General features: G+C 41.3%; 2 protein-coding genes across 2 annotated transcripts; both read right to left on the reverse strand.

Moving 5' to 3' along the window:
• Positions 1-5,058: 5,058 nt before the first annotated feature.
• Positions 5,059-29,624, reverse strand: LOC105013872 (NUAK family SNF1-like kinase 1). The gene is made up of 7 exons (XM_010875710.3): positions 28,626-29,624; positions 21,512-21,632; positions 17,232-17,383; positions 15,622-15,687; positions 7,808-7,927; positions 7,570-7,702; positions 5,059-7,368 (listed from the first exon to the last, which is right to left on the reverse strand). Exons 1-7 carry the CDS (start codon positions 28,971-28,973, stop codon positions 6,200-6,202), a joined length of 2,109 nt encoding a protein of 702 aa, XP_010874012.2. The 5' UTR covers positions 28,974-29,624; the 3' UTR covers positions 5,059-6,199.
• A 704-nt stretch (positions 29,625-30,328) lies between these two features.
• On the reverse strand, positions 30,329-49,326 carry LOC105013874 (solute carrier family 26 member 6). Its single transcript, XM_010875711.3, has 19 exons — positions 49,023-49,326; positions 45,260-45,399; positions 43,978-44,088; positions 43,537-43,877; positions 43,298-43,450; positions 42,162-42,244; positions 41,561-41,708; positions 38,444-38,557; positions 38,289-38,366; positions 38,113-38,208; positions 37,882-37,988; positions 36,679-36,748; positions 36,478-36,570; positions 35,560-35,670; positions 35,309-35,437; positions 32,999-33,178; positions 32,789-32,843; positions 31,566-31,711; positions 30,329-31,427 (listed from the first exon to the last, which is right to left on the reverse strand). The coding sequence occupies exons 1-19, from the start codon at positions 49,160-49,162 to the stop codon at positions 31,401-31,403; spliced, it is 2,322 nt and encodes a 773-aa protein (XP_010874013.1). The 5' UTR covers positions 49,163-49,326; the 3' UTR covers positions 30,329-31,400.
• Positions 49,327-70,478: the final 21,152 nt, after the last annotated feature.

The raw sequence follows: 70,478 nt of genomic DNA on the forward strand, positions 1-70,478 counted from the left end.
AAAATAACTTTGAAGAGACTTCAAGAGGGCGTGAAACCTTTGACCGGTAAATGGGTGTGGTCCGTTAACTCTCACACGATTGGTTATCAATCAGGGTGTCGGTCGGTCGGCAGGGCGCGAATCGAAACAACAACACACTTTGTCTATGGTTAAGGGCCCCCTGCGTCTCGAGGTCAAACAATAACGAAGGTGTCCTAAGCCAAGCTCAGGGAGGACAGAAACCTCCTGTGGAGCAGAAGGGCCAAAGCTTGCTTGATCTTGGGAGGTAGTGACAAAAAAGACTTTGAAGAGAGTTCAAGAGGGCGTGAAACTGTTGACCGGTAAACGTGTGGTCCGTTTAACTCTCACACGATTGGTTATCAAACAGGGTGTTGGTCGGTCGGCAGGGCGCAAAACGAAACAACAATAGACTTTGTCTATGGTTTAGGGCCCCCGGCGTCCTGAGGTCAAACGATAATGCAGGTGTCCTAAGCCAAGCTCAGGGAGCACAGAAACCTCCTGTGGAGCAGAAGGGCCAAAGCTTGCTTGATCTTAGGAGGTAGTGACAAAAAAGACATTTGAAGAGAGTTTAAGAGGGCGTAAAACCGTTGACCGGTAAATAGGTGTGGTCCGTTTACCTCTCACACGATTGGTTATCGAATAGGGTGTCGGTCGTTCAGCACGGCGCGAAACAGAACAACAACAGACTTTGTCTATGGTTAATGGCCCCCTGTGTCCCGAGGTCAAACGATAATGCAGGTGTCCTAAGCCAAGCTCAAGGAGGACAGAAACCTCCCGTGGTAGCTTTGGAGCTGTGATAATAATTTTTTGTCTAGTTCAGGTTTCTTTAGGATGGGGGTGACAGCAGCAGCTTTGTAGCTGGAGTGGACAATTCAGTTGGGGGTGGAGTGGCTGTAACCGGTGGAGCCGATTGCAATGGAGAGACGCAAGTGCGGAGGCCATAGTTATGCAATCCCACAAGACGCTGCACTGCACTCAACAGTGTAAGAAGAAAAGAATACCAGAGGCGGAGGATTCTGTTCACACATTCCCAGAACCTGTGGGACAGAGTCTTTATTTTATCAATCAAGTTATTTGAGCCCCGCTCATGTCTCTTTACTCAATAAAGGTCTATTTTTTGTTCCTACCACACAGTGTAATTACTTTGATCTGAATGTAGACCTTTTTAAGTTCTTTAGACACATTCGCTTAAGGGAATACTTTAACTCAGACTCCCTTCATAAATTGGTTATTTTGGACCTTCATCTAAATGCATACTTCTAAAGCAACAGCGACTTGATCGTCAGTCACCCAACCTGAATCCAATTAAGCATGCGTTTCACGAAACAGGAAAGAACTGAAGGTGGCTGCAGTACAGGCCTGACCGCAATATACTGGTAGATACCTAACATCTGGTGATGTCTATGATGCGCAGAAAGGCAGTCATGAAATGGATTTGCAACCAAGTATTACATATGACAACTTCATTTAAGATTACTTTGTAAAATTACTTTTGTCCCTTAAAATAGGGACAAATCCAATGGGTTTTAAATCCAATTTTCCTCCAGAAAGCCACTTTACGTTGATGTTTTTTTTTAAGAACCCCTCAACATACTGTGCAAATAGGAACCAATAGGAACCATTAACTAGCAATAGGAAACACTGATTTCTCGGTGTAGTCACTGAAATTGTGAAAAATGTTAACAAGAATTGCAACAAAAACATGATTAGGAGCAAAGGAGATTAATCAAATGCTTTTAAAAAAAAATTCTAACACTGCATTCTGTCTGAACTCAAAAAGCCAAGTGGCTTAGCCATAAGTGGCTTAGTGACTGTAGAAAATAAGAAATGTAGACCAAAACAACGCCTACTTACCTACTTTGACTGGTTTAGTGACCTACTAGGGTCTGTGATCTGTGTCAGTGGTACCATATTGACATGTGTTTTTATTTAGCACATTCAGTTACAACTAGTTACTGCTTCACATTGGTGTATTGATTCATGTAGCTTATGCTCAAATAAGAGCTGTGAAAAATAGATCTGTAGGTCTGTAAATGATAGCATTATCAAATCATGTGACATTCAAGTCAAAGAACAACACTAACAGAATCCTACTCCAACAGTAATGCTCCAACTCCTCACACCTTAAACCACACTTAAATGATTCATGCTAGATTGCTATATTAAGTCCCATCAATCACAATGTTACAATGGAAAATCTCAACACCAGCATTTTCATCAGCTTTATTGTTCAAAACCGACAAACTATGTGGCCATGTTTCGGTAAAAAGTATTTTACAGTAATGAGATATATAGGGATATGGCTGTGCATCAAGGTACATAGAAGGACAGTTAGTTAAATGGTCCATGGCTATACAGGTGCTGGTCATAAAATTAGAATATCATCAAAAAGTAGATTTATTTCAGTAATTCCATTCAAAAAGTGAAATGTATTCAAAAAAAGTGAAATGGTTAAAGGCGCCCTGCGTCCCGAGGTCAAACGATAATGCAGGTGTCCTAAGCCAAGCAGTGAGGACAGAAACCTTCCATGGAGCAGAAGGACAAAAGCTCGCTTGATCTTGATTTTCAGTATGAATACAGACCGTGAATGAGGGGCCTCAGGATCCTTCTGACTTTTTGGGTTTTAAACAGGTGTCAGAAAGTTACCCGCTCCCAACTCGGGGAGGTTGTGACAAAAACAGGGTGTCGGTCGGTCGGCAGGGCGCAAAACAAAACAACAACAGACTTTGTCTATGGTTTAGGGCCCCCTGTGTCCCGAGGTCAAACGATAATGCAGGTGTCCTAAGCCAAGTTCAGGGAGGACAGAAACCCCAAATTCAGTATCTCAGAAAATTTGAATATTGTGAAAAGGTTCAATATTGAAGACACCTGGTGCCACACTCTAATCAGCTAATTAACCCACAACACCTGCAAAGGCCTTTAAATGGTCTCTCAGTCTAGTTCTGTAGTCTACACAATCATGGGGAAGACTGCTGACTTGACAGCTGTCCAAAAGACGACCACTGACACCTTGCACAAGGAGGGCAAGACACAAAAGGTCATAGCTAAAGAGGCTGGCTGTTCACAATATGGGGTATTGTGAAGAGGAAGATGTGATACGCCAGACCCAACAATGCAGAAGAGCTGAAGGCCACTATCAGAGCAACCTGGGCTCTCATAACACCTAAGCAGTGCCACAGACTGATTGACTCCATCCCAAGCCTGCAGTAATTCAGGCAAAATGAGCCCCAACTAAGTATTGACTGCTGTACATGCTCATACTTTTCATGTTCATACTTTTCAGTTGGCCAACATTTCTAAAAATCCTTTTTTTGTATTGGGATAGTTTTTGGGATAGTTGTCAGTTATAATCATCACAATTAAAATAAATAAATATTTGAAATATCAGTCTGTGTGTAATGAATGAATATAATATACAAGTTTCACTTTTTGAATGGAATTACTGAAATAAATCAACTATATTCAAATTTTATGACCAGCGCCTGTAGATGTCACTTCTCATTGTTGAGGTCATCTGAACAAGAATTAACTCAGCATTTTAGAGGTAGATGTTACCTAATGTTATGTCTCTGATTGTTTTTTAGGTCTCAAATTGTTTGGAAATCTTGTCAGGAACTGCGTACCACATTGAACATGTCAGTGGCCTGTTATGGGACATTAGTTGGAGTAGTCTTCTATCTTCTACTTACAAACACTGTGAGCTGACCTTGAGTTGTGTATTTAAGTTGTGGGTGTTCTGTTGAATTCCCAAAATGCCTAGTCTAGTAACATCACAGGATCAGGGAAAGCTGTTCAAAACAATTCTGAAGACAAACGGTGCTTAGAGAATGACAGTGGCCAAGTCCCATGGAAACAATGAGTGGAGAAGGAAAGAGGGCAATAAAAGTGATGTGAACACACACACACACTCTAATCCCACTGTTTGACCTCCCCAGCTGCTGTTGTGATAAAGGTCTCCCAAAACCTCAAGAAAACCAATAGCCCATCAACATCAATACATTCTTTGCTTTCTTTTTGCTCAGCAAAACTGCCACTGCATTTATAAATATAATCATATAACATTTCCTGCATTATTTCCAATCCCCCCTGAGTAAATATAAGGATTTGCTCTGGTGTGAAGAGCAAGCCTTAGTGTCTGGCTGGGAGTCACAGACCTTTCCTTCTCCCATAATAACCCATCACAGTATGGATCCTGTAAGGAATGTATAGTTAATGCTGTGACCATAATTCTTCAGCTGTGTCCTTCCCCTGATTTACATAAAGTAGAAGGTTAAACACAGTGTTCCAATGGTAATGGAAAGGATTATTAAAAATGAGACAAAATACAGGACCAATTATTCTCACGGCATACAATACATTATGCCGTGTAGCTTAGCTGAGTGTTATTCTTACCACCTTTCTTGGGTAAATGTTAGTTTAGCATTGCCAGAGTCTTGACACCGTTAAGAGAATAGGATAAAACCCATTTACGCAACACCATCTTGTTCTCACAAGGACACAACACTGCAAGTTTACACTAGCTACTTTGGATTACTTGTTTGGGCCAGGAGACATGCTGAAAGTATAGACAAACTATGACATGTAGTGAACTGTAGAAGTATTTCGGCAGTGATATTTTGGTGGGAAGCGTAAAATGTGCTGTAATTTCTCAATATGGATGAAAATACCCCTAAATGAAGGCTAACATTCTTCACTTCTACCACATATCATAGCATAATTTCAAATGTTAAGTGCTGGAAAACTGAGCAAAAAAACACACGTGTGTGTCACTGCCCACATTTTCTATAGAGTTCACTGCATGTTAGCTTCAAGATTCTCCAGAATAAATCTTTTTTTGAAAAACCACAACAAACCTTTTCTCTAGTATCAGCCATCCTATAAACAATTGCATTTGCAAATGAGAAGCAATGAATCATTGGTCATGTGTAGTGTTTCTGACCACTTCAGATTCCTTTGAATCAAAGTAAATGAACGGAACATGGAAATGGACTTTAGAGTAAATATGTCTTTGTGTAGAGGTCTCTGCTATCGATCAAAACAACTACTCCTGGCACAATATAAACACAAGCTCCCCGTTTATTCAGAATATTTCACCAGTCATGGTCAAATCCAGGCAAAAGGACTATGAACAGAAACATTTTATTAAAAAAAATGGGTGTTCTGTTCAGAATTAGATAGAATGTTGATATTATAAAGGAGTTATTTTTAAAAACTTGTCTTTTTGTCTCCAGAACATGCTTGTTTAATCTGTCATCTCTTCTCATTTGCCATGTTTTTTTAGACTCTAGACATCTGTGTGAAAGTGCCAGCTAAAGACACAAGATAATACCAAATTCCTTTCCTGCAAGAGAAAATTACAGTGCTTTTTGGTTGGACTAGCAGTAGGCCTAATCCCAGACAAAAAGACCAGTATTCATTTTGATCAAATTATTTGTTTTACTTTACAGTAGCAAAATGGTTGAACAGGCAAAAATACACCAAAAATGCATAGCCCCCTTGATGTAACTGTCTCTATGCCATATCACAATCCCCAACACCTTTCCAGCTTATAGATCCCAGATTCAAGGCTAATGTGTTCTCCCAGTCTGTTTGACCAGAAGATTCAAATTTCATAGACACATGACAGACTTATGGTGAACAGTTATAAAGACCTGAGGCAGAAAGTAAATCAGAAATCAGTACTATCAGTAAAATCAGATGAAACGTGTCGTCTGACAGAAAAATTTCAAATCCACTGTTATGCCAATTGGGTGCCCCAGGAAAAAATGTATACCAACACTGCATCAACATTTAGCAGATAATTTCATCAAAGGTGACATATATTATGTGTATGTTATATTCTGAATAATTGGCTAAAATCAAAGTCACAAGTCAGGTGCTGAAAAACGGCATGCTTGAATCAACCGAATCGACTGAACCGGATTTAACTCTTCTCATTACTGTCCCCAGACATGACACAAGGTCTCTCTTTCCAGCGTTGAGATGGTTTCATATGGAGGAAATTCATCAGATTTGGGGATTGCCTCAATCACAGTTTTAACGTTTAAAAACAATCCCTTATAGAACAGACCTTAACGAAATGTTCGATTTCTTGTCAATTTTGCACTTCAACAAATAACCACAGTGAGTTGCAGTTGTACGACTTAACCTCATGGTTTGTGTTGGATGCCAAAGACAAAATGTCCTGTCTCTCCCCCACTTACGTCTCATCTTCTTCCTCTCTGCCCCGCCCCCATCCTCTACCTGAACCAATCCTGTCACCCACCCCCGGCGAAGAGTCGTCAAGTTCCTCTGAGCTGCAGGCACTGACTTGGGTGGCCCGGGAGAAGATCCTGCGACGTGATTGGGCGCTGAGGTCCAGCAGGTCAAAAGAGTCGGAGGAGAAGAGGCTATCGTCGCTCAACGCGTTGGGGGGCCTGCTGTCCCCAGAGGCCTGGAGGAGATACTGAAGCGTGTCGGGGGAGCGGGGCAAAGCTGAGGATGAGGTGTGAAGGGTGTCAGGGAGGTCCAGGCTACGAGAGAATTTGCCGTTGCGCTTCAGGATACCTTTCCTCCTCCGAACCGCCTCGGTCTGCAGGGTCGGACTGTTCTCCAAAATGTGGGGGCGAAGCTGGGCCTCAGGGGAGCAGGACATGCCTCCATCAACCGCTCTATCTCCTGATGACGCGCCCTCTCCGGACCCCAATATCTCTGGGGACGAGCAGTAACCGGACTCACCCCAATTCAGGTTTTTCAGGATCCCTTTCTTGGGCGTCTTGGAGGAGAAATGGGAGTATGTGCAGGGGACAGGAAGGCTTGCGGCCTGGCCGTCACTGTGGGAGTCTGTGTGAGTGTGTGTGTTGGCTGTCTGAAGCAGCGGAGGCACGTTGCAGGACTGAGAGGTTGAGGACGGGTCCACCATCACCCTAGAAGAGGTGAACAACGGCAGATCAAAGCTCCGCTGGGGTTTCAGAATCCCCTTCGGTTTCTTCCTGTCCAGTGAGCTTAAGGAAGGAAAGGTGCTGTGGGAGGCGGAGGGAGTTGGACTGCATGTGCCAATCGCACTCTGGTGGATGGCGTTCTCCTTCCGTGACTTCCTCAGACTGGACCTCTCCCCCCTGGACCTCAACCCTCCCACCCGATCCCACTTCAGGGGGAAGCTGAAGTAGAAGGGGTGAGATGACGGGTGGGAGGAAGCGGCCACCCTGCTCTGCCAGTCGATGTAGCGGGCGAGCATCGGGGAGGGGCAGTCCTGGAGGGGGGGTGAGGGGCAGTCGCACACGCTGCCCTCATAGCCCCAGTTGACCCACCAGTGGCCGGCTACGTCCTCAACCGTGGCCCTCTCCTCCGGACGGACCGTCAGCAACCAGTCTATCAGGGCACAGGCGTCTGTGTGGAGGGGACAGAACCAGTCAGGGCTCAGTACAAACCCATGAGTTAACATTATCCATCCAAACAGGTTAACATCATCCATCGACATTTACAGTTCGGTCCCAGTGAGCGAAGCCGTTGGCAAGACGTCTATTTGACGTCTTCTCAACATCCTTTGCTCAGCGGTTTTGCGAGGCGGCAGGTGACACGTGGGCGTACCAGAGGGCGGGTTAGGTCGGCGGTAGCGGCCCTGGCTTATCTGCTCTGTGAGAGCTCTGTAGCTGGCCCCGTCAAATGGCATGCTGCCATACACCAGCGCATACAGCAAGACTCCCATGGCCCAGCAGTCCACCTTGACACACACGGGAGAAACACAGGGAGAGTGTGAGAACGTGGTTGTTTGTGTTCGTCTGTGTGCATATCTGTGCGTGCTCGTGTGTGCGTGTTTTCCTCTCACCTCTGGACCACAGTATGGCTGTCCCTTGACGATTTCCGGGGAGGCATATAGAGGACTCCCACAGTATGTCTCAAGCAAATGGTCCCTCTTAAAGTGGTTGGAAAGCCCAAAGTCAGCCAGCTAGACAGATAAAGAAAATCGTTTGAGTAGAGCCAATCATATTGCTAATGATAGCTACAGTCTGCTTTATCTCCAACAGTTTGATACAGTATATAGGACTATCCATCCATCCATCCATCTTCTTCCGCTTATCCGGGGCCGGGTCGCGGGGGCAGCAGTCTAAGCAGGGATGCCCAGACTTCCCTCTCCCCAGACACTTCCTCTAGCTCTTCCGGGGGGACACCGAGGCGTTCCCAGGCCAGCCGGGAGACATAGTCCCTCCAGCGTGTCCTAGGTCTTCCCCGGGGTCTCCTCCCGTTGGGACGGGACCGGAACACCTTCCCAGGAAGGCGTTCCGGAGGCATCCGAAAAAGATGCCCAAGCCACCTCAGCTGACCCCTCTCGATGTGGAGGAGCAGTGGCTCTACTCTGAGCTCCTCCCGGGTGACCGAGCTTCTCACCCTATCTCTAAGGGATCGCCCAGCCACCCTGCGGAGAAAACTCATTTCGGCCGCCTGTATCCGGGATCTTGTCCTTTCGGTCATGACCCAAAGCTCATGACCATAGGTGAGAGTAGGAACGTAGATTGACTGGTAAATAGATTGACTGGCCAAAACAGTTTGACCTTTAAACCGGTCTCGTCTCTTTATTTCAGCAGTCCTGCTTTCTTTTGGTTATTATTGTTAACGGTATATCCAACCTTTTACATATTACTGTATACTAATACAATTGCTCAAATTGAAGGACCAATTCATGAAATGCCATAGGCAGTGATTTGTAAAGGTACATTTTTCTAAGTGCTTTTAAGTCTTGATTAGATATTGTTGTTAAGTGCATTTTCCTCATGTATGGTTGTGTTCCATTTAAAGCAGTCTATTGAAATGCAGTAAATTACACCGACTGCCAAATGTCAGGTGATTACATCAGGGACACATTGAACTGTAGACGCCAGGCCAGACTGCTGTCTCCTGTTACGTGGAGTTCGGCTGCACACATCATGATGAGATAATGTACCAATTAGTCAGTGAGAGACAATTGGCAACACACACACAATAAATTCCATTTGGGTGACTGTGCTTCCCCCTCTGTATTAACCCAGGTTGCTGTGTGGTAGAACACACAGCAACCCAGCCCACCACAGTACTGCAGCCACTTTTCCTAGGGCCAAAAATAGATGTGCAGTCGGGTTCAGCCAAGCCAGTGGAGAGAAGAGTGAGCCAAGAACAGAATTCAACTAACACTCCTGTAACAGAGCAGGCACTAAGAGGGCCCCAAGTTTCCGGATTGTAGCCTGAGGGCCAATGTTTCATTAATATGGGAAATTAACACCACACAAAAACAACAATAATTCAACCGAAGGTTCAACAGAAGGTGTATAATGTTAAAATTGGACGTGTTTTCTTTGTGTACTAAACATTTTTGGTTTCTTTCTATATCCCTGAAACACCCCTTGGAGACTGGGTTCACACATTATTGGCACGAGACCTTGTAGCTACTAAATGACAACAGAAAGCCATTGCATTGTTCATCAAAATTACTGTTGACTTTTCACAAAATGACCTCATCCTACCCCTCCTAATGTGTGTTTCTGTTCTTCACTGTAAAACCAAGTTACAATATATTATTCCTCAGTAACTGGTTCCATAACCTTTTTTGTGTACCTGACTTTTCAATGTGTTACCTGAACCAATGTTTTTGTTGTTGGTCCAAGCATTGTGTGTGTGTGTGTAACTAGTCCCAAGCCATTTTTAGTGTAGATGTCCAGATGACAATTTCTAATTAAATGAACAAGTAACCACATCATTCTAAGTTGACTGAACCGTTGCCTACATTTTGGGGTTAGAGCTACATTTGTGAAAACTAGACATTTTAAGTTACCACTTTGATTATCTAAATAAACAACTATATCTAAATAAACAACTAGATTATTTGCACATTGCATATGTGTGGTCATTCAAAAATACAGTTCAGGTCGTACTTGCAAATGTATATATATATATATATATATATATATATATATATATATATATATATATATATATATATATATATATATATATATATATATATATATATATGTGTGTGTGTGTGTGTGTGTGTGTGTGTGTGTGTAAATTCTGCCTGGCTCCAGCACCACTCGGGCAGACAGAGTTAATTCCTGCCCTCATTCCAATTCTTAAGTTCTAGGAGAGGCGTTATCTTTGCGTTTACAGACACACACGAACATACACCAACACATACCAACACACACACCAATACAGCTTCCCTCCTAATCATCTCTCTGCCTACAGGTGCCTGAGGATCAGCTGGACTCTCCTCAATGGCTTGGAAGGTACACAGGCTACATTAAGCATTATATCCCCTCCCTCCACATACCTTTCACTACAGGGAAACCTCCAATGGAAAACTATCATAGGTGCTTATACAAGTTCTCAGAACTGTACCAGAATATCACTGGATCTAATCGAAATCCGCAGACTGGCAGATACTGTTTTGACATTGAAATAATTAAATATTTACACACCGCTGTAAGGTGATCATGCCATCATTAGAACAATAGCAAATGACATCGGGTGAAGCAAATATTTCAGAACCCTACGCCTAGATGTGTCAAAGAGTAATATAAAGAGCAGACTAACCCAGCATAACATCAGAGGGTTTACCACAAGATGTATACCCTTGGTAATGCTTAAGAACACAACGGCCAGGTTATACGGCTGGATGGAAGAAGATTAACCTGTATCAGTGATGTGTGGAGAAAGGAATGAACTGTTCCATGATGACATACCACCTCATCTGTGAAACATGGTGGAGGTAGTGTTATGGCTTGGGCATGTATGGCGGCCACTGTCTCGCTAGTCTTTATTGATGATGTGACTGCTGACGGAAGCAGTAGGATGGGTTTTAGAGTGAACAGAAATGTTTTGTCTGCTACAACCAAATGTCTCAAACACATTGGATGGCACTTCACATGGAAGCAGGGCAATGACTCCAAACACACTGCTAAAACAACAAAGATGTTTTTTCAGGGCTAAAAGTGTAAGATTCTTGACTGGCCAGGTTTATCACCCCAACCTGAATCTAACTGACCAAGCAATGCACTTGCGGAAGACAAGACTGAAGGCAGAAATGCCCCATAAACAGGAACATAATATGGCTGCAGTACAGGCCCACCAGAGCATCAGAGGAAACTCGCTATTTGCTGATGTCTAAGGGTTGCAGACGTCAGTGTTATCAAATGACTTGCAACCAAGCACTATGATGATAGGGCAGTACTGCATAACTCTGTTTATCTCAAGCCTACAACACTGAAAAGCATTTCCAGCACTTGTCAGAATAATACTCACTGTGGTGAAGTATGTGTGTGTGACTTTTATTAAAACCCTCCGCTTCCCTAGATTTCCAGATTCCGTGCATTCCCCGGAGCCATGCAAAGCACCCATATAAGGGGAACAACAGCCATATAAGGAATGGAATGACCTCAGGGCTGGGTTATAGGAACTGACCCTGTGTCTTTAGGCTGGTTCCTAGCACATGCCTTCAAAATGAATCAACTTCAAAGCTTTTGGCATTCAGTCAACACTATCAGTATTTTTGTTGTGGGTTCATTGTGTTCACAACACCTGGTAGAGCATAACAAATGCATGATATTTGTTAAAACAATGAACAAGTATGTGAATACATCCTACTGCATAATTAGCAACATCATGGAAGCCTAGGATTCCCTTCAGTAAGTGGCTCACTACCCTACACTGTAAGCTAAAGTTCACCTCCACAATCACCCTGAATCCATTTACTGTAGCGAAATTAAAGGAAGTGCTGAATTTCTTCTGTCTCATCTCTTGTATTTAGCTGCAGGCTACGCTTTAGATAACTAGTTAGCAGTGCAGTAGCTCAGTACATTGTTTTGATTGTTATAGTATCCTATCAAGTTTGTACATTTCCAACTGTTTCACGGACAAGCATAAGAGTATAAAAAGGAGAAGACAGGATTTACATGATAAAATACAAGGTTATTAATGATCTTATGGTAAAAATGCATGAGTCCTTGTGGAAATATCATCAAATTCTACTTTATTTATATACTGCTGCATATTTCTTTCAACAAAGGCATTTAAAGGTGTCCATAGTAATGTATCGAAAACATCTGGCATGATTTCAGAAAGAAGACCACCACAATGACATTTCTAGTGGAGCTGTAGTGAACATCAACGTACCAAATTGCTTAGGGCCATCATGTTTATCATGTGTCTTTAGTTATTAAAAAACATTTGGACACTGCAATACAATGTATTTTATACAGCTGTCAACATTCAAGAAAAGAGAACAAATATTTGATACAAGGTTTTCCCATTTACAAAGCATGTAGAAGTCTGTCATTTTTATCATAGGTACTCTTCAACTGTGAGTGACAGAATCGAAAAACAAAAATCCTGAAAATCACATTGTATGATTTTTAAGTAAATAATTTGCATTTTTTTGCACGACATAAGTATTTGATACATCAGAAAAGCAGAACTTAATATTTGGTCAGAAACCTTTGTTTGCAATTACAGAGATCATACGTTTCCTGTAGATCTTTACCAGGTGTGCACACACTGCAGCAGGGATTTTGGCCCACTCCTCCATACAGACCTTCTCCAGATCCTTCAGGTTTCAGGGCTGTCGCTGGGCAATATGGACTTTCAGCTTCCTCCAAAGATTTTCTATTGGGTTAAGGTCTGGAGACTGGCTAGGCCACTCCAGGACCTTGAGATGCTTCTTATGGAGCCACTCATTAGTTGCGCTGGCTGTGTGTTGTAATGCTGGAAGACCCAGCCACAAGCCATCTTCAATGCTCTTACTGAGGGAAGGAGGTTGTTTGCCAAGATCTCGCAATATATGGCTCCATCCATCCTCCCCTCAATATGGTGCAGTCGTCCTGTCCCCTTTGCAGAAAAGCATCCCCAAAGAATGATGTTTCCACCTCCACGCTTCACGGTTGGGATGGTGTTCTTGGGGTTGTACTCATCCTTCTTCCTCCAAACACAGCGAGTGGAGTTTAGACCAAAAAGCTCTATTTTTGTCTCATCAGACCACATGACCTTCATCCAGATGCTCATTGGCAAACTTCAGACGGGCCTGGACATGCGCTGGCTTGAGCAGGGGGACCTTGTGTGCGCTGCAGGATTTTAATCCATGACAGGGTAGTGTGTTACTAATGGTTTTCTTTGAGACTGTGGTCCCAGCTCTCTTCAGGTCATTGACCAGGTCCTGCCATGTAGTTCTGGGCTGATCCCTCACCTTCCTCACGATCATTGATGCCCCACAAGGTGAGACCTTGCATGGAGCCCCAGACCGAGGGAGATTGACCGTCATCTTGAACTTCTTCCATTTTCTCATAATGGCGCCAACAGTTGTTGCATCTCACTAAGCTGCTTGCCTATTGTCCTGTAGCCCATCCCAGCCTTGAGAACAAATACTTGTTCTCCCCACTGTAATTGATATAATCGATAAATATATTACACCAGATACCAGCCTACCATCTAAGATAACTCGTTAGTAGAAAGTTGTCTTAAAAGTTATATTGTCTGTCTGTATCACACCATACAAATAACATGCCATCCAGTGACCTACTACTGTCCAAAAAATGTGGCCCCGCCAGGAACAACCCCTTAAATACCCCCTAATTAGCATTTTTCCAGTAAACGTATGGTTTCATCAGTTTCCTCAAGTACCCACAGGGGTCATACAGTGCCCAAGCTGGGCCAATGCTGTCATGTTCGCTGGGTAAGAGATCTCATTGTGTGCCACTATGGGTTAGTGTAATGTTGAACTGCTCCCTGTTCAGTTATATAAAAGTCAACACAATAAACCAGGACTGCATACTGATCAGCAGCAGAGACCCAACAACGCTAAAGACAGGCAAAGATGGATATTTAAATGGTTATTAAAACGCATATTCGGGGTAAGCCTACACAAAACACCTTATTTAAAGTACATATAAAAATCCCCAGCGGTGAAGCGGTGGGGATGAGGTCCTCAGTCGGAAAAGGGTGGCTTGCCCACTTCAGGTTGGTGGAGAGTGCCTGCCTCAAGTGGAGGAGTTTAAGTTTCTAGGGGTCTTGTTCACGAGTGAGGGAAGGATGGAACGGGAGATTGACAGACGGATCGGTGCAGCTTCTGCAGTAATGCAGTCGATGTATCGGTCTGTCGTGGTGAAGAAAGAGCTGAGCCGCAAGGCGAAGCTCTCGATTTACCGGTCAATCTACGTTCCAACTCTCACCTATGGTCATGAGCATTGGGTCATAACCGAAAGGACAAGATCCGGGATACAGGTGGCCGAAATGAGCTTTCTCCACCGGGTGGCTGGGCGATCCCTTAGAGGCTCGGTCACCCGGGAGGAGCTCAGAGTAGAGCCGCTGCTCCTCCCACCGGGAGGAGACCCCGGGGAAGACCTAGGACACGCTGGAGGGACTATGTCTCCCGGCTGGCCTGGGAACACCTCAGTGTCCCCCTGGAAGAGCTGGAGGAAGTGTCTAGGGAGAGGGAAGTCTGGGCATCTCTGCTTAGACTGCTGCCCCCGCGACCCGGCCCCAGATAAGCGGAAGATGATGGATGGATAAAAATCCCCAATGGAAGAAATGAATGGTGTAAAACACAAGGTTTTATGAGGATTATGACTCATACTTCTTCAGTCCTATAACCCAGGCCTGAGGTCAATCCATACCATGTCGGAATATATTGGAAAACTGTAGCCTTTGCTGTTTAAGCCAGTAGCCAGAGAATGTGGTGTGTGATTGGAACTCTCCTCAGTGACTTAAAGGGACAGACTAGTGGTCTGGGCAGGAACATTGGTCTAAGCCACAGCTTCTGGTGCACATGTTCCGCTGCAGCCTGAATTCTAATCCCACCCACTGCACTGTTAAACCACTTTCTTCACATTCCTATCTAATAAAGCATGAAAATGCCTTGAAAATATAACTTTAAAGTGTATGGATTATGGGATGAAATATGGAAGGAATTCCCTCTTCAACCCACACCAACAACGATCTAATACTAAATAAAAGGGAAGTTGAATTCAGTGTTTAACTAACTCATCAGCCGTTCCCATTTTATTTTCATGTAATGAGAAACCACAAGGTCACAAGGTCCAGCAGTACAATTCCAAACTGCCACTATCATGCAAAAATAAGGCATCTGTTTAAATGTTCCTTCAAGATGTACAGGTACTACTGAATTCACTCTGACAGTTATATGACTCTGTACGCCAGAAGATTATTCCTTCAAAGCATTGGTGGTCTAGCAGAAGAAGCAATGCCCGGGTTTGATTCCAGAACAAAGCAAGAACACTTTGGGGGTATGGAAGAATTAACATACTTGAACTAAATTCAAGGTGCTGAAAAAAAATACAGACATTTCAATCGTTTCTACATACTTTTAACCTTCTTGGGCACCTAAACATACTCTTTCCAGCCTTCTCCTTTTTTCTCTGCTTAACTCCATCATAATGTCAGGCCTTTCATAGCACTTTAAAGTAGCTCAGCATTTGTAATTCAGTAATATAATTTTTTACTGGCCAAAAAAAGGTTAATCACATAAACTGTCTGTATAACAAGACTTGGCCCCCATATGTGGAAAATCAGACATTTTAATATCAAAAAGAGGGTATGATTTTATTATGATGATTTAATTGTATTGTATTTGCTTGTATATGTTTTGTATGTTGGCCTTACCTTGACATTCAGGTCCTGGTCTAGTAGAATGTTCTCCAGCTTCAAATCTCGATGAACAACACCATTCTGAAGGATGGGGACAGGGAAGTACGACTACTGTAAAAAAGATACTCACACAAACATGTATTCATGGGATCTAGGAAAACCCACCAGTACTGATTAAGGAACTAGAGGGCAGGAGACATTTACACAAACAAGGTCTGCACACATAAGTGGAGGTCAAGTGTGTGTCTATCTGAGAGAGACAGAGTGAACAAGATAGACAGTGAAAAAAGGAACAGCTTGAAAAAGCAAAATTGTCTAATATCGTAAGGTCTTTCTCATGACATGAATGGGTTTGATCAATTATTTAACCAAACAGCAAACCGTATTAAAGTGTGGTCAACAGTATAGTTTAGGTTTGTTTAAGCCTCATCTGTGTCTGTTGGCCTATTCCTAGGCACAGCTTTTGTATATAGTGTTTTGTTGGTCTTTCATTCTTTGGGATTCTTCAGCTATCCCCTCTATCACGCTTTCATTATTTTACCACAATTAAAATGTCAGTTCCAGAACAACCAAACCTGGACCACTTCTATCTGTTATGTGCAGCCTACAGAAAACAAAGGGGGTGCAACAGGAAAATATGAGGTCACTTCATGCAAAACAGGAGGATTAAGTGAGAGATGAAACAGAAGGCGGGACAAAGACAGATAAAATCAAGAGGGAAAGCGAGAGAAAATTGGTTTAGGAAGCATGTTTTATGATAAAGCTCCCATTTCCAGGAGTCTTTAATACTTCCTGTTTCTGAAAAAGCTGCTAACCTCAAAAGCATTCTGAATTATTCACACCATTCCTGAACATTTAGGTCTATTTTAAGAAAACTATGTGGTGTTGAATTCCAAAGCTAAAATAGCACAGGATGTTTTTTCCTTCTTCATTCTAATGTGGTGGTTTGAGGTGTAAGGATTGCTTCCCCTACCAAGAACAAAATATGTGAACAATAAAATCATTACATTATAAGTAATGTTTACTCAAATAAATCACAGAAATACATTTAAAAGTTTTTTCCCTGTATGAGTTTCTAAACTTCAAGACATTGCCAAGATTAGGAAATAATTAGACATCTTTTAGCAAACACTGTTTAGCTAGCACTGGTGTGCACACATGCATACATTAATTCTACTAAAAAGATTTAACCCAAAACCTCTTCATCTCCTGAATTAATGTAACTCTTCTAATAGGCTTACACGATTTCTTAAGTCCTCTTTTTGTTCTGGCCTTTAAAATTCAAAATTGCAGAAACAACTAGGAAATGTAGTGTTCAACATTTTACCAAGGCCAGATATTAATGCTAAGAATGCTGGTAATGTGTGTAGGAGTTACCTTAAGCAGTATATACAGTATACCCTTTTGTCCCAAAGCTCTAACAAAAAAGTCATGTTTCCTGTGGTATTAGGATTGACTAGGGTTAGCTGTTTGCCAGAAAGGATAAACTGCTGCACGTGTGGAGGTAGGATTCCTCATGTTCATTAACAAGGACCCACCGCTACTGTTGTTAGTCATGAATGGGTGGCGTGCGAACACTGGTTTGTGCATGTGATTGGTGTATATGTGAGCGTACGTGTGTTTACCTTGTGGCAGTAGTGCACGGCAGAGGTTATTTGTCTGAAGATGTCTCTGGCCTCTGTCTCTGACAGCCTCCGCCTCTCGTGGACATAGTCATACAGCTCCCCTCTGCTGGCGTACTCCATCACTATCACTATCTTATCGCGACTCTCAAACACTATGCAGGGTTAGAAGGGTAAGCACAAGGTTAGAATGTGTGTCTGTGCAGGTTTTCCTGTCTCTCTGTGTATGTACATTAAATAAAACATTACATAAAAATATGTTTGGGGATTTGCAAGAATTCTGAGCAAATGTGTGTTTTGTAAACTGACATGTATCATTATATTTGAGAAAATAAAGCCAAATACATAATTACACAGACCCCGGTGTTACACAGCCTTTGGCAAAAGTAACTGCAGACAAACACTTCATGTAGCATTTTGGTCCATATTACTCCAACAAACCACTCTATTTCTTCAAAGTTTCACTGATTCCCTCCAACAACCCCTTTTTAAGGTCTTGTACTCTATGTATTTTATTTTATATGGAATTCAGATTCATCTGTAGGTTATGGCAGAATGGTACAATCATAAAACAAAACATGGCAACAAAGAAAAAAAATTAACTGACCCCTGTTCTAATGTCTGCATACCCTTAGTTCTTAATACTGTGTATTGCCCCCTTTAGCATCAATGACAGCGTGCAGTCTTTTGCAATAGTTGTCTATGAGGCCCCAAATTCTTTCAGGTGGTATAGCTGCCCATTCGACTTGGCAAAATGCAACCAGGTCATGCAAAGTCTTTGGTTATCTTACATGAACTGCATGTTTGAGATCTCTGCAGAGTGGCTCTGTGATATTAAGGTCAGGAGACTATGATGGCCACTCCAGAACCTTCACCTTTGTCTGCTGTAACCACTGGAGGATCAACTTGGCCTTGTGCTTAGGGTCACTGTCATGGTGGAAAGTCCAAAAGCATCCCATGCACAGCTTTTGTGCAGAAGAATGCAAATTGTCTGCCAGTATTTTCTGACAACATGCTACATTTTTACAAGATTGCCCATGTCTTTAGTGCTCACACACCCCCCAAAACACCAGGGAGCCACCACCATGCTTCACAGTGGGGATGATATTCTGTTCACTATAGGCCTTGTTGACCCCTCTCCAAACATAGCACTTATGGTTGTGACCATAAAGCTCTATTTTGGTCTCGACACTCCAAATTACAGTGTGCCAGAAGCTGTGAGGCGTGTCAAGGTGTCGTCTGGCATATTGTAACCAGGCTTTTTTGTGGCATTGGCGCAGTAAAGGCAACTTTCTGGCAACTCAGCCATGCAGCTCATTTTTGTTCAAGTACCATCGTATTGTGCTCCTTGAAACAACCACACCGTCTTTTTCCAGAGCAGCCTGTATTTAACTGTAGGTTAACTGTAGGTTTTTGTATCCCAAACAATTCTTCTGGCAGATTTGGCTGAAATCTTTCTTGGTCTACCTGACATTGGGCTTGGTATCAAGAAATCACAGAATTTTCAACATCTTAATAAGTGACTGAACAGTACTGACTGGCATTTGCAAGGCTTTGGAACTTTATAAATGTCCATTAACTTGTTACGCAGGTCTTTTGACAGTTATTTTCTGCTCCTCATGGCTCAGTATCTAGCCTGCTCAGTGCATCCACGTAAGAGCTAACAAACTCATTTACTATTTATACACAGACACTTATTGCAATTTAAAAAACCACAGGTGTGGGAAATTAACATTTAATTGACATTTTCACCTTGTGTGTCTGTAACAAGGCCAAACATTCAAGGGTATGTAAACTTTTGCTCAGGGCTATTTGGGTGATTTCTGTTATCAGTATGATTTAAAAAGGAGCCAAACAACGATGTGATAATAAATGGCTTAATATGATCACTATCCTTAAATAAAAAACAGTTTCTTTACATGATCAGAAATATTTTCAAAATCATTGCCAAAATTTCACATTTTCTGCCAGGGTATGCAAACTCATGAGCACAACTGTATGGAGTGATGTGATTCATATATGGACTGTTTGATATATGGTCTGTTTGATATTTGGACTGATGTGATTCATATATGGACTGTTTGATATATGGACTGTTTGATATATGGACTGTTTGATATATGGACTGATGTCATTCATATATGGACTGTTTGATATATGGTCTGTTTGATATTTGGACTGATGTGATTCATATATGGACTGTTTGATATATGGACTGTTTGATATATGGACTGTTTGATATATGGACTGATGTCATTCATATATGGACTGTTAGATATATGGAGTGATGTGATTCATATATGAAAACTGTTTGTTGGACACTAGTACTGCATCTATTCACCATACCTGGATGATTTTTATAATTGTTTGGGTTCACTGTCCTGCTGAAAAACACACATTCTTAACTGGACTCTGGGTTGACCATTGAACTAGATTGTCTGCTAATGCAACAATATGTTGCGCACATGGAGAGCAAAGACATCCCAAGCATCATCACAGCTCCCCCACCTTTGAATAAGACAGGGTGCTCATTTCATTACAATTGATTGTGAAGCCAAAAAAGCTATGTACTTAAAGAGTATAATTTTGGCACTTCTTATGTACTCAGTCAACGACCAATATATTTTTAGACAAAACCTGTTTGCCTCTGCCAGAAGGCTAAAACTGGTGGCTAAATCCATTGTTGAATATTCAAGCAGGACAACAACCCAAAGCATACTTCAAAATCCACTGACCATAGAATCAAGCCCTTGAATGGACATCACAGTACCCTTACCTCAATCCTATAGAAACCCTGTGGGGTGAGCTGACCAGCAAGGACTAAGGACTCTGAAGGATATGGACAGTTTTTGTATGTCTTGTACTTCATCAAATATTATAGAAAATGATATCACTATGGCAGGGCAAAAACCCAGCATCAGGATATTGTGATCGGAAAGCCTGGAAGTGCACTTACAATACATTTAGAATTATGGTAAATTATCTACCTGAGCCTTGAAGTACTACACCATCACTCTGAGCACTTTTTAGTAATGTTCCTTCACAAACTCACACCACGTTATACGTCTTTACTGAGCGCCGAATCAGCCAACTCAGAATTCTGCACCGTAAGTAACTTGACAATGTCTGTTTTTCACTAACACACAGCCAAGACAATGTCGGAATGGCTTTAGAGCCTAGACATGAACAAAACTGAATATCTGTGGGGAGACCTGAAGATCACAGTTCAGCGACACTCCGAATCCCCAATCTGACAGCGCCTGAGAGGATCTTTCACAAAGAATGTGAGAAATGCCCAAATTCAGGTGTACAAAGCTGGTGGAGGAAAACCAAAGAAGACTGAACACTCCTAGTTTTAAATGTAATCAATTAAGTTACAACAAAATGTGGAGAATTTAAATGGGTCGGAATACTATGTCCCGACCTTTCTAGATGGAGTTTTTCCTGGCCACAGTGCATCACTTTCTTGTTGCTCTAAGGCAGGGGCGGGCAATATTTTTCATTGGGGGGCCACATTGAAAATGCCAGAGACCATCATGGGACAGGTTACTTTTTTAACCAACATGCTTAAAAGACACACAGCATATGTTTACTTGCATATTACATTTATGCATATTTTTATTCCATGCAACATCATTTTGATAATCTACCTTAATTTACTTTAACAATGTTGTTTGTATTATTAACAACTGTTATTATGGCAGGCAAAGGCCTAAGGAATCCATTTTCAAGGTTATTACTCAAAGGAAATCTTGCAACACATACTTGCCTTAAAATGTAACTTTCAATATATCAGATTAGGCTATATTACATAAGGTATATTGTTAACAACAGTTATTAGGGAAGCCATAAGTCTATCCCAGCCAACATTGGTATGTGGGCACTATATGGGTATGTATATATGGGATTGTCCTCGGGTTTCATAATGGCCGTTTTGGATGTATCGTGGGCTGGATAGAATGACTCAACAGGCCTCTAAGGTATTTTAGGCTGGGCATCTGTAAAAGCATTTTGTGATAACGGATTATGTAAAAAGGGCTTTATAAAATAAATTACAAAATGTTGTCATGTCTGTTGTCTTCCCAATTAAAATTGTAAACGTAAAATAGTGTGTTGTACAATGTTGAAAATCAAATAACAGTGTGGAGACCCAAGGTGTTATTTGAGAAGAAATCTGGAGTTTAGTGCAAGGGTGCTGATATATATGGCCACAGCTGTATGTGCCTGTGGGTTTGTTTGTATGTTTCCTAGTGAGTGTCTGTGTCCCGTATGTGTGCTCTCACCCTCATGGAAGCGGATAATGTTGGGGTGTTTAAGGGCTGAGGTGATCTCAATCTCCCTCTGGATGTGGACTCTGTCTAGATCATCGATGATGTGCTCCTTACGAATAGACTTAATGGCCACCTGAGAAGACAACACACACAAACACATACGAACACACAACATTAGACCCCATTGCAATAGACAGCACTAGACCAGTGCAACATTGCACATATCTGCACAAAATTAATTAAAAGTTGAATCTACTCAATGTTATGATGCTTATACATGAATGAACAGCATTGCTGGGCAACGGTGGTGCCATCAGGTCTCTGTAAAGCATTGTCCAGCATACCCTATAAAATATGCTAAAGAAAAGGGAGCCAGGCGTTACCATAGTGATGCTTTATTTGTCCCTGTTTCTTGCTTGTTTGTCCAGGTTGTGGTGCCAGCAACAACAGTCCTTGCTAGTTATATCCTCCACACATGCCAACAACTAATTCACTCTCTCTAATCTCTCTCTCACTTAATCGTCTTGTAAAGAAACATTGGCAAACACCTACAAAATTCATGAGTTGACAAATACACCCAAAGTTCTTAGAATTAGAGGTGATTATGGGGTTTATGGGTGGATGGTGAGAGCCGGAATCCCTCGTGACAAGATCACCCAAAGGCTGACAGGCAAACCTATTGTCATCACACAATACTGATCTTGTGATATTCTGTAATATCATTAATGAACATTAGGTGAATTATTAGCACCCCCAATGAGCCCCTTTTATTAGGTTATAAATGCTAACAATTACATGGAAAATATCTTAATGATAACATACGCATGCAAACGTGTTGTGCAGTATCTGACAACAATTTACGGGATATATTACTGCTGATATTTAAGTGATATAGAAGACACTCTTATCGCACAGATTCTCATAGTTTTTCATACTAGCCTATCCATTGGAATTGAGCCTACAACCTTGGCATCACCTGTACCATGCTCTTAACGAGTAAGCTTCACATTTTAGTTGTGCTCATTTTCTTCACGCTTTGAGTATCATAGCCACAGTTGCTAACTGGAACACTGGGATGGCATTGGAAGAACTGAAAAGAGAAAGTAATGTGGTTCAGAGACAAGAGAGAGCAGTAGGCCAACTTGAACATTGGAAGCAAATTTGATTAATGTATGTCAATAAAAGAATAAAACACCTGCCCCATAAAATTTCAGTACATAAATCCTTATTCAATATTCTGCTTTAAACTGAAGTCTAAACGAATATAAAATTGTCACTGAAATGTATTATGTTAGAGTATAGATTTTGTGTATTTAAGGGTATTTATGTACATAATGGTTTTGAAATTAGAACACCTATACAGAACGTCCCTCTACAGCCCTGTAGAAAACCCCACTTCTATCAGGGCTGTAGGTATTTTGTACAATTAACAAATATTTTAAATACATGTAACAGAACTATTACTGTAAAATATGTCTGTTTGTAAACAAACACCATATGACTGGAGCCAAGCGGTAAGCTGCATAAAAAAGGTGAAATGAAAAACACAATCCGTTAAAGATTTGCAGTATTAAACAAGAATGCAGTATTAAACAAGGTGACTGAGGGTATATACTTAGAAAGTAGCTAAACATATTGAAATATTTTAAATAAAACAACTTGAAGAAATAATATTTTCTGTAGCCACTTCCAAATACACTGGTATATTGTCTTAGGCGATGGCACACGCATCCAGATGTTTTTGGAGAGGGGACCACTAAGTTTCTCAAAGCTAGCACTCCATTTCTCAGAGGACCCCAGTTTCTTCAGCTGGGTCATAGTTCTAGAATTCTCAGCTGGAATCAAAAGAACTCTGGGACATCAGAAAATGGGATTCACATGCTCTCTTAGCCCCTACAATAACACAACACATGCGTATCCTCACACTCCTGGGGCTCCCTGACGTAGATACTCTGTATTTGGCTGCTTAACTAGATTAGCTTTGCTTGATCAACCACACTAGGACCACGAAGCAATGGAGAAGGACTGTTTCCCCATTTATGTCCTTGAACTGTGAGATGAAAGGCTGCAGGTTTGTGATGTTCTTGTTAGTTGGGATCAAAGAAACAATGGGGAGCACTGCTGATTTTGCAGGTTTTCCTACTTACAAAGCATGTAGAGGTCTGTATTTTTTATCATAGGTACACTTCAACTGTGAAAGACAGAATCACATTGTTTGATTTTTTTATAATTAATTTGCATTTTATTGCATGACATAAGTATTTGATAACCTACCAACCAGTAAGAATTCCGGCTCTTACAGACCTGTTAGTTTTTCTTTAAGAAGCCCTCCTGTTCTCCACTCATTACCTTTATTAACTGCACCTGTTTGAACATTTTACCTGTATAAAAGACACCTGTCCACACACTAAATCAAACAGACTCCAACCTCTCCACAATGGCCAAGACCAGAGAGCTGTGTAAGGACATCAGGGATAAAATTGTAGACCTGCACAAGGCTGGGATGGGCTACAGGACACTAGGCAAGCAGCTTGGTGAGAAGGCAACAACTGTTGGCACAAATATTACGAAATGGAAGAAGTTCAAGATGACGGTCAATCTCCCTCGCTCTGGGGCTCCATGCAAGATCTCACCTCGTGGGGCATCAATGATCACGAGGAAGGTGAGGGATCATCCCAGAACTACATGGCAGGACCTGGTCAATGACCTGAAGAGAGCTGGGACCACAGTCTCAAAGAAAACCATTAGTAACACACTACACCGTCATGGATTAAAATCCTGCAGCGCACACAAGGTCCCCCTGCTCAAGCCAGCGCATGTCCAGGCCCGTCTGAAGTTTGCCAATGACCATCTTGATGATCCAGAGGAGGAATGGGAGAAGGTCATGTGGTCTGATGAGACAAAAATAGAGCTTTTTGGTCTAAACTCCACTCGCCGTGTTTGGAGGAAGAAGAAGGATGAGTACAACCCCAAGAACACCATCCCAACCGTGAAGCATGGAGGTGGAAACATCATTCTTTGGGGATGCTTTTCTGCAAAGGGGACAGGACGACTGCACCATATTGAGGGGAGGATGGATGGAGCCATATATCGCGAGATCTTGGCCAACAACCTCCTTCCCTCAGTAAGAGCATTGAAGATGGGTCGTGGCTGGGTCTTCCAGCATGACAACGACCCGAAACACACAAACAGGGCATTTCATAAATAGAGAATTTATGTTGGGGAAACAGAAGTCAGATTTAAAAATACTCTATTCCTGAAAAAAATGTGTTTGTGTCCGCTTGTGTTAATGAACATGCGTCTACTAATGCAGTATTCATGGACATAGTTATTGGCCATATATCACACCCTTGTTCTGGTTTATTTTTTACATATATCATAATTTTACTAACTCTGTAGCAAGCCTAAAGACCTTCACCAACACTTGAGCGGTACCGCTCGGACGTCATAGACACCCATCATACCCATTGGCTGCCATTGTTGGTTTGGTGACCTACATACCAAGTTGGTGAGAGGGCACTTGATGTTAGTGATGGTGGGGGAGACGGGGAGGCGACAGGAGACAAGTTGAAGGCTAACAGGGTTGGGGTATTCAAGGTTATTATGTTCGGTAGTAAACGAAAGGCTTGCTGGTTCGAATACCTGATCAGGGTTGTTTTCCACAGTATTGTATAGATCCTTGCAATAAGGGCCACTTTACAATTTCCAAACCAAGTTGGTTAACCCTATTGGTGTGGTGAGTAGGGACTTTAATTCCCTGAACTTTGTTTCTCTGCCTTGCAGTGTGCTAACGTATCACTCAAATGCCTGGCATTCCACTGTCCCCTCCTGCTCCCCTGACCTCCTCTGGAGCAAAGACATAAGCAACAAAGCACTAAAAACAATTAAAATGAGACTCTGGACATTGCTAATATTTACATACTTAAACTGACAATGAGCATCATTTTATTGTGTATATTTTATTATCTATGTGTATGTATGTGAATGTCATTTGAATGTGAAAAACCAAGTGTTCACTGGTCAAACAATCAGGATGAAATGGGTGTTGTTTTTCACAGTGACTTAGAGAGAATGAGCGTTTGGCATAGATGGAATACAGTATCTGGAGTATTCAAATCTGTCCCCTAGAAGCTAGCTCCATGTTTTCATTCCAACCCCCTAATCAGGGACTTATTTAAACTTGGGACACCAGGTGGGTGCAATTAATGATAGGGTGGAACAGAAAACTAGCAGGCTCTGGCCCTCGTAGGGTAAGATTTGAACACCCCTGCTATAGATTCAACTGTGGTATATAGTGTAGTTCTAAATGGGCAAAACGGTAACAATTATTGGCTGGGTGATTTTTAGTCAACTAGACTGCCATGGGAAAATATCTGTCAAAGTAAATTGTTGAGGGCCAAAACGAAATTACTGTAATTTTTGTTCATTGCTAAGCCCAAAAAGTGCTTACATTTGAACATTTTAAAAGTCATACCATTATTATATTAAGTCACAATCACATATTTTTTTCTTTGGGTGGGCGGTACTTGGGAAAATATTTCCTATTCCTGGCGATTAGTGTTTGTCTGTAGCCTTATCTACAACTCAGCTAAAATGTACTGATAGCCCTTCCATCCACTTCTCCCCTGTTCAGACCTCAGCCTTGAGCCAATGGCACCAGACCTTAATTCCCTTTCCTCCTTCACTATTAAACTCAATTTCTGCTCTTTTCCTCATCTGCATTGCCCTTATCCACTCAGACAACAGCTGAGCCGGTTTTCAAAAATAATGTTTTGTCTTAAAGACTAATTGGTATGCACTGACCACTGGCAAGGAATTTTCTCTCCTCTCTCTTTCCTTCTGTATTCCCCTTTCACCAACACCAAACATAAGACATGAGTAAGTTCTGGTTCCCAGGACTCTTCTGAAAAGTTTGGATTTGAAAGTTTTGGATATGAAATAAAATTACTATGAGATTATAGGTTCTCTGCTTTTATTGGATATCCTTCACATGCAATAACTTCCTAATTGTCATGGCAGTATGTTTGGGGTTATGGTCTTGTTGTATGATGAGGCCCCATCCAATGAGCAACTGCTAGTACCTCAGTAGACAAGAGTTTTCTGTTCAGCATTAATTCTGCTGCTACCGTTCGCAGTTACTTCATCAATCAGGACAAGAGAGTATGTCCGAGAGAAAGCCACACATGCCAGAAAGCCATGACACTCCATCCCCATTTTACAGAAGAGGTGGTATGCTGCAGATATTGGGCAATTCATTTTTTACTCCACTTTCATTTTTCCATCAATTTGTTAAATGTTAATCTGTATTTCATCCAGATCAACCAGATTATTCTCTAGAGATCTGCAGGATTTTTTAGCTTCCTTTTAGCAAACTATAACATGGACATACTGTTTTTGAAGTTGACTACTGCTCTACAATGTGCATTTGAAAGTTTCTAGGGATGGCTCATTCTGGTTCTTTATAATGGCAAGCAATCTTCAGTCATCCACTATAAGCCTTGCTTGGCCTCCCAGGCTATTTGTGATTGCTGAACTGAAGTGCTCTCCTTTTAAAATGATGTTCCAAAAGCATCTGTTTTTATCAAGCCTGCATTTTTGGTTAAGTTTCTTGGCAATTTTTTTAATGTTCAGCCTTATAATGACTTTGGTTACTTATTTTGTCCTCGTGTTGACACCAATACCAAAGGTAAATGCAAAGCCTAGAATCAAGACCAGACACTAACAGCTCTTGACTGCTCAAATTATGTGACAGAATTAATCTAACAAACAGCTGTCAAGTCAAATGACCCAATATTTTTCGATCTCAATATTTTGTTTTTTTATAATCTTCCCCTCCCAATTAAGGAGGGCATTTTATTCAAGAGAAAAGATTATAAAGTAAAAAGCCTTGTAGTTACACTGACATTCTATTACAGAAAACTTTTCAACATGTTTTTGAACATGAACAGAAAGTGAAGGAAGGCAGGTCTGGGGGTACATTATTTTACAGTACAGTAAATGACAGACAGTGAGAGGATTGGGGTAATCCTAGTATCCTAATCTGATATTCAATCAGATCACTATAATACCTAAAAAAGATTTTAGAGGGCTGCTTGGCTACCCATGGAATCTCTTTGTCTTGAGTTCGCACAATATGTGGAGTACAATTCCTGTCCTAAGGGTAAAAAAATAAAGAAAATATAACAGAACAAGCACCAGTCTTAATATCTCTCTCAGTAAAACATATTTTATAGTAATATTGCAGGTTTTTGAATAAATACATGATCTCAGGTCCTTTCAGTGATATATATAGCTTTACTTTTAAAAATGTTCCAAGAGTATCCTTTAGGGGTTCATTTGTTCACCCTGGACTAGCTAGTACTATACCAGTCTTGTTTGGTAAGGGAAGAGGAGATAAGTGGTGTTATTGTTAAGAGGCAGGATCCCACACCGTGCCCCTTTAAATAACTATTTGAAGAACGTACCCCCTTAAAAATACATTGCAAAGGGTTATTTAAAGAACCATTCAAAATGGTTTCTTTGAAGGGTTTCAACTTAAAGAACCACTTAAAGATTCTCCAGGAACCTAATCTTTTTAGAGTGCAAAATTAAACTGGGTCTATTTGGTTTGGTTTTGTCTAGATGTCTGTGTATCTGTCTGTCTGTGTGTACATTGCTGTGAGTGTATAAAGAACAAGTGATTGTCTCAGATACCTATAGAAGGTGGCCCAAGTCCCCAGAATCTGGTACTTGGTAGAGCATTTACATGGGTTCAACCAGACAGCTGCACAGCCAGACCATGCCCCCATTTCCCTCCTCAAAATAAATGCACAACATACATTTATTCATTACATCAGTTACAATACCCTCCTCCTTCAATCTGTTCTCAGACGCACATTAATAATGAATAACACATTTGCATTATTCATAAAAAAAACACATAACTGAAAGACGGCTCCCCTAAATATCCAGGCAATTTTCCGTAGGGGGCTCTAAGCAAGCAGGCAATCAGAAACCTTTTGACTCAATTAGTTTAAAATGTAACAATACTACATTGAAGCAAAAAGGTTGGCTATATAATAGCCTATCACCTAAGGACAGAATGGAATAGAATGAACCTAGATTGAAAAACGGAAAACAAACTTACGGTCTTCTTGGTCGTTCTCTCCATCGCCCTCTTTACTTTCCCGTAGGTGCCTTTCCCCAGCGTCTCCATCACTTCGTAACGGTGCTTTAAGTTATGTTTATGTTGGTGTTTCTTTACTTCCACCGGTCCTGCCTGCTGATGTGGGCCGTCCATAGAAACACTATCCTTGGTTGACCCTGTCCGCTTGTCGCGGATCAGGAGAGGATGGCTGTTCAGATTTGAGGACCCTGAATCATCATTGCCGGTTTCAGTAGCTGCGGAGTTCTGTAGATTCTCCAGTTCAAACCGGTCTTCAGTGTTCATTACGCTGATGCCGTGGTGGTTTCCGCGAGCTTCCCGCTTGCCCATCCTGAACGTGCTGTGCGCACTGGTCAAAACATCTACCTGCCTCAAGATCTCAAACGGACGCAGATGTAACGTTGCTTAATTTTCTTTTCAGTCACACTAAAGGTTAATGAACGAGGCAATACCATAAGTCTACTGTAAATTGTTATAGAAGCAAAAGGATATTCCGTAAAACCACAGACTTCGCACGTGCCAGCCGCATAGCCAATTGCAAATTCTTTTGTCTCGCATGACTGATCCCGTCTTAAAACGCAGCTGTATAGCTCTCTCCGCTCTCTCCTAACATAACAAATAGCCGTTGAGGAACACATGGTCCCGCGGAGTAGGTGGAGCTCCTCAGTACGTAGCCGATGCCAGCTGTCACAGCAACATGCTGCGTCAGACTAATTTAGGATCGTTTTGGGCTTTCCGTAGACCTATTTTTGACAGCGTCGAACGGTAGAAAAGGAAGAAGGAATGTTTGGCACGTAAACAATGTTTTTGGAGGTCGAGACTGGTCGAGACACTCATCCTGGATGAGTAACCCCTTCAATCAGACTTGTTTGTTTTCTTTTTCCCGGAGAGTGCGCACAGAAAAAAATACTTGTAGACTAACATTAAGTTCCTGTAAATATGTGAAGATGTAGTGAAGGCAGTTGAGAGAAAAACACAAAAATTACTTTGTTAGAGCCTAGTGAACATCAAACATTCCTACACATTTAAAGGAAGTTCCTGATAGTTTCATTAGGCGAGTTCTAAAAAAAAAATGAGCCTAACATGCAAGGACTAAAGCCTTCTTGACGTCACTCACCAAGGTTAAAACTACAATTTACATCCCAATAACAAGTTATTGTTTAATACTGGATACACCAAGCACCAGTGTAGCGTGGTGACTCCGGGCCGGGGTGTAATCTGTCTTTATTAGAGCCCCCTCCCGCTACGCCAGTGATACCAAAGAGTACCGTACTGTCTGTATTACCGGTTGTGCAATGTCATAGATATCTAGATGAAGGCACTCATACAGCAACAAATACGTTCATAGCAAGTTCTCTGAGGGTGCTAGTTAATTTTGCATCTTTTGCCCTATTATCTTGCAGAGCTAGGACCTAACAAACTGGATCGTTGGTTAACGCTGCCTGGTTGGTCGAACAATGGAGATGTATAATCTCTGCCTCTCTCTAAATCCCACCCACACAGAATAATTGTGTTAACCCTTGGAACTGTCGAAAAAATAAATTGAGGAACAATCAGAAACAAGTAACCAAAAATAGGGGGGAAATGCAGGCAGAGACAGAATTATTTAATTGCAATTATTATGGCTTACTATTTATACAAATATATTAATATATTTAAAGATACTCTCAAAATGTATATTTGATGTACTCATTTCTGTTTGATTGTGTATTTACATATGCACAGAGCACATAATCAACATTACCACATGGAAAAACCTGTCATTATCTTATCTTAGATAAATCAACTCTCTTAGTTATTACTTTCAAACATCATAAAAAGACATGAGGATCTGATCTGGGACAAACCAAACGGCATCCAAACAGTACAGCATCCAAAACAGCATGTTATAAGGTTTTACAATATAAAGTCTCACATATAATCAGGTATTTATTAAATGTTGTTGATTAGGAAAAATGTCAAATTGCTGATAAAACATTTGTGATACAGTGGCTGTGTATTCAGAAAGAATAATTGTTTTACTATAATATATTGGCGTTGTCTATCAATGTCTATCAAAATGTTTTTAGTTTTTTTGTTGTGAATTACAAACAAAATAACTTAATAACTTAATTAAGGGGATACTCTTATTTGGAAAGGAAAGAAACAGGTGCAGTGGTCTCTTAATTGTTTCCGGAGCTATACGTGCTGGGGGATCACCTCAGATAGTGTCAAAATATGGCCTCATGGGACACAATGATTGAATGACCCTTTTAAACATAAAATGAAATTGGAACAATCTTGAATCAACAGTACACACACACTTACAGGTCAAATATCAAAACTCTCTTTAACAACTCTTTTTTTTGTGACTTTAGTTCTCTTATTACACTCACCTATCACCCCCTTTTTACCACCCATTGATATAAATACAAATTCCTATCTGTCTAGTGTTGCATCATTTAATTCCCACCTCACTCTTCCCTGTCTCCATTTGTTTTTCTTTAGTCACTTTCCTTCTTTTATCTCTTTGTCAGTTTGTCTGTCTGAGTACCTGTCTCTCACTCTCAATCAGTGACATATTCTAGGCTACCATATTATAATATACTGTAACCAAAAGCTTGTTGCAGCCTCTCCATGGAAACTGACTCTCATGTTGTGGAGGTGCTTGTTGTGGTTCTGAATCAACAGGAAACCACAGAGTTGATGGGACATTGAAGGAAGGGGGAAGAGAAGGAGGAAGTTTGTGTGAGAGGGGAACAAAGTGACTCCAGTTGGTTACATCTTGGTGGAGAAGGCTGTGTCCTAATAGATGAGAAGACAGTGTCAGGAGGACTATGGGATAGGAATCAATCAATGTATTGATTTCCATAAATCACTTCCATAGATAATCATTAGAAAACTGCAGATTTTTAAAGAAAAGGTCAAGTCTGTTCCACTCACCAGAGCATTGTCATAGACGGGTCTGTCTTTGTCCCCGTGCACCCGGAGGCTGTGTAACACCGCATCGTGGACAGTAGCAAACAGGCAGCTTTTAGGGATTGACTCACAGAAGAAGCCTGCAATGGATAACTGCTCCACCACACAGACTGGAGTAGAGACAAACAAGGTTAGACAATTTACCCATCACTAGGCTATGTAAAAGTTATAATTTAAAGGAAACTAGCAGCCGTCAGAAAAAAAGCATTCAAGGCTCAAAACCAAAAAGGCACAGAGGCTGAAAAAAGCTGAGGGGGTTCTAGGGCAAATGTATTTTAAAGGTACAAAAACTAACTGGATACTTCAGTGAGTTTGCAGGAAGAATTTCCAAACCCACATAGTGCTCATCCCACCTGCCAATATGGATCCCCATTCTTTTCCTGCTGTATGGATGACCCAGGTTATTCAAGTAAAATTGACAGTGTCCAATTTACTGGGCTTAAAAGAGGCCAGAATAATGCCAAAACAGAAATGCTGACATAACAGCGAAATAACTTCAATACAAACACCAGCAAAAACACATTTGAAATCATTTCTGATGTTAACTTGCTAATGGTGAATTTGTGCCCAGGAAATTGTATCTATTCTGTAACATTTTTTGTTTTGCTTGCCAATTGTTTGGGGACTTGACGTGGACTGTCAAATAAATAGCCATATTGCAGTAATGGTTACAAGCTATCAACAAACTTGCTGGAATGTTGCTGATGAAGGCAGGACACAGCCGCAGGCAGAACGGAGGACTTTGTACAGAAACAGAAATAAAACGGAACAGAACTTTAGAACAGAAACTGAAAACACCACTAACCACCAGAACAGTGACAGACAAGACACATGAAATAAGAAGGAACGTAAGTAGGGGCAGTGATCAGAAACAGTTGAGGGCAATAAAAACAATGAACAGGCATCCATGCTTCAAATGAGGGAGGGAGGGCGTTGGCTCTAACAGGCAGGCCTGCCGAGCCAGGACGTGACACTTGCTAAAAATCTGTTTTATCACATGTAGTCCCACTACAATGACAAATAGTTGAAATTTCAACTGGAAGTTCCATGATGTCATCTGCACAGAGTTTCTGTCTTTCTATGTCCTAATAACAATGTTTAATATACATTACACTTCAAGGCAATGTTTATCTTTGGTCTGAGCAACATAAGATAAGACTAGATGACCCCAGTTAAGACAAACTCACCTTGGCACCCAGTTAAACAAATGTCAATGCCAATCCCTTTGAAGTCATTGAAAATCTGTAAAAAATAAGAGCCAATTAAAGAGGGTAAAGGTCAAATAAGGACCTGCCTACTCACAGAACAACACACTCTTATCACATACAAAGACACTTTGGAATGTGATTGGAAACCAAATCTCCCTCACATGAGCCCCCCCACACACACACACATACATTTCTCAGTGTCTTCACAGTGACCGTGTCAATAAAGCTGGCTCTGGACAGGTCCAGGATGATGGTGTGTGTGTTTTGACTGGAGCTCTCCCCCATCTCCCTTTCTCCTTCACCAGTGGACTTCTTATTATCGTTCACATTAATACCGGTCTCAGATCCCTCCTCAAAGGCCCTGTTGATCTTGGATTGACAGAGACACATGGTATCAATCTCTGATTAAATACACATATGTACAGAGGCGTTTAGAGGCATAGGCAACCTAGATGGTCGCCTAGGGGGCGCCCTACCCGCCCTAAAAAATATAAAATAAATAACATATATTTATACATATTGGGGAAAATAATCCATATGTAGTTTTAGTTATTACTAATATATATATATATATATGTTAAGACTTATTTATTTGTTATGAGTGAGATGATATTGATGTTTCAGGAGATGGTGAGGCAGGGCGGGGCCAGGTGTGAACGGTGGGTGCAGAGCGTTTGAAGCCCCTGGGGACCTACCTTATTGCCAAGTCAAGTGCACTAGTGGTTTTAGAACGTCGGGGATTCTTTCGCAAGTTGCATCTAATCTCGTTGCAAATCACTGATCTGAATTGGCCGCCAGATGTATCTTTATTCTGAACATTTTAACTTTAGAATTATATATTTTGCAATCAAATATGACAGAGGCTCTCAAATCGTTTTTGGGGAGAGGCAAAGAAGATGCTGCTACCAATGAAGAACCATCACGACTGGAATCAATCCCCTCTGAGAATAAGTAGCCCCGTGATTCCGTTAGATTAATTTCACCATGTCGTCTTTCCATGGCAAAATCTTTCATGTCACGTCAAGAAAAAGAAATATATAATCAAAACGTTTTGTTCGACAAATTACATATAATTTGTCGGGATAGACCATCTTTCTAAAGGATTTTTAGCTCGATGTGCTATTTTCTGCATGCGATTTGAGAAACACAGGACGCATAGTCATACGCAGAGCTACAGACCTCATTACTATATTCGAAACAACAGTCGCTCACCCAATTAGTGTACTGCGCGAGAAACAAATTATTTCAGCAAGGAGACAGATCAGGCCAGTCACCAGTGTAACGCACATTAAGGTACTTGTCGTTTGTTTGCTTGACTACGTTAATTACCTAGCTACTCAGTTAAAACACAAATTATTCTCACCTCATATAGATTTGTAGCTATCAGTATTACTGCCAAAATTGTTTCACCAGTGACGATATCATTGATAGTTTTGCAGCAAGGAAATCAAAGCGTGTCCAGTTTTAAGACAGAAACTGCCCTTCATCTGCTGTAATAGCACACATAATACGATTTTGAGTGTCTTTTTTGAATCCAGTTTATGCACCTGTCGTTAAATTTTTGATTGTACATTAGTAAATATTGTTTTATTTTGTCTTTATTTATTTTTTCTAACAGCACAGTATGTTGATTCTCCTTTATTGTTAAGATTTTTTGTACACCTGTTATCGCACTTGTATTTATTTTGTGTTTATAAAAGTAAAAGTAAGAAGTGTTATTTCTTATTCTTTTGGGGGGGGGGGGGGGGGGGGGGGGGGCAACATTTAGAGATCTCGCCTAGGGCGCCAGATTGCCCAGAAACGCTTCTGCATATTTAGTATGTGTTTCAATAGGCCAGCCTAAACTCTAAAACCACATTGTTCAAAGGATACTGGTCCGAGGTGGGGGTGATGTGCAACAATGTTATATCAGGAAGGATGTTTTTTTTGTGGATAACCCTGCTTTCTTTTATGGCATGAAATGCTGGGCTGTTAAATAATATGTTTTTTATGGTATACTACTGGTTACTGTGTGAAGTAAACAACAACCAGTTACTGAACTGTGTCTATGTTTGTCAACCAGTGTCGTATTGCCATTTTTCACTTGACTTTTCAATTAATGCGTGTTTTTACAATAATCACAGCCCACATCAATAAATGCAGGCCCATTTTATACATCACACTCGATTGCTTTAGCCTTTTTGATTGCCAGGTACTTTCATCTATTTTTATTTTTTTTAGATTATTTGAAAGTAGTCTTTTATTTACTCAGAAATCAATCATGGCTGAGCTTCAACTTAGGAAATATAAGACAAACATTGACAGTGACATTTCCTCTACAGGAAGGTATGCGAACCATTCTGAATGACTTTAAACCCCATGTTCAAATTATTGCTCACTTAATTTCCTTTTACATTGGTGGTCTCAGACCATTTCTCATTTATTTCTAATGTGGGTCAAACTATTTAAGGTTTCCTATGCCCTGATTCTTGTCCAAAGTGTTTTCTGTAGGCTACACACCTGTCCATTTTGGGCTTTTTCACTATAGACAATGGCCAACTGGTTCCCATTCAGGTCTGAGGAAGCCATCTCTACATCCCCTTGATTCTCTGGATGGACTGTTCCATTGGGTAGTTGTCCATTCAAACGCTTATGGGAATGAAAGGGGAAGGAGAGAGGAGATTCCTTAAAAACACAGTGTTCATATATGTACAGTATGTGTGTATGTGAATATTTGCTAGACTTATGTGTGTATAATACATGTGTAATACCAGTTTCCTGGCCTCCTTTTTGGCTTTTTTTTCTTCTTTCTTGGCAAGTCTCATTTGTTTATCCTCTCTTTTCTTCTTTTGGTTCAGCAGCTTCCCAACGTCAATTCCAGTCTGTGAAAGAAAGGAAAATACAGCAAATAGCAGTTTTAGGCACTTAACTAATTTATTTAGTTACATAGTTAATGTGAGGTCTGCCTGTTCTGTGGTTTTTCTTTTCGTTTTTTCGATGTTCTTGTATTTTGGTTTCTGTTTGTTATTTTCTGTTATCTTGAATGTAGCTTCTGTCCTTTGTTTTGTATCCCACCTGTGTCACACACCTGTTCCCACTTAGCGTTCCCCACTTAGTTTGTTCAATTCTGTTCCCTCATCGTGAGGTATTGTTGTTTGTCACTTGTTACCAGCATACTAAGCATGTTTAGATTATTCTGTTTTCGCCTTCTTGGTGTACCTACTCCAGCTAACCCTTTTTGACTATTCTGCCTGCCTTTTATTTTAACCTGCCGTTTTTGTACCGTTGCCCGTCTTTATTGGTTTACTGTGTTTCTCTATCAGAGACCAAAATGGGGCACAGAATTAAAAACTAAATAGATTTGAAATGAGGCAGGTGGGACATACAACCAATCTCAGATGGGTAAACATTACAAGACAAAATATTTCCTTAAATTCCTTTGCTTCACAAAACTAATGACCTTTTAGGAAATGTAAGGCTTACTACCCTTAACCAATGTCAAACCGTAGGTTTCCACAAATTTGAATGAACCAAATTTGCAAGCTAGGATATGAATTAACAAAGATGTACATAGTAATGGATGTTTTTATGCATTGGGTTTGTTTAATTCAACTCAAAACCAACCATTCCTGTGAGGACTGCAAGTTACGAGTCTACGCATGTATTACTAACACACACACACACACTACCTTCTCTTGCAATGCATCCAGGTATAGCTCAGCGTTGGTATAGTAAATTGTGGTGGAGGAACGGAAGATAATGATACCTGGTATCTCTTTCACCTGTGGGGCAAACAAACACAAACAAGGGGGTTTTGATAGATGGTCTTTCAAAACATCATTGACTAACCTACAGTCCCATTTATTCTATATTGAGCTCTAGAGTCTCACCTCCTCATATGCGTCCATTTCCAGGTAGAGCTCAGTCCCAGGAACCTGCCCCAGGATAGAGTAACGTGGTCTAGGAAAGAAAGGGATAGAGGTTCCAGTTGGCCAATCAGACTTACGGTACAACACGATCAGTTTGAGCACATCTGGGTCATCCACTGAACACACAACATCATGCATTGAGAAGGCCACAAGAACTTCCCCTCTCACCGAAGCCCTGTCCTCCAGGTGCTAAATATACAAGCCTGACTGTCGTGGTTGGCAAATGGAAAGGAAAAAAAGACGGGTTCACAAGTCAGGCCATGCGGCATCAAACTTTCAGTGACTGACAATAGTGTTGTATTGTCTGTCTTTTAATGCGGCTTTGGGTAATGTCCCAAATTTAGCATTCACATTTTAGTAATTTAGTAGATGTTTTATTCCAACTTGCGGAAGCAATTTTGGTTAAGTTCCATACATATGGCACAGCAATAGCAATAGCAAGTTTGGGATTCCCAAACTGGGAACAGAGTTTGGGATTCAACCAAATATTTGCAAACTATTCCTCACTGTATGTATGTGCCTCCCTTTGTCTGGTTAGAATCAGTCAATTCTCATAATCATTTCTTATTCAATCATTATTTATCCAGGTTGGTTGAGAACCAATTCTACATTTTCAATGACAACCAACCTGAAACATTCAATTCAGATTTCCCTGCTGATGGCTCTAGCCTGGGTGATTTCCAGAAATTTTAACTAGCAATTCCATTGTGACATTGTACACTAATGCAGCCTTCACGTCTCAGATTATGGTTAAATCATGCCAGATTATGATTTCTCGCCCCCTCCTTCACCTCCCCCTTTTGAAATAGATAATCAACAGAGGCTGAATGCCCTGTGTCCTGTGTGGAAATGATGCATCCATGTGGACCAGATTCTAGAGTTCTGCTTATTTGACAAATTCAGTTTGAGATAGTAATCCTCCTCTAGCTTTCTGTGGATTTGGATTAGGGTAGGTCAGACTGCTATTTTACTGGTATATCTCCTGGAAGACACTGTTTCAGTTGAGCCTGACACTTCTGTTGGCCTTTTTGATTTATTATGGAAGTTGTGTGGTACCTTGTTCTTTCCCTCAGGGAATATGCCCTGAAGACTAAGCACAATGAGAAGGAAAATAAGTTGAATCTCTCACTGTTACGAGAAAACAAAAAACAAAAAAAGACTCACAGCTGCGTTCTGAAGATGACAGTAAGTATAGAGAAGCCAACGGATACAGCCAGACCAATATCCAGATTCAGCAGCACAACAGACACCAGTGTTACCAACCACACCATCTAGGGGGTAGCAGAGACACAAGCAATAGGGGATTTCCCAGTCATGCTTAACGTTAATCAGTATTGTGTAAGTTTTAGGACATGGAGAAGATTAAAGTGATGTGTATAAATGTGCTTCTCTCACCAGGTCGACTTTGTTGCTCTTCCAGAGTGCAGGAATGTCCGAAAACTGCATAAACATTCCTTTCATGTTCACATAAATGATACAGGCCAGGACAGCCTAGAGGGCACAAACACACACAGATCAGTGTTTTTGGGGTTGTTTATGTTTATCTTTTTCCATGGGGGGGTAATAGATACCTTTGGAAGCTGCTGAAAAAGTGGCCCAATTTCGAGGATGATGATCAGCAAAACCACTGCAGAAACAATCCCAGTCACCTGAGAAAATGAATGAAAGTGTATAGAATTGACCGGCAGACAGACAGTGGATGTGAATGCACGTATGTATGTACTACCTGTGTCTTGCCTCCAGTGGTTTCCTGGAGGAGGCTGCGGGCCAAAGAAGGGGTGATGAAATGACATTGAAAGAATCCTCCCGCTGTGTTACAGAGTCCCAAGGCAATCAGCTCCTACACAGAGAGAGACAGAAATGGCCTATTCATCCTCCAATAGTACTTAGAATGATAACAGTATGAGACTTTCAGAAGTGAAGATGGGGAGGGGTCACCACTCAGTGAAAGACTGCACACGCAAATAGTCTAACAATTTAAGAATAACATTTCTCAATGGAAAATTGCAGGGAATTTGGGGATCTAATCCTCTACCGTACATAATCTAATTAAAAGATTTAGAGAATCTGGAGAAATCTCTGTATGCAGTCACAAGGCTGAAAACCAGTATTGGGTGGCCGTGATCTTTGGGCCCTCAGACAGCACTGCATTAAAAACAGACATGATTCTGTGTGTTAATCACTGCATGGAGCAGAAAATGATTGTCTGTGAACACAATGTTGCTGCATCCTGGGCCCGCTCCAGGCGTAATTGACATAAGCGACCGCTTAGGGCCACGAACCACTAGGGGGCCTTCAACTGCTAGGGAGCAGTCTTCCGGGCTAAAGAGGAGATGCACCGCCCGGTTTGTTATCAGTGCACAGTTTAAAAGCCAGCATCCATGATGGTATGGGGGTGCATTAGTGCATATGGCATGGGTGACTTGCACGTCTGTGAAGGCACCATTAATGCTGAACAATATAAACAGGTTTTGGAGCAACACTTCCAGACATCCAGATTTTTTTTTTTTCCTTGCTTTATTTCAGGAAGACAATGCCAAACCACATTCTGCACATATTAAAAAAACATGGCTCTGTAGTAAAAGAGTCTGGGTGGTGAACTGGCCTGCCTGCAGACCAGACCTGTCTCTCATTAAAAACATTTGGCACATTATGAAATGAAAAATAAGACAAAGGAGAGCCGAACTGTTGAGCAGCTGAAATCCTATATCAACCAAGAATGGGAAAACATGTCACTTTCAAAATTACAGCAGTTGGTCTCCTCAATTCCCAAACACTTACAGTGTTGTTAAAAGAAGAGGATGCAACAAAAAGGGGTGACGCCCCCTGCCCCTCTACCCTGCCATTGACAAATTGCCCTTATGTCTGGATGTTTTTTTAAGAATATCATATTTTTCTAAAAATAACCAAAGAGTAGGCTACATAGCAACATGAAGAATTGACACCCAAGTGAAAAACACAACACCCCTCTCCTTCTAAATGGTTTTGCCTAACTTGAAACTTACCACGCATCCTGTGTAATGCGCTGCCCACTGGCTGGTTAGTGGTTAGCTCATAATTCAAGCATTTTGGCTAGGTAAGTCTGTTACAGCTACATATCATTACATCAGCATATGAGCAGTTAGCTAGCAAACATACAACATACACTGGTTTACTGGTGACCGCATTAACCAATTCTTCTGGCTGCTGTTTTTGCCCTCCATGTCTGACAGTCTAAAGTTCATCCTCTAAAAACTGAAATAGATAATAAATAGTGCATTAGTGCATTGCTACCGTAGCTACATTAACTTAACAAATCTGTAACATTAGGCTGCATCACATCCTCTTGGTAGGTAGATACATTTGTATTCAGAAATGAGTATACCATACATTTATTTATCAGACTGGTTTGTTCATCCTTTCTACAGTCATGTTAGAAGACAGAAGATATATAATGTATTGATTCTGGCTGCTGTTCATTATGGCATATACATTTCCAAATGTAATCATAAATACAGTTCAATCAGGCTCAATTTATGTTTTTTGTGGTTATTAAAGCACTTGAATCCTCTATTAAGTATATAATAATTATTACTTTTCTTAAATTATGGTATTTTCTGGCCAGCCAATAGATTTTGACCAACGCATTTTACATAAAAAAAATATGTGCAGCCCTCCGTTGAACTTCAAAATCCCTATTTGGGCCTTGAACCAAAAGGCTTGCCCACTGCTTTTTATGCAAACTATGCTGCTGTGCTTTAGTGACCCGATTGGGACTCTGCTCTTTTTGATTGTTGCAGTGCAAACATGCTGGAGGTTGTGGTCAGGTTCAAACCATGCATGTGCAGTGCTTTGGCTAGTTTCCTGTCCTGGAAGTGATTTGACAGTTGTTAACTTGATAACTTGTTCTAGGTGTCACAGTTATTAAAGAGCAAAATAAAAAAAATTAGAAATGTAATCGGCAGGGGTGCCCTTTATTGGGTTTGGCCCCTGCCCCTCCGGAGGTCTGTGAATGGGTCTGGTAAACATGCCCCTGTCACAACCTTTTTTGAAATGTGTTGCTGGCATCAAATTCAAAATGGGCATGTCTTTTTCTTTACATTTCTCCGCATCTAAACTTTTTTGGAAACGGGGTTGTATTTAAGTGTCATCTAAATCAGATAATAAAATATGAACCCCAATAACAGCAAATAAATATAGGATAATGCTGATTATTTTTTTTAGCTTATTAGCTTAATACAATCTATGGCACGGCCTTGCACTTTACATTCATTAATAACCATAATACTTTCATGTCTCATATTAACAATCCCACCTGGCCACTTTTGCCACAATCATTACCAACAGCAGTGAATCCATGTGCAGTACAAAACGTGGCATAACATTAAGTAGCAAACAGGGTAAAGCTGGCTAATCCAATAAAATAAAAAATTTTATTGATTTGATTGTTACTTGACTTCAAACAATCCCTTTCTGTCTGACTGCTGGGTTTCTTGGGAAGCTGAATTAAGAGACATTGCAATAGGCTTAATGCAAAAATTGACAACGGCAGTAAGATAGATATCAATTGAATTAGTGCAATGATGCTCAAGATGACATTTTGCATCATCATGGAGTAGAATTCTATGAGGAAAATATTCTAACTGGTGAGCAAAACAGATCTATGGAGATAGGTATATGCTTTTTTCCCGCCAACAAAATGCCAGAAATTAAAATGGGGAGACTTTTATCAAAATTGCAATGCACATTTATGATAACAATTTTGTAGTGGTTATTGTACCTATCAAAGTACCGAAATAACATAATTTTAATAGGATTGCAAAATACTCTTTAACTGAGTGGTCTAAGTTGTTGTGTGACCCACCTGGTTGCTGTCCACCTTGTAGCCATATTTGAGACCAAAGGTTTTGCCCAACGAGATGCTAATGGCATAGCCAACTATGGCCAGAGAAAATGCACTCCCAGCCACCGAGCCCCACAGACTGATGTCAGGATTACGTGGTGCCAGTAATCTGGAGACAATGAGAAATGGGAGATTAAATGACCAGCAATAGCTGGTGTATTTCCAGATGGTCCCATCATCAACACTTCTCAATGACTACCTTTATACTAGAGGTTAAAACTTTGGATCTACATTGAAATGAGAATTAGTTTTGTGTCTCATAGAAACACATTCCAAGGAACCAAGTGTCTCTAGATTGTAGTGCAATGACATTTTTTAGTAAGACCTCAAATAGCGTCATCCACACGCTCATAATCAGTATAGCACCCATATGAAGATGTTCTACAAGCTTGTGTTGGGTTAATGCAGGCTAATGCTGCTGGCAGTTTAATGCTGCTGGCTAATGTTGAGTCCAAACTGACTCACTGAGCTAAGAAACCAAATTAGAACAGATTTATTTTGGACCATGGTCAAATTTGGCTAAATTGGCATCACACACATGCTCACACTCATAAACACTTACCCCTTAGGAATCTGTCCAACCACGGCCACTTTGTACAGACCGTTCAAGTTGCTGTAGTAGGAGATAATTGTTGCAAATATGATCTGCAACATACAAACACACACATAAATAAACATCAACACCATAACATCCACTGTTCAGTTGTAATACTATGTATTTTTGAGTAAAATATAATTTCCAACCATGTATGGTTTTGTCATTGGGAGATATCCAGGGGGAACATTAGATCACATGACTGAAGGTATCAGACAATATGTTATACTTATACTCATCTTTTTACAATGCACACCTACGTCTCACCAAGACACAGCGGTTGAAAAAAATCTCCCATTTTGACTCATCAGACCAAAGGACAGATTTCCACTTGTCTAATGTCTATTCCTCAAGTCTTTTTTTCTTATCGATGTCCTTCAGTGGTGATGTTTTTGCAGTAATTTGACCATGAAGGCCTGACTCATGCAGTCTCCTCTGAACAGTTGATGTTGAATTGTGTCTGTTACATTGTGAAGCATTTATTTAGGCTGCTATCGTTGAAACGTTAAAATTATTTCTGAGGCGGGTAATTATAACGAACTCATCCTCTACAGCAGAGGTTACGCTGGGTCTTCGTTTCCTGTATCGGGCCTCAGGACAGCCACTTTCATCATTGTGCTTGATGGTTTTTGCGACTGTAACTGAACAAACTTTCAAGGTTTTTGAAATGATCCGGAATTTTATGGTTATAAGTAATGATAGACTGTTCTCTCTTTGCTTATGGACTACTACAGTACATACATAATGATGGTCGTCTGTACCAACCCTACCATTGTGATTTGTTTAACCCTTCTTATTTACAACATGACTCAATATGTGTTGTTTCATAGATTTGGTGTCTTCATTTGAAAAACATGTTTTAGACACTGTATTGTGATTTGTTTAACCCTTCTTATTTACAACATGACTCAATATGTGTTGTTTCATAGATTTGATGTCTTCATTTGAAAAACATGTTTTAGACACTAATCTCCTCATAGATATTCGTCATGTACACATACGTTCAAGGAACCCAAGCAGACAAAAGTGTGGGTCAAAATACTGAATGTGTTTTAAGGACTTACAGGGTTAAGGCCTTTAGGGATCATCCTTTCATGACTTACCACTATGAGTTCTATTGGAATTGGTGCAGGCAATTTCTTCGCAAAGCAGGTGTTGAGTTCTTTGACGGTTATGAGGACCACCAAGGCCACCAGAGTGATCACCACAGCCCCAATGTTAGTCAATGGCAGTTTCCTACAGATGTCTATTAGGAGCTGAAAGGACAGAGAGAGGGGTGGAAATTGACAAGTAGGAGAGGTAAAGAAATGTAGTGTTTGTGTATTTCTATGTGTATACTCACATAGATCTGAGACAACGGTCCTGTGTAGAGCAAAGTACTGATCCCGAAGGTGTTTGAGAGTTGGGAGAGGACCACTTGTATAGATGCTCCTGTAGTGTAGCCACGTACCAGGGGATCCGACAGGTACGTTGCAATGAAACCTACCTGCAAAAGGCCCATGGCAAACTGAAAGATCCCACACAGCACAGTGAGGCTGGATGCTATCCGTACTCTATCATTATAAAGGGCTGTGCTATCTAGAACTGCAGTCCCGTTGGTTCCATTTAGTGTCATGTAGTTGCTGTTTGGGGCCAGTGTTTCTGTTACAATGCCAACCATGAGACTGGTCACAGCAAATGGGCCTGAGGGGAAGATACGGAAATCAGATTAGTGAAATTGCTATTCTCTTGACTTAATGATTCTGAAATTGAAATTCTGTCCATTCTTTCCATTCTGTTTCACCTATGGAGATGTGTTTGGAGGTCCCGAAGAAGAAGTAGACTAGTGTCGGGTAGAAGGAGGTGTAGAGGCCATATACAGGGGGTGTACCGGCCAAGAGAGCATAGGCTAAACCTGGGGAAATGTTAAAGCAATGTCAGGCTTCAGTCTTCACAAATTCTGTATATACTCTTAGGTAGCTCATGTAACTACAGCTCCGGAAACATTTACTAGACCACTGCACCTTTTTCTTTCCTTTCTAAAAAAGTTGAAAAGGAAAGTTTTGGGTGAGGAAAAGAAGTGTTCAATTTGCAGTGGTCTCTTAATTTTAACCCTTCTGTTCCTCACTCAAAACCTTCCTTCCTTTTTTGAAAAGGAATGAAAAAGGTGCAGGGGTCTCTTAATTTTCCCGGAGCTGCATATTACAGATACATATACTCCAGAAATCTACTTTCTGCTGTTTTTCTTAACAGTTGCATCATCAATGAAGATATGTCCCCCAGGACAAGTTACAGTCATACATGCCCTAGCCTTCCGATTACTGAAAAACAGAACTGAATAATTTGATTATTATACACAACCTTTCATTTAAATCTACGCTCAGGAGTGAAATAAGTCTACAATGTATCAATGGATGGTCCAGGTTTTAGATTAATATTTTTTTTTAAATGGTTTTATACTATGGACTTAACTCATTCCATACATAGACTCTCCAGATCTTTTTCCCAGATTATTGTGACAGGCAGAGTGTTAACATTTTCACAATCTTAGTTCATTATAAATTAAGGACACCACTCCAGTAATTGTAGTAGGACTCCTTAACCTTAACTTCAAGTGAAATACATTTCATAGACAACATATGTTTTCAAAGCTGTAGTTCAATAAAAATCATTTTTTGAGCCTGTGATAGGTGTCTCCCAAATCCCACTGTACGACTGGGTATGTTGTGAGGTTTTTATTAATTCGGACTGCTTAGCTTAAGGTCATGGATCTGGAAAGGCACAAAACAAAACAAAATAAATAGGAGTGCCAGAATTTGAACTGGGCACTTGGAGTCAGAGGCTCAAAATCCATTCCAACCCAAACACTGTAATCTATCTAATAGCGTTCACAATTGCCCCTACAGGTCAATTCCAAAGTTTGATAGAGACGTTAACCCCACCATGATAAACATCTAAAATAGACAAGGCACTGTTTTGTAAACTGCCAGGTCCTTTCATTCCAATACAATGGAGTACTTGTTCACTGGGTGGTGCGCCCAGTGTGTGCATGTGTGTATATTCAAAGATGACGATGAAGCACAAACCCAGAGGCAGGTGCATGATGCCGACACTGATGCCAGAGGTGAGGTCTCCCAGGGCGTTGTCTCTCAGTGAGTAGCGGGGCAGCCATGACAGTACAGGCAGAAAGCCCAGCACAGAACGCTTCAGCTTGGGCACTGAACACCTGGACCAGGGGAAGGGTTGGAGTGGAGGAGAGGTGAAGAACAGAATACAATGTCGTCATCTAATTGTGAAAACAAAAACATACCCACTGAGTTTTGCTGTTGTGTTTCAACTGATGAACTGAGCCTATTTTATTACCAGACGACCTGCACAAGCGTGAGTTAGTATGAACTTGAAATTACAGTGCATCTGCAGAATACTTAGACCCTTTCAATGTTCACATGTTTTGTTATGGCCTTTTGTACATCATCTTTCCTCATTAGTATGCACAGTATACACCGTAATGACAAAGAAAAAGCAGTTTTATGTTTAATTTTAGCAAATGTATGAAAAGAAACCTCAAACATGACTTTTACATAAGTATTCAGACCTTTTGCTATGACTCAAAATTACACTCAAGTGCATCCTGTTTCTATGGATCATCCTTGACATTTTCTACAACTTGATTGGAGTCTATTTGTGGTAAATTCATTGATTGGACATGAAGCTGAAAAGGCACACAGCTGTCTATATAAGGTCCCACAGTATAACAGTGTATGTCAGAAACAAGCAAAAAGGGTTGACGGAATTGCCTGTAGAGCTCTGAGACAGGATTAGAAAAAATAACATCCTAACTCCAACCTGTTAAGAAAGTGTATGGAAAGTGTATGAAACATTCATTTGGTGGGTATTTTCTGGCTGACTCATTCTGTGCCCATTGACAATAATCTATGGTTGGATGTCACCTGGATGTGCACCGGAATGGCGTGTTTTCTTACTTTGCCTACACGTATGGATATTATTATCATTAGAAATGAATGGACAAAATGGAAGATCAAATAACATGAATTCACAATGGAAAAATGAAAGGTAAAATTACATGAATTCACAATGGAAAAATGCCAATTGAACAAAATTTTATACATTTAATTGACATATATAAAGGAGTATATTCCCCAACTATTCCTCCACTATTCTTAATTGTACTGTATAGCTCTGGAAAAAATTATGAGACCACTGAACCTTTTCCTTTCCAAAAAAGTTGAAAATAAAGTTTTTGAGTGTGGAACAGAAGGGTTAAAATTAAGAGACCACTCAACATTTTCCTTTCCAAAAAAGTTGACAAGAAAGTTTTTGAGTGAGGAACAGAAGGGTTAAAATTAAGAGACCACGGCAAATTGAACACTTCTATTCCTCACTCAAAACGTTCCTTTATACCTTTTTGGAAAGGAAAGAAAAAGGTGCATTGATCTCAATTTTTTCCGGAGCTGTAGTTCTCCATAGATGGTGCCGAAGTGCAAACAACATAGTCACTCAGTCACTGTCATCATAGCGAGCTGGAGCTAGAAACAGGTCTTGGTTGATCAGGGTTTCAGAACAACGTTGCTGATTGGTGACCTGCTCCCCCCACCTGTGGCAGGAAACATCTCCCAGGGAAGGTTGAAGAATCCAGAGTTAAATCCAGCATTCAGATTCATATTGGTACATTTAGTTCTTGCATTTAATTATTGATGAATATCAATTGTTTACATAATAAATGTCTAGGAGCTGAAGACTTACTACAATATCAGTGACACTCAAAGACACACAGAATCAAGAAAATTTAGATTATCTAACTTTTTCGCATCCTGAAAGCTGTAAAGACTTGGCACCTCATTGTGTTGTAAGTAAATATGTAATATTAACATGTAAATATGGATTGAAGAATGTATTTGATAATTCCATAAGGATAGTTTTATCAGGACCAAGACGACAAATAAGCTAATTCAATGCAATGCTTTGTGCCTTGCTTCTTGCTAAAACAAACAGAGGCTGTGGGAATTGATCTACTGCTTATACGAGTACCAGTGCCAGGCACAGACCTTCCAAGGGGCATGTACTGAATGTGAAAAAGCGGGCGAAGTTGTCAGCGCACACGGACGGACGATGTGTTGGAGTGAGTGATGCGTGTAAAAAACAGACGACGCATGCTCGTCGGAGTGAGTGACGCATGTAAAAAAGACAGACGATGTATGCCTGTCTGTATGTGTGATGCACATCGCCAAGGCGGAGAGGCACATGTCAACTGGAAAGGGACACTGAATAGCAAAGGAGCATGTGCTCTGTACAGGTTGAGCCTTACCTGTGCACATGCCTGATGGGTACTGTAGGTATCATAAAAACTGCAAGGCCATTATTCTGGTTTTTGACTTAATTTAGTGTACCAACCATTTTCTGCCTTATTCTTCAACTCCGTTTTGGTCCTTTGCATATCTGAACTCTGTGCCTTAATTTCTGCCTGCCCCGGTTTCTGCCTTCTGGATATTGGAATTGTCCCGTACTCTTCAGATCTCCTGTGAACCAAACACTGCCTGCTTGACCCAGGTTTTTGCCTTTTGGTCATTGAAGTATACACTCTGCATAACTACTCCACCTGGTTCCTGTGTTGTATTCGTTACTGCTGGTATCTACATTCGCTATAAATACTGGAAGTTCTGGTATTTCATGAACAGACCAATACATGACACAAATGTATCACAGTAAGCATTATTAATTAGTTCATTCAGTAGCTGTGGTATGGTGAAATGCCCCTTTTAAGTGCAAGATGGACTGTATTCCCGCCAAAATGCAAGGAAATAATAACTTGATTATTTTCTTTTTTAGTTTAAAAAATATACTTTATCTTGCTGCATATTTGGATGATTTATGTGCTTTAATTGTACTGCAGTTGTAATGCAAGAACTATATCTCCCTGTTTCTACTATATATATAGGTAGTCAGTAGCAAGACATGAATATAATGTCTCACAAAGTATTCATTAGTAAATAGGCAATATAAAATGTATTATGAAAAGTAGGTTAATGTAGGCTAATGATAAAATAATTAATCATCTATACAATTTAAATTTAGTTTGACACAATCATTTTAAATGAGCAGGCTATAATGCTTAGTGTTTTATTTCTTATTTTTTTTGTTTGTTTTTCTCAAATATGAGATAACAGAAAACTTGTCTTTCAAATGAACTTATGAGCAGATGCCTTGCCTATAGCTGAAAGCAGTCAACTGGATTGCTACAACTGTCAAAGATAAAAATGCGGCCTGTCAAGGTTGGAAAGCTGGTTTGTAACAGGAGCTATCTCGCATGAGAAATAATTTCTTCGCATAGGAAATTTGATTAGTAGATTTATGTTTTATCTATTTGAGCAATAATATATAGCTTGAAAGGATTGCAATACATGTCTTTCGATATAAAAACACTGTCAATATTTGGCACCGTCCCAACTACACAGCCAATCAGGAGCCGCCACTTCATTTGAATCACAACCTTTTAACGCATATGGAGTCCCATCAACTTGATGTATGTTTTGAAGTTGATTGAAACACCTGAACAAATTTAGGGTTCCTGATACAAGAGGATTCCTGATACAAGAAATTGTTTTTTTATTTGTAATATATAATTTAATTTCAAAATAATAATACAAAATACATTTAAATTGAGGAGTATGGTGTCTGTAATTTAAAATCACAAAACAAATAAGCCTATGTTGATTACATTTTGAAAATCCAAGGTATTTTATAATTAGATTTCTCATATCATGTAGAAAAGTGATGTTTAAACAAAGTTGATTCAACCAGTTTGTGCTTTGTTGGCTGTTACTGTCTTACCTGAGAGATTCTTTTACCCGTTCCTTTAGGGGAGGTTTGGTGGAGTACGTCCGTATTCTTGCCACATCGTTCAGGGAAAGCTCATTCAATACAACCCTATCCACGTAAAACTTCTCAGCCCCTTGCTCTGGAAAGGCCATGGTTGTCTGTCCGTCTGTCTGTCTTCCAACACTGTGTTTATTCCTTTGTGTCTTCCTCCTTTATCTCTGTATCTGTCTGTCTTTCTAGTTGAAACCCTGAAAAACAACAGTCTCAAAATTATTAACACCCTGATAACATATAAAAAAGAAGATAAGAAGAGACATTTAAGTGCTAAACAAGTCTGTGTACTCTTAGCTGTGTCTTCGTTTATATCCAGTTTGACAAAATGGGGGAGTGACAATCCTCTCCTTTATGAGGGAACAACTCACACCTACCTTCGCTCTGATCAAATCAATCTGCATGTAACATACACAGTTTGCAGTAAGGCTGCAGTAAATGGTTGTATGCTCGTATGCCAACAAGACTCTTAATTTGCTCATTTGAATTATAGAGTGTGATGTGATGGACATAGACATAATTGAAATAGGGGGAAATGTGGACAAGTTCAGTTTGAGGATTCTACAGCCATGTCTACATATTGCATTGGAGTAAAACGGAGGGGGAAGAGCATAGCATTACACAAACGTAACGTTTCTTTCTCAAGAATTGTTGTAGATGCTTGCAGTGGAAGCGTTGCTTCATACCTGATTTTAGAAAATTCCCAGAGAGAAATTTGCTAATTCATTTTAGTTTTGGATAATCTACAAATTTGAATCCAACAGATGTTTTCAAACTAATGTTATCTTTTTCAAATCAAAGCAGCAAATCTCCCAGAACCCCTGGAAGAGGCATGGCTAGCCAAAATTTTTCCCAATACTCAATCTGCTGTGGCGCCACCTCATCAACCACACATTTTAAAAACGTTTGTCGTAACACCTTGTTTGACAGTGTGTGCAAAAATGTTATAACAGTAAAGTTAAACTTATACACATCAAAAAAACACTTCTGCAAACAGTGCAAAACAGTGTATGCAAAATACAGTGAACTAATATACAATTCACTGTATATGTGTAAAAAACTAAATATATACTGGAAATAGGAAAATATTAAAAGGTAGAAGACAATGTTTGTACACTAGAATTTATGTTTTTTATAAGATGAACAAAACATGATTCTAGATTTGATTAAGATATATTTCTTAAATTGTGCACATGGATGAAAATAGTAATTGTTGCAAGCCCCCACCTGAGGTAACGAGGCACACCTTTCTGACTGATACTCCTTGCAGATGCTGAAGTGAAAGAACAACGTCTCACTGCGTGTTTGCAGTGGATTAGGCCATGACGTTGGAAGTATGGTTCTGTAAATCCTTTAAGCCCCATAAACAGAAAAAAAAATATTGTTGGGAAGCAGCTAAAAGCATCTCAAACTGGCACCAAAAATATCACTACCATCACCTGCAACCAGGTAAGCAACGTAACGTTATTTAAAATGAAAATGAACATTATTTAAACTTATTTGTGTTCGGTCAATCTATCATATAGTAAAAACCCTCTTAGAGAGTACTAAATGGGATTGACATTCTGCTTACTCTGGGACTTCTCAGGCCTAGTTTTGTTTGATTAATTGTGAGTTCATTCGGTTTATTGCTGAGTTCATTGCAGGTTAGGATTTGTTGTCTATTCAACTGTATTACATTTCAAACTGATGGAATGAGAATTTCTGTGATTGAGTCTATTATATTTCTGCTGCAACTAGCGTACATAAAACCCCTGTATTATGCACAGTTGTCTTTGGGTTGGTATTATTTCTCAAACAGAACATTACCAAAGATTGTCTGTAAATTAAATCCTTTGTTCTTTTACACATCTCACATCAGACAGAGACACTTGACCACAAAGTACTTTTGTCAAATAAGTAGTTTAATATTAAAAACAGGACAGTCTCAAGGTGTGTGTGCATTTTACACAAGACAACTACAGAGAAAACAGAGAAAGATGCTGCTGTCTTCCTTGGGTAAAATGTGCACACAGTTATTATTAGTAGTTATTCATACACATGTATGTGTGCCCAAACAGCTCTATCCAATTTTATTTATATTTTTAAAAAACTAGAAAACTGCAATGAGCAAACAGAGTTTGGAAACTAACTTAGACAAAACAGAATTTTGAAATGTACCTTTAAAACGTATGGAAATAAAAAAGCAAAAACAAATATATTCAACTTTTGTGTGCACAAGCAACTTGGTTTCCTTCTTTCCTTGGTTGCACACTTAATAAGAGCGTTTTTGGGAGGGAAAACAGGTTATGTGTAAAAATAGTTCAATTATCTTCCAAATCTATAAGATTATCCAATATATGGTTAACAAAAATACTAACATTAGCTTAAAGGAATAGTTTGACCTAAAATCATGTTCTGGTGAAATTCCCCTGACCTGAGTTTGGATCTGGCCCTCAGAGTCATATTTCTCAATAGGGTTTAGTTATGTCGACATTTTGTGACACAGTATTAATTAACATATTTGCAATGAACTTATATGAAGTTTGACGTTAGAAATTCATTTTTGTAAGTGTAGGCAATCGCTAAAGCATAATTATAATTTAAACTCACTGAATATACCCAGAATCAGAAAGAGTTTTATTGCCAAGTAAGTTTGACAACAAACAAGGAATTTGTTCTGGCCCACTGGTGCAACAATTTATACAAAAGGAATAAGGGAAATAAAAACGAATATGAACAATGTACTGAGTATGAAAACTGTAGACTGAGCATTAAACAAAAAAATATGTAAGGTGCAAGATTTGTCCAGTTGAGGGTTGTATGTGTATGTGGGAAGGGGTTTTAGATTTGTCCATTTGAGGGTTGTGTGTGTATGTGGGGAGCAGGCTATCGTTAGTCTGGGCATGTTCATGAGGCCTACCACTGTAGGAACGAAACTGTTCTTGTGGCGAGAGGTTTTGGTCCTGATAGACCTCAACCTTCTGACAGAGGGGAGAGCTCTGAATAGTCCATTTCCAGGGTGAGAATGATCAGCCACAATAACTGCTGCTCATATCTGTGTCCTGGAGGTGTGTAGGTTGTGTAGAGACGGCTGATTGCAGCCAATCACTGTCTCTGCAGAGCGAATGATGCACCTACCAGACGATGATGGCTTCTCCTGAAGTCCACTATCATCTCAACTGTCTTAAAGGCATTGAGCTCCAAGTTGTTCTGACTGCACCAGGACACCAGATGGTCAATCTCCCACCTGTAGACACACTTGTCTCCATCAGAAATAGGTCTAGAGGCTAGAGGTGCAGCTGTTGGTGTACAGAGAGAAGAGTAGGGGGGACAGGACACAGCCTTGAGGGGAGACAGTGCTGATGGTCAGGGGGTCAGACAGGTGCTTCCCCAGCCTCATGTGTTGCTTCCTGTTGGACAGGAAGGCTGTTATCCACCTGCTTGTGGACTCTGGCACTCCCAGTTGAGAGAGCTTGTCTAGGAGCAAAACTGGAATTATGCTGAAGGGAACAAACCGGATTCTGGCAAAGGTTCCAGGGGAGTCCAGATGCTGGAGGATGAAGTGGAGAGCCATGTTGACCGTGTCATCCAGAAATATGTTGGATCTGCAAACTGCAGTGGATCTAGTAGTGGGTCGGTGATGGTCTTGAGGTGGGACAGCACAAAGAACTCAAATGACTTCATAACCTCAGAGCACAGGGTGACGGGTCTGTAGTCATTATGTCCTGGGATCCTTGAGTTCTTGGGACTGGGATGATGATGGAGGATTTGAAACAGGCCGGGATGCGGCATGTCTCCAGTGAGTTGTTAAAGATTTCACTAAACACAGCAGAAAGCTGAAAGCTGAACCGTAGTGCTTGAGGGTGGATGGGGAGACACCACCAGGCCCTGCTGCTTTGCAGGGGTTCTGTCTCTTGAATAGTCTGTTAACATCCCCCTCCAGGATTGAAAGTTCCATTGTAGTGGCAGAGGTGGGTTTAATTGTGATAGGTGATTGTGAATGGGCCCCAATGGTGGGGGGCTGGCATTGATAGCTGGAAACACAGGTAGAAGGTATGTTGTCAGGACTGCCCTTTTATCTTTCAAATCTGCAGAAGAAATAATTCAGGGTGTTGGCAAGTCGCAGGGTCATTAATGGAGTGGGGGATTTAGGCTTGCAAGGCACGGTATACATTGTTGAATTATCTGCTGCTGTCACCCAAGGCCAATGCTAGTCAGACAGTTGAAAGGTCTCTTAAGGTTTGATGCACATTTTCAAAAAGTATATAGTGTATGTTTAATTTTTACGAACTCTGCTACCAGGCAGCCTAAATACACGAAAATACAAATACAGCGTTTTACATGTAAAGCTTCCCACAGCCTTGCCTTACACTGCAAAAAATGGTGCCAATGGAACAAGACAATTTAAATTTAACCATTTTTGAGGAGATATTTGCTTGAAATAAGTGATGAAATTCCATGTTGAAAGAGGAAGGTTTTGATGACATGAGGCACATATTGGCACATGACTTTGCACACCGGTAATGGGGACTCATTTAAAGAGCGACAATTTTGCAGTCAGTTGCCAAAATTCCCAGAGTGGAACTTTTTCATTGCATTTACAGGTGAATATCATGGAAAGGTTAAATTTTTTACATAATTCTAATCAAATAGTGACACCTTCATATATTCAAGATTTATTACACATAAAGTAAAATATTTAAAGCCTTTTTCGTTTCAATCTTGATGATTACGGCATACAGCCAATGGAAATAAAAAATCCAGTATCTCAAAATAAATACACTACTCCATAGATTCTCTATGGGGTTCAGGTCAGGCGAGTTGGCTGGCAAATCAAGCGCAGTAATAATATGGGCAGCAAAGTTCTGGACAGGTCCTGCTTCAAACTCGACTTCAAGCAACTTGGATTCTGTGCCTCTCTAATCTTCCTCCAAAATCTGGGACCTTAAATTTCCAACTGAAATGCAACATTTGCTTTTTTGTCAATTTACAGGATGACCCATTCCAAATTAAAAGCATATTGTGCGTAGTCCCCCTATTTAGAGTGCAACAGGACAGATTAGCATAATGTAAAATAAAGTAGTCATGTGTAGGGCTTGGTTTCATATTTTTTACATGCAGTGATTGTCTGATGTCTCCAACGCATTTATTATCACCTATAATTAGATATATTCCCGGGTGATGCTCTACCAAAATAATAAGATAAAAGGAATTTGGTTGCATTTGTGCACAGAAGTTTATGTAAAGTTAAAAATTAATCCAGAATTAATCCTGCTGCTACATATTTGGTCCTAATATTAGCAGATACCAGTAACAGACTCCAAATGGAAATGCAACACCTGGAATTAAGAGTAGACGTTACAACCCATTTGTGCTTTCACAAATACCTCAGCTGTGAAGCCTACTGTACACCTGCATTTTGCATCCTAAAATTGCCGGACTATGTAAAAAGGCTGCTGTCATTTTAAATTGGTTTATATGATATGAATTTGAATGCCCTAAAGCAGAGTGCTTGAATAAAAAGTGCAAAACAGTAATGTCCTTGTCTAATTACTTCTTTAGTTCACTTTCCCCAAATGCCTATGTTGCCATAATTAAGGCACTGAGACTCTAAATTGTTTTCCTGTTTTTGCTTTATTTGTGTTTGGTGTGTCAACCATTTTGGTGGAGTGACAACAGCATGTTTCCAATATACACAAACTTATTCAATACTAAGATCTATATTATATTAATAGCCATGAATTATTATAACAACAGTGATCACAGATATCATGCAGGAATACACATTTATGTTTTCTGTAAACATAAAAAGACAGACACACTTTATTATTTATATTTTTATAGTTTTCACAGTAATTTACTGTTTTTTACTGTAAGAAAACTTATCACACTTTTAAAGTAATTTGTAAAGTGTATATAATTACCTTGCTTAAAGTGTTTTTAAGTTAAAATCATTAATGAATTGATCTACATTGTTCAAAAAATGTCAATAACCAGTCAATGTAAGCCAAATAGTAAGCTAATATTTATGTCCATTTAATAACATTTGTAAATACTTTTAATATTATTCTTGTGTATAATCTAACTCTTCATTTGTTGCATAGCTGAATATTTATTACCTTTTTACTTTAGTTTGTGACGAATTGATCCCAGAAAAATAACTTTTGTTTTTCATGTGTCTTGACCCAATTTTAACTGATAATCTGTCCAAAATGGCATACTGGACTTTACTAAATCAAAACATCATACAACCAAACATATACAGTAATTTGTAAAAGTATTTAAGCCTCAGACCAATTTTCTCATATTACTGAATTACAAATGGTAGAATTACATTTCATTCTGTTTGACATTTTATTCTAAACAACTGACACTGAAGATCAAATATTGATATCTTGCTTGCATAACTACTCGACCTCCACATATTAATAATTGGTACTCTTATTTCACTACAACAGTTAAATGTAATCAATTGTTTAGTATATTCAGGAAGTATTCAGACTCTATTCATACTCAGTATTCACAGTCTCTACAATCTATTACATTGATTTTAGCAAATTTATAAAAAAAAATGTAAACAGAAATATTGTGTGCACATATGTATTCAGACCCTTTGCTCTGAGACTTGAAATTGAGCTAAGGTTCATCCTTTTTCCATCGATCATCCTTAAGATGTTTCTACAACTTTACTAGATTCCTCCTGTCGTAAATTAAATTGATTGGACATGATTTGGAAAGGCCCAAACATGTCTGTATACAGTATGGTCCCACAGTTGACGGTGCATGTCAGAGTAAAAACCTAGAGTTGACTGCCTAGTCAAACTGAGCAATGAGGGGAGGATAATGACAGAGCTCCACAGAGATAGAAATATGTAAAGAAATATTTTCCACAGCTCTATCCAAACACCATTAGGCTAATGTAATGCATTCATAATTTGTCCTGACTTGATAATACTTAATATCAAGGTAAAACTAATGAAAGGGGGGGATTTAGACATTCAAATTGCGTGTTTATAGTCAAGGGGTGATAGGTAACTTAGAGTTGGCACCAATTGGGTTTTTGTCCAGGTTTTTACCTCCTGATCACCTGAAAAAGAGACTTCCTTTTTTCAATCCCTAGCTTTATGCTAGAGCCTAGAGTCTAAATTTGAAAACAAGGGTCTAAGGTCTTAAATTGACTAGGGTCAATTTAAAATATATTCTTTGCTGATGGACCCTAAGAAGTGCTTTCTCTAATTTCTCTGGTGTCCTGTAAATTCTTATGAGTATCTGAGTCCTTGGACCGGACCTTGGGACTACCTGGCCTGTCGAGGCGTGGCTGTCCCTGCCCAGGGTCCCCATGGTTGTGCTGCAGATCTGGCAGGTCATCCCTGTTCACCAGGTTAAGCCACTGATTTGAACTCAGACTAAAGATTATGGACACAGCTCATTTGTGTTTACTGAACAATATTGCAATATTGTCATCTAAACATGCAATGTGGTTACGTTCTCTTGTAACCTCAGCCCGGCTAAGTTTTTCCCAGCCACTGTACATCAACTAGTTGTTGATTCCTTCTTGGTGATTTAGGCTGGGTATCGGTATCTGTAAAAGCACTTTGTGACAACGTCTGTTGTCAAAAGCGATCACTAAAATAAATGTGATTGATTTAAGCACAGTATCTGTCATATTAGTTACTGTACTGGCACTCTCTTGAAATCAACTTCCAGGTTTCACAAATTGCAACTTTTGCAGTAGTGAGATGGTGTTTGTATTTTTTATTGGGGAAGATTCAAAAGATTGACACATCTGCATTTTTTTAAAGGGGTAGTCTTCTCAGTGAGGCCATTAGCTAGTATCATTTATGCTATGCACAAGGCCTGTCTAAGAAGCTATTGATTCTAAAGTTATTCTGACAACATTGAAATAGGCTGACAAAAGCTTTTTCCACTATTTCTTGATGGTGTTTGGTGCCTTTATATTTCCAAGTAATGGCTAATAAACAAACAAACCTATGTAATGATCTGCACTGCAGTCAGTTTACTCATTGTGTCAAAGGTGTGTCAAGGTGCGTGAAATAAGGGAGCCAAACGCAGGGAGGTAGTTACTCTTCTTTCTATTTAGAATATAGGCACGCGTAAAACAAACAAGCGTGCAACTGCTACGCAATACAAACACCAAACATAGAACAATACCACACAAAGACAGCCAGAAACACAGGAACTTATATAAGCGATCTAATGAGGGAATGGACACCAGGTGTGTGCAATAACAAGACAGGACAGTGCCGTGGGAGGAGGAGCGGCGTGGCTAGAAGGCCGGCGATGACGCGCGCCGAACACCACGTTGGGAGGGGTGATGCGCGTCCTCCATGCGCGTCCTCGTTACAGTACCCCCCCCTCGACGCGCGGCTCCGGCAGCGCGCCCCCGCCGGCCCCGGGGCCGACCCGGAGGACGCCGTGCAGGACGATCAGGGCGCCGACGATGGAAGTCGGCGAGGAGCTCCGGATCAAGAACATCCACCGCCGGCACCCAGCAACGCTCCTCCGGGCCGTACCCCTCCCATTCCACCAGGTACTGCAGGCCCCCCCCCCGGCGCCTCGAGTCGAGGATGGAACGGACCGAATACGCCGGGCCCCCCTCAATGTCCAGAGGGGGCGGAGGGACCTCCCGCACCTCAGACTGCTGGAGGGGACCAGCCACCACCGGCCTGAGGAGAGACACATGAAACGAGGCATTAATCCTGTAATCAGGGGGTAGTTGTAACTTATAGGTTACCTCGTTCACTCTCCTCAGGACTTTGAACGGCCCCACAAACCGCGGGCCCAGCTTCCGGCAGGGCAGGCGGAGAGGGAGGTTCCGGGTCGAGAGCCAGACCCGGTCGCCCACTGTGTAGACCGGGGCGTCGCTACGCCGGCGGTCGGCAGCGGACTTCTGGCGAGCCCCGGCGCGCCGGATGTGCTGATGAGCTACTGACCAGGTGTCCTCGGCGCGCCGGAACCAGTCGTCCACCGCCGGAGCCCCGGTCTCGGGCTGGCTCTGCCAGGGTGCCAAGACCGGCTGGTACCCTAGGACGCACTGGAAAGGGGTCAAGGAAGTGGAGGAGTGGCGGAGCGAATTCTGGGCATACTCTGCCCAGGGCAGGAACTCCGACCACTCCCCCGGCCGGTCCTGGCAATAGGACCGCAGGAACCTCCCCAGGTCTTGGTTCACACGCTCCACCTGCCCATTAGCTTCGGGGTGGAACCCGGAGGTGAGGCTGACCGAGACCCCCAATCGGCCCATAAAGGCCTTCCAAACCCGAGACGTGAACTGAGGGCCCCGGTCAGAAACAATGTCCTCCGGCACCCCGTAGTGCCGGAAGACATGGGCGAAAAGAGCCTCCGCGGTCTGCAGGGCCGTCGGGAGACCGGGAAGAGGAAGGAACCGGCAGGCCTTTGAAAACCGGTCCACAACAACCAGGATCGTGGTGTTGCCTAGTGAGGGGGGAAGATCGGTCAGAAAATCAATGGACAGGTGAGACCATGGTCGTTGTGGAACGGGCAAAGGATGTAACTTACCTGCCGGAAGGTGTCTAGGTGCCTTGCACTGAGCGCACACCGAACAGGAGGACACGTACACTCTCACATCCTTAGCCAGACCAGGCCACCAGTACTTATCGGTAAGGCAGCGCACAGTACGGTCTATGCCCGGGTGACCCGTGGAAGGGGACGTGTGGGCCCAGTAGATGAGACGGTCACGAACATCCAGCGGGACGTACTGACGATCCGCAGGACACTGAGGTGGCCCAGGATCGCTGCGTAACGCTCGCTGAATGTCCGCGTCCACGTCCCACACAACCGGCGCCACAATGCACGAGGCGGGCAGAATCGGTGTATCATCTACCCGCCTCACACCCGCGTCGCACAACCGAGACAGTGCGTCTGCCTTGGCGTTTTTCGTACCCGGCACGTATGACAGCGTGAAATCAAACCGGGCAAAAAACAACGCCCACCTGGCCTGACGAGGGTTCAGTCTCCTCGCCGCCCGGATATACTCCAGGTTTCGGTGGTCAGTCCAGACTACAAACGGGTGTTTCGCTCCTTCGAGCCAATGTCTCCAAACAGTCAAGGCGCTAAACACAGCCAACAGCTCCCTATCACCGACGCCATAGTTGCGTTCTGCCTCGCTGAGCTTCCGCGAGTAAAAAGCGCAGGGGCGACGCTTAGGAGGGGTACCTGATAGTTGGGATAACACAGCACCTATCCCTACCTCAGATGCATCCACCTCCACTATGAACGGCAGTGACGGGTCGGGGTGAGCCAAAACCGGGGCAGAGGTGAACATTCTCTTAAGGGTGCGAAATGCCTCGTCTGCCTCGGCCGTCCAGGTGATCTGGCTCGGCCCACCCTTCAATAAGGAAGTGATAGGAGCTGCTACCTTGCCGAAGCCCCGTATAAACCTCCGGTAGAAATTGGCAAACCCAATGAACCGCTGTACCGCCTTAACCGTGGTAGGAACGGGCCAATTACGCACGGCTGACACGCGATCAACTTCCATTTCCACCCCATCGGCGGTAATTCGAAACCCGAGGAAGGAGACGGCTCGCTGGAAGAATGTGCACTTCTCTGCTTTAGCGTACAGGCCATGCTCCAACAGTCGCCTCAGCACCCTGCGAACGAGAGACACATGCTCAGCACGCGTAGCGGAATACACGAGGATGTCGTCGATGTAAACCACAACTCCGCGCCCCAGCATGTCCCTAAACACATCGTTCACAAAGGACTGAAACACTGCCGGGGCATTCATCAACCCATATGGCATCACCAGGTATTCGTAGTGCCCCGTGGTGGTGCTGAAGGCCGTCAACCACTCGTCTCCCTCTCGGATTCTCACCAAGTTATACGCGCTCCTGAGGTCCAGTTTCGTGAAGAAGCGCGCCCCATGCATTGACTCGATGTACTGGGAAATAAGGGGGATGGGATATGAATAACGGACCGTCAGTTTATTCAGCGCCCTGTAGTCAATGCATGGACGCAAACCCCCATCCTTCTTCTTCACGAAAAAGAAACTCGAGGAGGCGGGCGAGGTGGAACGGCGGATCTGCCCCTGCCGCAGGGACTCGGCCACGTAGGTCTCCATCGCTGCCGTCTCAGCCTGCGACAGGGGATACACATGACAATAAGGAGGCACAGCGTCCCCCTTGAGATTTATAGCACAATCCCCGGGCCGATGTGGTGGCAAACGACTTGCCATGGCCTTAGAAAAAACCAGCGCTAAATCGGCATATTCCGGGGGAATGCGCACTGCGGAGACACTGTCTGGACTTTCCACCGAGGTCGCACCTACGGAAACACCTAGACACCTCTCCTGACACCCCTGAGACCACCCTGTCAATACTCTCTGCGACCAGGAAATAGTCGGGTTGTGTCCCGACAACCAGGGAAGACCCAGCACCACAGGGAAAGCAGGTGAGTGGATAACGTGGAATTCAATTTGTTCAGTATGGGTGTGCTGTACGATCATCGTGATGGGCACCGTGACGTGCTCAACGAGACCAGTGCCTAGTGGTTTGCTGTCTAAGCCCGTAATGGACCTAGGTTGAGACAATGGCACCAGCGGAATGCGCAGTCTCTGTGCGTAACCGCTGTCCATAAAATTCCCAGCTGCGCCTGAGTCTACGAGCGACTTACACTGGGAGTTAGTAGGAAAATCAGGGAAGGCCACCAAAAGTGTCATGTGCTTCGCAGAGAGCCCTGACAGTGTGTGTGGTCTACTCACCTGACTCGGTGTAGGGGTGTCAGGCTTCCTCCGCTCGACCCTTTCACGCTGGAAACAGTGGGAGGCAGAGTGTCCCTTCCTCCCACAAAAGGAACACTCCCTAGACCGCACCGTCTCCCTAGGTGCGGCACCTCCCACTTCCATGGGTTCAGGTCTGGCGACGGGGGGTACCGGAGGGGGCTGATCATTCCCGGTGCGTCCGCGGGTGGCTAGCAGATTGTCCAGCCGGATCGCCATGTCGACGAGCTGGTCGAATGTCAACATGGCGTCTCGGCATGCCAGCTCCCTACGGACGTCAGGCTGTAAGTGGCACCGGAAATGATCAGTAAGTGCCCTCTCGTTCCAGCCCGACCCCGCCGCCAGGGTCCTGTACTCCAGGGCGAAGGCCTGTACGCTCCTTGTCCCCTGCCTGAGGTGCACGAGACGCTCGCCGACCTCCCTGCCGTCGGGCGGATGATCGAACACGGCCCGGAAGAGGCCGACAAACGCCCCGTAATGGGCCAACTCCGGCCCGTTAGTGGACCAAACGGAGTTGGCCCAGTCCAACGCCTTGCCCCTCAGGCAGGAGACAAGGGCCGAGACCTTCTCCCTATCCCCCGGGTGAGGGCTGATGGAGGCGAAGTAGAGCTCCAACTGGAGCAAAAACCCAGAGCACTGGGCAGCATCCCCGCCGAATCCCTGGGGAAGGCTCAGTTGTATGGTCCTCCTCGGCGACGGTGGAGACGATGGCAGGGGCACTCCAGCTGGGTTGTGTGTCGGGGGTTGCTGCTCAGATGGCAGCCTCGCCTCCAACCGCCGCATAGCTTGGACCATCTCTGTCACGGCCTCCCCCAGGGACGCGATCATGCTCCCATGCTGATGGATAAGGTCGCTCCCCGCTGACTCCATGCTCAGGTGTGGTATTCTGTCAAAGGTGTGTCAAGGTGCGTGAAATAAGGGAGCCAAACGCAGGGAGGTAGTTACTCTTCTTTCTATTTAGAATATAGGCACGCGTAAAACAAACAAGCGTGCAACTGCTACGCAATACAAACACCAAACATAGAACAATACCACACAAAGACAGCCAGAAACACAGGAACTTATATAAGCGATCTAATGAGGGAATGGACACCAGGTGTGTGCAATAACAAGACAGGACAGTGCCGTGGGAGGAGGAGCGGCGTGGCTAGAAGGCCGGCGATGACGCGCGCCGAACACCACGTTGGGAGGGGTGATGCGCGTCCTCCATGCGCGTCCTCGTTACACATTGCCTCAAATCAATATTATGTTTTCAAGTTCTACATTTTATATGCAGCTGAGGAATATTCCAGATTGAGTTTAACACCACGCTGCACCACTAGTCCCACACTTGAAAAGTGCGTAGCTTTGTACACAAAATGTATTTATGGGACATTTGTTTCAATATGCTAATACAAAAAATAAAAAAAATCTTATTTAAACAAAAACAAGCAAGCATGTTTATTTATATAGCACAGTTCATACATAGAATCAATTAAATGTGCTTTACAAAGAAAAATAAAAAATATAAAAATACAATAGCATAAAAACAAATAAAATAAAATCCTCATAATAAAACATGAGTAACACAAGTATTTGGACAATTCACAGTGGTTTCTTATTAAGCAGATGTGTATAGTTATGGTTGCAGTTTTAGTGCAAGAGAGCTGTCAATGTCTAGTCTTGATTCTACGGTTTGTATTTGCATCTTAAGTCTGTTGACAACACAAATAAATTTTAATGCAAATCATCAAGCTGGTCATCTTTATTTTTCCTACATTTGGATGGTTTAAATGTTGTCCACTTACTCAGAAATAATTAACATTAGGGGTTTGCCTGTGGGAATTGTGATTTCAGTAAATCTTACGTAAATGTTTATTTAAAATGCGTATGTCAATGAATTTGGGGTTCCAATTAGATCATTTTGCTGTGACCAAACATAGTTTGCTTGTAGGTTTTCATTAATCCACAAATAATGACCCTGTGACTTAGCTCTCGCTTAGGCACGATCCCACTATCCTTGACTGAGACAGCAGCAAGCCAAAGTTAGACCAAGGAAGCCAAATCTTGGGGAAGAAAAAATTACAACAATACATTAATCAGAAAGGCTCTTACAGATGTAGGCAAAGCTGTGTCAAAGACTACTATTCGCCGAAAAGAACCCCTGCAGAATGTCAGAGGGTATATCATAAGATAGAAACCACTAGTAAGTCTGAAGTATAGAACAGCTCGGTTACTGTTTGCTATACCTTAAATAGCCTGTATAGTTATGGAACAAAGTCTTATGGATAGATTAAATGAAGATTAACCTGTACCAGAGTCAGTACCCTGCACAGACTTTCCGAGGGGCATGTGTTGAATCTGAAAAATTACGTGTTGACGGATGATGTGTTAGTGAGTGACGTGCGTAAAAAAGCGGACGGTGCATGCCAGTCATAGCGAGTGACGCTCATAAAAAAAAGCAGACGACGCATGCCCGTTGGTATGCGCGACTCACGTCGCCAAGGCGGAGAGGCACATGCCAACTGGAAAGGGCACTAGATAGCAAAGGGGCATGTGCTCTGCACAGGTTGAGCCTTACCTGTGCACATGCCTGACCAGAGTGATAAAAAGAGGATAGTGTAGTTGAAAAAAAGTGAAATCTCTGAAACGGCTATGGCAAATATGGCTTAACCTGGCTCACTTGTCCGGATCATATGACTGCTGTAGATTCCAATTCGTTTTTCAAGGCCAAAAAGTAGAGGATTCTTGACTGGCCAACTCAATCACCTGATCTGGATCGAATTGAGTATGCCGTTAAAATGCTGAAGACACATACTGCAAATACTTTCATTTACAATGAAAGTACATGTTTACAATGCCAGTACAGTGCCCTTCATCACATTTGGGACATAAAAAATAGAATCTTATTGATTCTAAAGTTATTCTGAGAACATTGAAATAGGCTGACAAAAGCTTTTTCCACTATTTCTTTACGTTGCCATACATTTGTGCTCAATGGTTTGCATACCGTGGGAGAATTGATAATATACACCTCTGGAGAAAATTAAGAGACCATTGCACCTTTTTCATTCCTTTCCAAAAGTTGAAAAGGAAGGTTTTGAGTGAGGAACAGAAGGGTTAAAATTAAGAGACCACTGCAAATTGAACGCTTCTGTTCCTCACTCAAAACTTTCCTTTTCAACTTTTTTGGAAAAGAAAGAAAAAGGTGCAGTGATCTCTTAATTTTTTCTGGAGCTTTATGTATCATTTATAAAGAAAACATGAGTGAGCAGGCAAAACACATGTCTTTTATTTCTTATGGGATTCACATTCAACTATACTATAGGTCATAACAGAATGGCACAAACATAAAACTGAAGTTTTTTTACTGACCCCTGTTCAAAAGTCTGCATACCCTTAGTTCTTACTACTGTGTATTGCCCTCTATAGCATCAATGACAGCGTGCAGTCTTTTGTAATAGTTATCTATGAGGGCCCCAATTCTTGCAGGTGGTATAGCTGCCCATTCGTCTTGGCAAAATGCCTCCAGGTCAGGCAAAGTCTTTGGTCGTCTTGCATGAACCGCATGTTTGAGATCTCCCCAGAGTGGCTTGATGATGTTAAGGTCAGGAGACTGTGATGGCCACTGCAGATCCTTCACCTTTTTCTGCTGTAACCACTGGAGGGTCAACTTGGCCTTGTGCTTAGGGTCATTGTCGTGCTGGAAAGTCCAAGAGTGTCCCATACGCAGCTTTCATGCAGAAGAATGCAAATTGTCTAACAGTATTTTCTTATAATATGCTGCATTCATCTTGCCATACATTTTCACAAGATTGCCTTTAGAGCTCACACCCCCCCAAAACATCAGTGAGACACCACCATGCTTCACAGTGGGGATGGTATTCTGTTCACTATAGGCCTTGTTGACCCCTCTCCAAACATAACGCTTATGGTTGTAACCATAAAGCTCTATTTTGGTCTCATCACTCCAAATTACCTTGTGCCAGAAGCTATGAGGCATGTCAGGTGTTGTCGGGCATATTGTAACCTAGGTTTTTTGTGGCGCAGTAAAGGCTTCTTTCTGGCAACTCGACCATGCAGCTAATTTTTGTTCAAGTATCATCGTATTGTGCTCCTTGAAACAACTACACCGTCTTTTTCCCTTTTACCTGTGGGTTTTTCTCTTGTATCCCAAACAATTCTTCTGGCAGTTTTGGCTGAAATCTTTCTTGGTTTACCTGACCTTGGCTTGGTATCAACAGATCCCCGAATTTTCCACTTCTTTATTAAGCAATTGAACAGTACTGACTGACATTTACAAGGCTTTGGATATCTTTTTATATCCTTTTCCATCTTCTTGAAGTTCTATTACCTTGTTACACAGGTCTCTTGACAGTTCTTTTCTGCTCCTCATGGCTCAGTATCTAGCTTGCTCAGTGCATCCATATGAGAGCTAACAAACTCATTGACTATTTATACACAGCCACTAATTGCAATTTAAAAAGCCACAGGTGTGGGATATGACACATTAATTGCCATTTTCACCTGTGTGAGTCACCTTGTGTGTCTGTAACAAGGCTAAACATTCAAGTGTATGTAAACTTGTGATCATGGCCATTATGATTTAAAAGGGAGCCAAACAACTATGTGATAATAAATGCCTTCATATGATCACTATCCTTGAATATTTTTTTTTCAGTCATATTTTCAAATCAATGCCAGAATTTCACAATTTCTGCCAGGTTATACAAACTTATGAGCACAACTGTACATACAGTACAGTTGGAATTTCACCACCACCCTTTAAAATTGCAATTGCAAACTTGCTGAGCTATAACCAACCACCTTCCAGAACACAAATCAAGCTAATTGGCTTTCATCTGTGATCAATTGTAGTGACTTTGATTAGTTGACAATAAAAGCAGGTGTTCATAGAGCACTCCACTGCTTAATATTGCAATTCAAAGCAAAGAATGCATTAGGTACTTTCAAAAAGATCTACGAGATAAACGTGTGGATAGGCACAAGTCAGAGAATGGATATGAAGCAATTTCAAAAGCTTTGTCTATCCCCTGGAACATTGCATAGATCAGGATGTCCCTGCAAACTGGATCCATGGCAAGGAGGAGACTGATCAGAGGCTACCAAGAAGCCAATGGCAACTTTTAAGGAGCTACAGGTCTTCATAGCAAAGAGCTGGTCAATGTGTTCATGTGACCACAATATCACAAGTGCTCCACAAATCTGGCCACTATGGGAGGGTAGCAATATGATTTTTGGTAAAGCTCAAAACAAGACTTAATTGCACCTTTTTTTACCTTTGAGCTTTACCAAAAATAATATTGTGGATTCCCAGGCCAAGTGGTAAAAGGTTCTGCAGTCAAATGAGACCAAAGTTAAATGTTTTGTCCTGAATGCAAAATTACATATCTGGTGGAAACCTTACACAACTTTTCACCCAAAGAACACCATACATAGTCCACATTTTTTTTTATTCATATAAATTAATTTAACGTCCAAATTCCTTTGAATACAAAAGCTTCCTCAAGTCTGGGAGAAATGTACCCACCTCCCAGATGCTGGGTATCTTCTCTGGTTATGCTCTGAGAGGCCTGCACCACTGCCATCATCATTTGTTGTTTGTTTTCAGGTCTGTACCAACAGAGACATTAAACACAAATACATTTAAAACTGTAACTTGAAATCACAGAACACGGTAAAAGCTTTGCCCTTGACTTCGCCAGTCGAAAGCTTTACACTTTTTCAAAAGCTCTTTGGTAACTGTAGCCGATGTCTTGCATCATCAGTGTTTACATAAGCAATAAAGATAAGTGAGCCAGTTCCAGCAGCAAAATAAAGTCATAACACCCCTCTCACCAAATTTCACAGATGAGGTGATATGGTGAGGACCCTTCAAAGGTTTGGGATCATTTAGAAATGTCCTTAGTTTCAATGAAAACATACATGAAATTAGTTTGAATAGGAAATATAGTAAATGACAAGCTTAGAAATAATGATTTTCAATTGAAATGATAATTGTGCCCTTCAAACTTTGTTTTTGTCAAAGAATCAAATAATACGTTTTTGACATTCTAGTTGTCTAGTCATTGTCATGTTGAAACATGAACAATCTTCCCATTTTCAGCTTCCTGGAAGAGGGCTGCAGGTTCTCCTCAAGTATCTGTTGGTATTTTTCACTGTCCATTTTCCCTTTCCCTGCTGATCAGAAACGCCCCCACAGGATGCTGCCACCTCTGTACTTTAATGTAGGCATGGTGTTCTTTGGTAGAAAGAGGCATTGAGTATTCACCATTGCTTTGAATTTAGGACGAAAAGTAAAATGTAGGTCTCATCTGCCAACATTTGCCAATTGGCCTCGGAATCTAGAATTTTCTTTTTGGCAAAGCTCAAATGAGACTTGATTATGCCTTTTTTGAGGTATTGCAGAAACTAAAGTCGATCAACCACCAAAGATGTTGATAGGTTGCTTTCAGCTATGTGTTTATGTGATAGCCAAAGGCATGCTGACAGTGCAATACATTTCATTGAAAAGTACAATATCAGATTTGATTGCCTACACCGAGCCAGATATGAAAGGTAAATATTCAATATTTGTCATATTTTGGGTATATTTTTGGAGGAACATTTTTGTGTTATGCTATGGCTAGATTACTCAACAATTGTCATTAATCTACAATAAGACAGACATTCACAAAGCTAAAATATATGGCACCTGACTACTTTTTCTGTAGCCCATTGCAGAATTTCTGGTATTAGTAACGAGGGGATACCAAAAAATGTGTGATAAAAGAAAGGACAACAAATGGAGGTTTAAAAAAAAAGCAAGGCAGCGTTTCGACTGCTTGCACATATAAGCTGGGGACTACTGCTCTCTAGTGGTGAAAGCGGACATGAACATAAGGTTGGGGAGAACCATTTGGGAATACACTGGGCAAAGGGATAAAACAGATGCCCAAGGTCTGTCAGATGTGAATGTCTGGGCCAGTGGCCTGCCCGGCCTTGCCTTACTTCGGAGGTGTCGTTGACTCCATCTCAAAACCTCTGACGTGACTTTAACTGGGAAATGAAGCTTGATTTTTTTCTTACGCTTGCTCTGCAACCAGCATACGAGGGTTAAAGCTTACTTTGTGTGGTATGGTTACCAATTGTTCCTTAAAATACGTAATCGTACTGTAGGCCTATTTCACTGGAAAAAAATACGTTCTGTTTTTACACTTTCCGTATTTTACCATTTTAGATATCAAAGTCAGTTTAATGTCCACCAATTATTGTTTGGGCATTTAATAATCGTCAGAAATACATTTCTAATAAACACAAGCATAAATCTCACTGATCAGCTCAAGATACTTCACTCCTGATATTTTAGTAGCGCGTCACGCTCGTTTCAGCTACGCTGCGCGCACCTGTTTCGGCAGCGTGCCTCGCAAAGGAAATCGATGGCGTTAGGTTACTGTAGCGGTGAATACAAAGCCAAAATGTACTTTCAGAATCTTGCTGAGTGCTGAGTCTCTGCAACAGGGGCTGCCGCACCCCTACTTGCCACCGCTATGCAAGACATTAATTATAATTAAGTATCCTAGGCCTACAGAGTGCAGTCTGCACGTAAGGCAGTACGTGAAATTATTATTGATTGTTAAAAACATACAGTATTATGAAAACCTTTATACATGCAACGACACAAATGTCGCCGTTCAATAACGTTAAATGTAAACGCCACGATAGCCTCAGATGTTGGCAGCCACCGAAAATTGATGTTGGCAGCCACTGTGTTCGTCCCAGTATCTTTACACTGGGACAATTGTTGGTGGCTGCCACCTCGGTCGGTGTATGTTGTGGCCACTGGCATTATCCTACAATTAACAGGCATGCAACATACTATTTTTGTCTACATTTCTTGCTCGTCCTCCGTTTTATCTTGGCAGGGACGAACACAGAAAGTGGTGCGTGTACTTGCCTTACATCAAGTCTAGATCGTAAATGTTTTTGCATTTTTTCAGCTAACGTTTGGCATGTTGTGGTAGAACTTTAGTGAACGTTGTGGATTCTTTTAATTACTGTACCAGGTGTGTTCTTGTAGAAAGTTACAGATAATAATGGTAAATGCTGTTGGAGCCGTGGTGTTTACATTTTAACAGAAGTATTACTTTTAGAGATAGAGGTGGTTTCCTGGGAATCTTTAATCTTCTACTGCTCTTAGACATCAGCACATTATGCCCCTGAAAACAGTGGCCTCAAAAACACCACTTTGGAAGGTCAAACACCACCACCCACACAACTCACCCAACACTTTATGTAAACAAGATTACTGAAAAAATATTTATAACAATACATTTAGTAAAATCAGTGGAAAATAGAACAAGGGGAACGCGAGGAATGTGCCCTTGAGAAACCTCTTTAGTAAAGTTGTTGGGCAGCAGAAGCATGAGAAAATTAATAGATCTGGCTTTACAATGATGGGAGCAGCTTCAAGTGAAGGGGGGATACAGTAATGATCCAGGCCCAACAGCAGCTACTGTAGTAGCAAAGTTTTGTAACTGCATGTACGTATTGTTGTAGCCTTATAACCAGCTTCTGTTCATCGTGGTACATGAAACATACATATTGTTTTTGAGAATTGTATTAAATATTAATGTCATCTGCTTTTATCTTTTAGTTGGGAAATCAGATAGCAATAAATAAGATTTTAGTCATGGAGGGCTAAGGTTCACCCATGGGAGGGAAAGCTAAGCTCCGCCCCTGACAGTGGCAGTGGGCCGGCAGCCCACTCACCTGGGCCAGTCATTGCATACACATCCCATATGCAAAAATAATGTATTGTAATATATTTCAATAAAACTGAAAGATATTTAAAACGAATTCAGCCGACACACAATAAAAATATTGATTCTAACCCGGGTCTCCCACATGTGAGGCTCTGTCTTTGACCACTACACCACGGCACTATAAGTTTGTCAGTATGGCATCTTGACATTACATCAAGCATTTTGTCACGCATTAACATCACACCAAGTTTGAATATTTTGCTAGACACCATTAAGCATTTTGTTAAACTGACTAACGTTTCTTATTAAGTTTACTTCCACCACAAATAGCGTCTATGAACTGTATAGCTTTTGCCACTGGCCGTTTTAACAGTTTATTAGCCAGTAATAGGCTACTAGTGTCTACTAACTTACTGATTGGAATTGTCAGAATGAATGACATTGATATAATAAATATCAATATAGGTGACGATAACTGACTTACCTTTCACTTTGTGAAGTGAAAAGACGAGAGAATCATAGAAACCCCTCCTCTTTTACTGCCCTAATAAAGGTGATATAGCCTATATTACTCCAAAAAGCATGCACGGATGCGTACTTCGAACATCCGCCAGAAATAGTTGCAATATAACCGTAAACAGTTTTAGTTTAGGATTACTATAACGTAGCTACTGAAACTACTGAAGGGTGTAGCCAGTGATGTTTTTGTCTATCCTGACCCAAAACGCATGCACGGATACATAGCCTACTTCAAAAATATACCATAAATAGTCACAATATAACCGTAAAACAGTTTTATTTTAGGCTGACTATAGCATTGCAACTGAAGGTTGTAGCCAGTGCCATTTTGGTCTATCTTGACCCATAAAGCAGTATTATCTAAATATATTATCATACTTAAATATATGGACATACAAGTATATATTTTTATATTTC

The sequence above is a fragment of the Esox lucius genome, chromosome 12 (assembly GCF_011004845.1).
Source record: "Esox lucius isolate fEsoLuc1 chromosome 12, fEsoLuc1.pri, whole genome shotgun sequence".
Lineage (NCBI taxonomy): Eukaryota > Metazoa > Chordata > Actinopteri > Esociformes > Esocidae > Esox > Esox lucius.

What these genes read in the sequence shown, in the direction of transcription:
- LOC105013872 (XM_010875710.3), bottom strand. Translation starts at nt 28,973, where the DNA reads ATGGGCAAGCGGGAAGCTCGCGGAAACCACCACGGCATCAGCGTAATG. An exon ending in CCGTGCACTACTGCCACAAG is followed by an intron (nt 15,688 to 17,231) that starts GTAAACACACGT and finishes CCCATCCTTCAG; the next exon opens with AATGGTGTTGTTCATCGAGA. An exon ending in CCGACCTAACCCGCCCTCTG is followed by an intron (nt 7,369 to 7,569) that starts GTACGCCCACGT and finishes CCCTCCACACAG; the next exon opens with ACGCCTGTGCCCTGATAGAC.
- LOC105013874 (XM_010875711.3), bottom strand. Translation starts at nt 49,162, where the DNA reads ATGGCCTTTCCAGAGCAAGGGGCTGAGAAGTTTTACGTGGATAGGGTT. An exon ending in GACCGTTGTCTCAGATCTAT is followed by an intron (nt 43,451 to 43,536) that starts GTGAGTATACAC and finishes CTGTCCTTTCAG; the next exon opens with CTCCTAATAGACATCTGTAG. An exon ending in TTCCAATAGAACTCATAGTG is followed by an intron (nt 42,245 to 43,297) that starts GTAAGTCATGAA and finishes TGTATGTTGCAG; the next exon opens with ATCATATTTGCAACAATTAT.